Source organism: Arachis stenosperma, chromosome 1, assembly GCF_014773155.1.
Source record: "Arachis stenosperma cultivar V10309 chromosome 1, arast.V10309.gnm1.PFL2, whole genome shotgun sequence".
NCBI lineage: Eukaryota > Viridiplantae > Streptophyta > Magnoliopsida > Fabales > Fabaceae > Arachis > Arachis stenosperma.
This window is the reverse complement of record NC_080377.1, coordinates 307195-379283: the sequence shown is the minus strand read 5'-3', so window position 1 is coordinate 379283 and position 72089 is coordinate 307195. Positions and strand designations below refer to the sequence as shown.

The window sequence follows — 72089 nt, the reverse complement described above, 5'->3', positions numbered from 1 at the left end:
TTATAGGAATCCAATTGAAAAGAAGTATAAAAATTTAATAAAAAATTTAATAAAATTATAAAGACCAACAAAATAATTAAACTTAAATTAAAAAAATAAAAAAATGAAAAAGAGGGTCATAGTAATAAAGTGTGTGATACAGGTATATATTTTTGCTTTACAATACAAATAGTTATTTTAATAATATCACTCTTTTTTTTAAGAATTAAGTACGATTTTGATCCCTAGCGTAGAGGTAGAAAATTTATTTTATTTTTGACATTTTTTTTGCTACAAAATATCCCAAATATTTAATTTAATTTTAAAATCATCTTTCGAATGAAAATATCCCTCCCTTCTTCTTTTCGAAAATCAACTAGAAGCAGAAGAATAGAGGCACAAGCAAACACAGAAACAGAAGCAAGCAGAAGTAGAAAGCAAAAACAGAATAGCAATAATCAAACAACAACAACTAGAAGAAGAATAACAACAATAATAATGGATAATGAAATCAGAGCAACCATAAAAGTAGAACCAGAAACAGAAGCAAAAGCAACCAAAATGGAGGAGGGGCTGAGGCGGCGAATTGCAAATTACGAGGGGAGGAGAGCTGCGGCAGTGACGGCGACGACACGAATTGTGACGAGAACAGCGATGCGATGGTGGCAGGTTACAAATCGCGACGAGGAGGGCACTGTGGTGGTCGGCGGCGCTGCGAATCGTGATAAGAACAGGGGTGTGGCACGAGAATGACTCCGCTCCTCTCTTCTCTTTCTCTCTCTCTGCTCTCTCCTCTCTTGCCGTTAGTGTGAGTGTGTACTATGGACAAAAGGAGCAGTGGCGAGGAAGCAGTGATGGCGGCGGCGGTGGCGGCATGGAGATTCTCCACCTTCCCTTCCCTCTTCCCTCCCTCTTTCCTGGAAATAACACCCCCCTCCTCCAAAGTGCGACCTTTCCTCCCTCTTTTCCTGTTTTCTTTTTTTATTATTTTATATTTTTTAGTTAGGGATAATTTGGTAATAAAAATAAAAAATTTGATAAAAAGAACGATCTTAAAACTAAGTTAAATCTTCGAAATCATTTTTTAGCGAAAAGAGGCTAAGAACAAAATAAATTTTCGACCTTTACGTTATGGACTAAAATCGTACTTAACCCCTTTTTTTTCAATTTATATAACACAAAAAAATTATAAAAAATGATATTATAAAAATTAAAAGTGATATTATCATTTTCTAAAAATACTATTCCCTAGCTATGTTTAATGCTTTTAGTAGAAGTTTAGATTTAAGATGGTAACAAAAAAAATTCATATTTCGCACACATGGGACGGATCTAAGGGAGGATAAGCATAGGTTTCGATCCCCCTTCTCCTTAATTTTTCTGAACAAAAGTTAATAATTTTAAGCGTATAAAGTTATTATTATATGTTATATAATTTTATTTTCTATTTAAAAAATAAAATGAGTAATTGTTTTATATAAATAATTAAACTTTTAAACTCAAAAATTAGTAACAATCCTTAAATTAATAAAAATATTATTCTCAATCACTTTTTGATAAAATACATTTTCAAATTTTTAAATATTTAAACTGCTTTTTTCTTTTTTTAAATATTTTTTTCTTATTTTTTACACCTGTTATCATATAAAAATATTTTAATATTATAATAATATCAACATCTAATTAGGTGTTAAAAAAAATCTTTATTATATATTATAGTACAAACATGAAATTAAATTATTTTAATTTTTTTATTTTTCTCATAATAATAAAATCATAACATATTAAGTAAATTCATTAAAACATTTATATTTATATATTTTATTCATGAATATATTTTAAATACATATAACAAAATTATTAAAATAATTTATTCTTATTATTTTATGCCATTTTTTATCATATAAAGTATAAAAATATAACTTACTATTACAATAATACTCAACAAAATAAATTAATTAAAAAATAGATAATTTTTATATTTTATTGAATCCAAATGAAAAAAATTTATAAGAACTAAGATAACTTTTTATATAATAAACACTTATTGACATTTTTTAATTAAAAAAACTACTAATCATGATTATAAGAATTAAGATAACTTTATTATATAACAAGTATCTATTAATATTTTTTAATTAAAAATATACTAATTATAATTATATATATTACTAAATATATATACAATATTATATTTAATTATACAATATTTTAATTTTAGGCTCATTTTCTAGATCAGTCTCTACACACCTAAATCAAAATGAAGCTATATATATGCATTTTAATTTGAAATGATGATATATACAAGAATCTTTAAACAGATCTCTTTCGTTTCCTTAGGTAAATTCAAGGAAAATATCTTATTCATCACATGCACGAAAACATTCAAGATAAAGATAATCGTAGAGAGACTCTTTGAACACTGTGGATATCGAGTGCCGGAGTTTCAAAGTGAAGAAGATGCAATTAACCGAATGGGAGTTTTGCTGAGGCATATTGGAAAAAGTAGTCCAATGTTGTTGGTCCTTGATGATGTTTGGCCTGGTTCAGAATCCCTTGTTGAGAAATTCAAAATACAAACATCATCAGATTACAAGATTCTTGTTACTTCAAGGGTTGCATATCCTAGATTTGGCACCCCATGTATCGTCTTAGAACCACTCAATCATGAAGATGCATTAACACTCTTCAGTCACTTTGCCCAATTGGAAGATAACTACTACTTAAATTTCCGAAATGAAGAAGATATTCTCCAAAAGGTGAGTATTCTTACTTTGTAAATTTTAATATTTTTGTGACTTTTAAGATTAAAATTTAATTTTGATGCAATGTTATTATAAAACTATTTTAACATTATCTCAACAAAAATAACTATATTTTACATAACCATGAGAATACGTGGTCATAAAAGAATGATATAATTGAACAACTGTATTAACCGTTTTACATTTTTAGTGCATCAAAATTAAACTTTTAAGATTATAGTGCATTCAAATCTAATATATTTTGATATAATATGTGTTTAGATATATTGAGTAATGGTTAAGGTGTTTTATGAATAAAAGTTGGATACCAAATAAAATATTTATTTATTAAATCATTTTTATTAATAGTAATTTATAGTAATTAGTAATTAATTAATGATATTAAAAAATACTATTCATATATTAAAATTAGCTACTAAAATCAGTCACCATATATTTTGTGTACAAATATAGTTGGTAGTTAAATTTATTTTTAATGTATATTTTATATTCTAATATATTCTATTCTGGTGGCTAGATAATTTTAATTTATTCCTAACATAGTTGATAGTAATAGAGGCTTAAATGTGAGTTGTTAATTTTGAGCTTGCTAAAAAAACCATGGTGATTGGCAGATTACTTGCTTCTTAAGGTGCTTGATTCATGTCTTGTTAGTTACTAAGTAAATTTTCTTGCACTAAAAATGCAGGTTGTAAGAGGTTGCAAGGGTTCACCTCTTGCAATTACTGTGATTGGTAGATCAATAAGAAATCAACCTTATGAATTTTGGCTCAAGATGGTAGAGAAATTGTCACAGGGTCGTTTTATATTTGATTCGAGTGAGGAATTACTAAAATGCCTCGAAAATATTTTGGAAATTTTAGAGGATAAGCCTATCATAAAGGAGTGCTTCATGGACCTAGGGCTATTTCCGGAAGATCAAAGAATCCCTGTTACTGTTCTCTTGGATATATGGACTGAGTTGTATGGAATGGATGATGATGGCATAGAGGCAATGACTATTATCAACACATTAAACTCTATGAATTTGGCTAATGTCTTAGTTGCAAGGTACAAATTAAATTCTTCAATCCAGTTTATATAAATTTTATGGCACGCTGAATAGGCTGCATTGCTCCAGAGTGGGAATTTTATATTAGAGAAAAAAAAAAAAAACAAATGACATACAATTTAGTTTTTTTCAAACAAAATACATACATGTAAGACAATAACTAATATGTCAACTTATTATTATTTTTTTAATTCAGAACAACAAATATTTAGTTGGTTTAATTATTCTGTTGGTTTTTATAGTTTTGCGAAATTTCAATTAGGTTTCTATACTTTTTTTTTTCTTTTAATTAGGTCCCTGCACCAATTTTTTTATTAGGTCTCTTTTGGCAGTAATTGGCTTAATTTTATAAGAATCTAACTAAAAAAAATTGGTGCAGAGATTCAAATAAAAGGGAAAAAAAAGTGTAGATGCCCAATTAAAAAAAATTAGTGCAAAGACTTAATTAAAAGAAAAAAAAGTATAGGGACCTAATTAAAAATTTTACAAAACTATAGGGACCAACAAATTAATTAAACCTATTTAGTTAAAAGAATGATGAACTTGTAAATCAAATATCACTGGTGATAAGAGATGAATTTATTATTTTCAGATTGATAATGGTAGACAACTTTTTCTCATATTTGTTTTTGTTAGATAACAGTTTTTTTTTTAAGTTGAGAATGAAACTCGAACTCAAAATCTCTAGTTGAGGGTTGAGAGATTATACCATTTGAATTATAACTAGTTGGCATATATTAGATAACAGTTTGTACTAATATTTTATTTTAATATTATTAAAAAATTAGAATTTAATAAGATTTACAATCTATAATTTGGCTATCACGATATACTTTAGCATTGCTTGTTTTAATCATATAAAGGTTTTTGTGTCTCTAAAATATTTGTTTCTGTTCATTTCTCAACCAGGAAAAATGCTTGCGACGTTGAAAACTATTACTACAACAACCACTTCATCGTGGTGCATGATCTTCTAAGAGAACTTGCAATTTATGAGAACAATCAAGAAGCAACAGAACATAGACACAGAATGAGCATTGGCATGAACGAACAGAATGGCGAATTTGGGCTTGGGGAGAAGCAGCGAGGCATCATTGCTGAAATCTTTTCAAAATGTTTGAGATGGTGTATTAATAAACAGATGCCGCAACAAATCCATGCACGCACTTTGTCAATAACAATTGGTTAGTTATTCTACACCTTTCTTTCAAAACTAATTAAGAAGCATGAATATATAATTAGTGGTGTGAGGTTTGTTTTTATTCTTTTTTATTTTATTTAAAATATCACAACCTTATAGTTATATAAGTATTATAATACTTTCCTAAAAATAATATTTAAAAAAAAAATGTCTATATATGATATTTTTACCAATTATGATTCACCAAGTTAAGTTTGTTTTCAAATTTAATTACTTTTATCTCATGATTTTTTTAATTTTATATATGAATAATGTTAGGTAACTAATTTTTTTCGACCAATATTAATTATTTTATTTATCTTATATTCTAGACCTTAAATGATATATATTTAACCCTAAATTTTAAATACTAAAATTAGTTAATAATAATTAATTAAAAGTTAGTTTCTTATAATTTCTCATAATATGTTCATATTAATACTCATCATCTTAGTATCTGTATTGCACAATGAAGAATACTAACTAATAAAAGATACATATAATATATATAATTTTAGTACCTAAAATATTTAGATTTTGACAAAAAATAATAAAGACAAGATAGTCCTTAAAAGATATATTTTATTCCACAAAATAATCCCAATATTTGATAAATAGTTAATTTGATCAATTAAGGGTCAATTATTTATAAGATTACTAACATACTTATGCATAAATAATTGATGGTTGACTGACTAAATTAATCGTTGACTAAAATGATTGTGTCTTTATGTCTAATAAAATATATTTTGTAAAAATCATTTTGTTGTTAATATGTTTTAGAGTTCATTTTGTAAAAATCTAAATCTTTTGGATGTGTCCATAAAGTAAGAATTTTTTGAATATTTAAAAACACTTAATTCACACATCATGGGTTGCATTTTCAGATGAAACTTGGCCTTCTTATTGGTCCAATATGCAAACGGCTGACGTTGAAGTTCTGATTTTCCATTTTCGAGCTAAGTTCTTCTCTTTTCCAATGTTCATGCAGAAAATGAGTAAACTCAAAGTTCTCATTGTAACAAATTATGGCTTCTATCCCTCTGAGCTCAACAATTTCAAGCTACTTGATTCCTTACCAAACCTGAAAAGAATAAGACTAGAGAGAATTTCTGTTCCTTCCTTCGGCCACTTAAAGAATCTAAGAAAACTATCCCTCTACATGTGTCAAACAACTCATGCTTTCGAATTCGGTAACTTCAAATTTTCAGAAGCATGTCCAAATCTAGTAGAGTTGAACATTGATTACAGCAAAGATATGGTTGAATTGCCTAATGGAATCTGCGAAATTCCGTCGCTGAAGAAGCTCTGCGTCACTAATTGCCACAAGCTCTGTTCATTGCCGAAAGAAATTGGAAATCTGAAGAACTTGGAAATCTTGAGGCTCAATTCTTGCACTGATTTGCAAGGATTACCAGAATCCATTGGAATGCTTTCGAATCTGCGACTTCTGGACATATCAAACTGCATAAGCCTTCCAAATTTACCTGAAGAAATTAGTAATCTGTATGGTCTAAGGAAGCTGTACATGACGAGTTGCGCGAACTGCGAGTTGCCGTCTTTAGTGTCGAATCTTGAGAATTTGAAGGTGACATGTGATGAAGAAACAGCTACTTTATGGGAAGCTTTCATAACAATGATTCCTAATCTAAGGATAGAGGTGCCTCAAGTTGATGTGAACTTAAATTGGCTTCACACAGTTAATTAGCTATTGCTAATGTATAAGAGAAAGGTTTGGCATCATTAATAATGGAATGAAGAAGTTGTTCCAGTTATGAAAAATGAGAGAAGGTTGTTGAAAGTTCTAGAACTTAATTACTGTATTGTAACAGGCATACTATCGAATCTTCATTCCTATCCGTAGGATGTGAAGGAAACCCTTTGAATTTCGTACGGCCTTGCTCTCTGGATTATTGTAACCTGGATTTTATATGGTTTTAATAATAAGGTGCAGATTTTAAACTGTTCGGAAGGGATAATGAAGAGTAAGGTGGGTAAATGGTAAACAAACCATTTAGATAAAAGACACTTAAAACGTTTATTATTAAAAATATTTTTAAATAATTAAAATTTAATATATATAATTTATTAAGTTATATTATTTTTATTAAAATTAAATCAGATAAATTAATTTGATCAAAAAATCAAAAAATTATATTTTAAATTGGTCTAAATTAATATTTTTTATAAAAAATAATTAAAATAATCTTTATATATATATATATATATATTCTAAATTCTAACCCTATAATAACACAAAGAAAAAAAAAGGGTTAAAACTTAAGGTTCTCAATAAATATATATAATAAAAATATTTTAGTTATTTTCTATAATTGTAGTTATTTTTTATAAAAAAAATATTGATTTAAATCGGTTTAAGGTTTGGTTTACCAATTTTTCGACTAAATTAATTTGCTTAATCTAATTTTGACAAAAATAATATAGTTTAATCGATTATATGTATTAAATTTTAATTAAGAAAAAGTATCGGTAAACAATGAAAATACTAAACAATGTGAACAATAGACATATCGGATATTCATTTCACTAAGTGTGCGGATAGTTATTCTAATATTAAGGTTTAGGTGGGTAATTTGAAGGTGTAATATGTTTTGATTTGATTGGTGGTTTCATGTTGTTTATTTTAGTTGACACTATTTAAAGATAAAAATATGGCAATTTAATATTATATTACAATAAATAATCAAATAATATTTTAAATCCTAACATTTATATATTCTTCTATATGAAAGTCAATTTAATTAACTATAAAAAACTGAAAATATTTTTTTGAATAATATTTGCAAAAAGACCAAACTCTTCTTATTCTGCCCAGCACCATGATGCCTCCATCACACCACAACGCGACCACTTCGTTTTCTATATCAATATATCTGAGTTATATTTGCAAATTTGTTCAGTTATTTATTTTTCTCTTTGATAAAATAATTATAGCTGCAGCTGTATGTAAGTGCATTTTAAAAGTATGGTTCACCAGAATAAAATGCCAACTCTCTACATACATTTATATATGACTGGTTATAAAATAATTATAGATTCATATATATTTATCTATTTTTATTATATAAAAATTTAAACCAAATTATTTTATGAGCTTATATTATATAGTTACTTTTTATCAGCTATTTTGAATAGGTGGTAATCACTAAAAAAAATTTTCTTTTCATTAGACTATAAATATGTGACATTATAAATTCTTTTTTTATTCAAAAAAAAATTTCATTAATCAATACTCTTAATTAATTGAATTTACTATGAATCATTAACTATTTTAATTATAAATAATATAATAATAATTTTCCATTATAAATATTCAAATTGCATATTATTAACGTCTACTTAAATATATAATCAACAATACTCTTATTATTATTACAGTATTATATATTTTATCTATCTCATAATCTCTTCCACAAATTGTCAAAAAATTCTTCAACCATTTTTAACTTTAGTACAAGATCGAAATTACAATATAGAGCATCATTTAGCAAATAGACCAATATTTATATTTATTTTATAAATTTATTTGTTTTATACTATTTGTATAAAATAATCTAATGCCATAATACTAAAAAATAGCTAAATAAATTACATATAACGAACTTTGTTATTATATGACTATGCAAAAAAAAAAATTATATATGACGAATTTTGTTTTTATGTGACTGTGCGAAAAAGAAAAATACAATTTACAAATTTAAATATTTACTAAAGCAAATACTTCAATATATAAAATATAGATTGCTAAATCAGTTTTTATTATATTAACATAGAATTTATTACGATATAATTCTTTATTTTAAGAGTTATATAAATTATCTTATAATTAATTATAAAATAAAAATGTATCTATTATTTTAATTATCTAAAAAACTAAAAACACAAAATTTATAATCTTAGTTTCGTCTGCACATTGCTTCGGTCTAAATGTAGTTATTAATTATTTTATTAACTTCCACAGTAGGTCTTAGTTAAACTGTTAATGATTTTGGTTTAAAGAAAAAAAGAAAAAAACAAGAACTGTGATTATTGCACTTTAATTTTCATATGAACTATGCACTATACCCACAGAGTTCATTTTAAGGGATAAAAATATCCTTTTATAATTAATTTTAAAAGACTAAAGTACTTCTACGGTTAATTTTTAAAATAAAGACTAAAATATTTTTTATGATTAATTTGAAAAAAGATTAAAATACTCTTATAAGATTATTTGATTATATCAGAAACCAAACATTTGAATTTAATATTAAAAATACTAAAATTTTCTTTTATTTACTAAAATATTTTGTTAGGATCTATTTTAAAAAGACCAAAAGATCCTAATTAATAAGATTAATTAAGATCGTTAAGGTCGTTTAATTATATTAAAATAATCTTGAATTGATCTTAGAAAGACTAAAATAAAATACCTTTGTAATTAGTTTGAAAATATTAAATGGCCTCTTTAAAATTTAGGTTGTTAATCATATTATAAATTTAAAATATGAATTTGATTTAAAGATACTAAAATACCCTCAAAATGATATTTAAAAAACCAAAATAAAAAGGATATTCATCATAAAAGATTAACTAAAATAACTTTTTGACGAGTTGAAGTTGTTTAATTGTATTAGAAACCAGAAGTATGACTTTGATTTAATAATAGTAAAATACTCATTTAGTTAATTTCAAAAAGTTAAATTTAGGATTTGTTTAAAATTATTTGAACACCCTTCAAATATTGTTTGATTAGTTGTATTAAAAATTTGATTTTGATTTAAAAATAAATAAATATAACTTTTTTCTTAATTTAAAAAGATGAAATATCCTTTAAAGTTATGTTGTTTATTTCGTCCATTCACACAAATATTAGTATAACAAAGTACTTTAATATCATAATTTATTATTGATTTGAAATTTTAAGGTATGTATAAAGTTTAATGTATCTTGTGCAATTTTTTTTCGCAAGTCTTTTTAGGCAAAGCCTTTATTCAAATTGGATATCCATCAATCTAAAAACTTTAGATATTATCATCACTTTTTTAAGTAAAATTCAGATTATACTGTCGTAGTCTAACCTAAAAGGAAAAGTATGAGGAGCCAATGAAATATTTATACAATGTGTACAATTGAGGTTTATGGAGTATTAGAGATATAATTATTAGTGTTACATTTTTCTGTCAGTTAAATCTTTTGGGATGAGTGGTACATGACATGGTATTAAAACGCTAGATCTAAAAGGTCAAGAGTTCGATCCTTGGTGAATTCAAAAATTAAACTAATTTTTCGAGAAGATGTTTATTATCCTTTGTACTCGGATGATTATTTGTACAAATAATCCATTGACTAAAAATCACTATTAAATCAAATTATAATGAAATACTAATGAGTTCTTGAACTCCTAGTATAAGCCAAGTAGATGAAGAATTTATTGTTCAATTTTGCGTCAGAATTTATTCGACGGGATAAATTTCGTCGGTAATAAATTACCGTTGAATTTATGCATCCAATGGTAATTTGTGTCAGATTTAGTAGTGAAATATGAATATCAAAAAAATAAAATCTGTTACAACTTATCGTAAGAAAATTTTCGACAGCAATATTGGCGCCAAAGCATATGACTTTGTGCCACTTTACCAGCAAATAAGTAGATTAATTCGATGTTAAAAATCGATGAAAATATTTTTTCTAGTTTTTTTTGAAAAATGAGTTGGGTTGTTGTCGTTGGTATATTTTGGCAAATAATTCCGGCGACAGATATTTTTTAAATAATTTTTTCCATCTATCTGTAATAATGTATCCCGATAATTAATAATTGAAAAATGTTTTAAATATGATATAAAGTATCATATATACAAATTAAAAATTCTTTTCAAGAGCCATGCTCTATTATTCTAAAAATGATTATGAATTTGTGTTTGGTTGCTGAAAAAGCCATGCTCTATTATTCTAAAAATGATTACTTTTACTTTTTTCATATTTTAAACTATAGACAAAGAAGAATATATACATGGATTATGAGCATTTGTTTTCTGATATTGAGATCTCCTTTTTTGATGTCCAATTTACTTATGGTATATTTTCTGCTCCATCAAACTTTAAAAGCAATCTTGAAAAAAAAAAATTAAAATGGTCATGATTTAAAAGCTAGTTTCATAATGATCTTAGGCATTCGATTTCCTATATTTGAAATCAAGATTAAACATTAACTTAATAAAAGGAGATTTAATCCCACAATCGATGCAACGTGCAAAAAATTATATTTGTGTATCTGATTTCAATTTTTTGTATTATTTTTAGATACATTGGAGTTGAGCAACTTCTAGTGAAGTATAGAAAGCTAAACAAAGATGGATGTTGTTACTGAAAAAACAATGAGTTCAACAGCTAAATATACTATGGAGTTTTTAGTTACTGAAGTAGGTCTCATGTGTTATTATTGTCCTATCTTTCTTTATTTAGTTTTTCATTCAAAACATTGTATCATTGGAATGTGTACTCTCTTGACCTAGGATTCCTCTCTTGAATTAGTGCAGGTAAGAGAGTTTGGTTTTTGCACTCAAACAGGAATAAGATACTTAAAATTTTTCATGCTTTTTTCCTAATTTTTTTCTTTCTTATGCCAAAAAAATAGGTGACTCCCCATTTTATTTAGTTTTTTTCTTCAGTTTTCTAGAATTTTTGTTTGTGCTGCAAAAGTTTACAACTTTTGTGATTGTGATTTAGATTATAAATGTGTAATGATACTAATGAAAGTGAAGATCTTGGCTTGGTTGTGAAAGGACTATGTTACTGGGTTTCACAAGCATAAGATTAAGAGGAGAAAGGTGGCATAGAAACAGTTTTAACGAAAAACATAAAAAGGTCAGACATATATACAATTCCCTTTCCTTTCAATTCTTTATGCTACATTTTAATGCGAATTTGTGCATTTTCTTTAACGTATCGTTGGAGATTGAGGTGACTTTCATTATTTTCCAACTTTTTGTTTTTTTTTTTCAAAATTTGATTTTGCTTAAGTTGAAGCAAATTTTTAATATCGAAATTCTGTGTCTCTGAGAATTTTATTTTATTATTTGGTAAACAAAATCTCGTGAGAATTTACTTTTATTGATTTGGCATGCTATTGTTATTTATTTTATTTTCATTGATGATGCTAAATTAGCTTTATCTTTAAATTATTGATGTCCTACTTTGTCTTGGGTATTTAACGAAATAAATAATTGTGTTGTTGTTCTGCATTTTTTTACCATTTGCTTCGCACTAGAATTCTTAACTCTTAAATGATATATTTTTATGTATTTAATTTTAAAAAGTTTATGCGGTAAAAAGTAGAAAATTCTATAAAAATCAATCCAATGTACTTTCTTTCTGTTGAATTAGTAATAGTAAAAGATTTCATTTTTAATTTGCATTTTCATCTTTTCTTTTTATATCACTTACTTTTTTATTCTTTCATTCGTTATTATTATTAATTTTTTATTTTTAGTTTATTTTTTCGTATGTTAATTGATAAATGAAAAACGTTAAGGTATTGCTGGAGGTTGAGGTGAGTTTCATTATTTTTTACCTTTTTGTTTTTTTTTTTTTAATTTGATTGTGCTTAGATGGGAGAAAATTTTTAATTTAAGAATTCTATGTCTCTCTAAGAGTTTTATTTTATTATTTGATAAACAAAAAATTGTGAAAGTTTGCTGGTATTAATTTTTGGTATGATAATAAACAAATTTGACACTATTAGAAATTCTGACAAGTTAAGTGTCATAGGCGTAAAGGATGATGATTTGTGGCAATGACAGATAGGTATGACTCTTTATTTATATTACTTTATTTTTGTTTTTTCTTTTTATTTTGTGATTTTATGAAAAAATAAAATAGGTAGAAGGATATTATATGTCAACGAAATTTTTAGAATAATTTTAACTGTGGTTAGTTGATTGGCTTTTGAACTGATTATAGCCATCTAGAGAGATGATATAGCTAATTGAAAAGCCAATCATTTATTTTGAGTTTGTTTTAAATAATTAAAAATTTATTGTATTTTAAATTGTGATCAAGTGTATAAAAATAATGAATCATTCACCTGTTTTTTTTTTTGGTGTTTTTTGTTTGTCATGGTGTTTGAGTTGTCTTGTAGATAAAGAATTCTCTTAAAGTAAACAATATTTCTTTTTTATTATATTTTATATAAACTATGTTAAATAATCTTCTTTTTGGATTATGGTTTATATATGTATACGTATCTGTGTGTTTTGAACATAATTTTTGAGATTAGAGATACATCTTAAATTTGTATAAAAATTCGAATAATTAATTTATTATCTTATTTCTTTTTGATTCTGGTCTTTTAGAATTTTATATTTTTTCTATTTAAAGAGCTTAAATGTCTTTTGTTTTTGTTCTCAATTTTAGTATATTATTTTAAGTTTTTTTTATAGTGGTGATTTTTGTTTAAAAATATTTTTATCTTTCGCATAATATTTTAGTTTTATTAAAAATTTAAATATTTATTTTATTTTCATCGATGATGTTAAATTAATTTTTAATCTTTAAATTATTGATATTCTATTTTTTAATATTTAATTAAATAAATATTAAATAAAATATTTTTTTATTTTCTAACATTATCGATATATAAAGAAAATCGTAAAAGGAAAAAGATTAGGCTAATTCTGTGAACCTTCCTAGAAGAGGTGTTGTAACAACCCTAGAAACCAAACAAGCTTTGAATCGAAGAATCAATAATTTTTCTTCGAAATTTATTCTCATTATTTCATCAAGAACCAACTAATACATGTCCACTCATAAATCACACGTAGGTCGCACGAAAATACTATGACGTCGTATTATCTACGTGAATAATACTAAATGTTACGTTGGGTAACCGGAGGTTAATGGCCTGAACTCGTTGGATTGACCCAATCGTACGAGGGAGGAAGCCTTTAAGCGGGTTTGCGCCTTTATAGATTCATTCCGACTTGTGAGTGTGAGAGAATGAGAGGTGGTACCTGCAAAGAACCTAAGTTAGCAAGGGGTGAGCAGGTCTAGAGAGTATTGGGACTTAGAGATAGTAGTGAATCAATAACCACCGTTGGAGTAGTTCCACCTTTCAAGGTGGATAACCGTCCCTTTATCTTAAGGAGGTTACGATATGACTCCTGGAAGTGGGTTGAGAGATTTTAGGGAACCGACTTCTAAAGAGAAGGTCGGTGTTCAGAGGAGCCCAACCTTGTGGTTGGATCTGTAGTTTGAACCTAGACCTTAGCGGTGGATCAGGATATGAACACTAAATATACATCAAGTCAGTCACTAAAATTAAATACTAAAATAAAATATATATTAAAATATAAAATATATATTAAAAATAAATTAAATTATACATTTATTTATAAAAAATATGTAATAATTAATTTTAATATATAAATAATATTTTTATATCTATGTGTGTTTAGATTAGTAATTGTCTAGTTAAAAAGACTCAGTTGACAAACCACGTCTGGTTAATTAGAATATATTTTGATATTTATTTGCTTGTTCTTCGCAATTTAAATGCCAATTTCTTTAGCTTGCTACTCTGATTTCTTATCGTAATATTTTGAATTTATAGCTACAGTTTTTTTTTAAATATAGTTATGATCACAGTTTTTTATTGTGACAAAAAAAATTATGATCACGATTTTTAAAATAGAATAATCATAAAGTACAGTCACAGTTTTTTTTTTAAATGATCTAAAAAAATCTATGATCAGAATTTAAAAAAGTGGTCTAAAAAAATTTATGGGTATAATTTTTAGAAATGACTAAAAAGAATTTATAGTCACGGTTTTACAAAAAAATATGACCTAAAAAAATCTACGATCATAATTTTATAAAAATATTTATGATAACGGTTTTCGAAATGAACTAAAACAGTCTATAATTACAATTTTTTAAAAACTCATTTTATTCCATAAATTAAATTTTATTATTTTAACTTATTAATTACTTAAAGATCATAAATTAATTTTTTTAAATGATAATACAGAAGGAAAAAATAAGTAAGTTTCTTTTGAGTTTTTGAAAAGATATGAGCGACTACTTCTGGAAAACACAGAAATTGTAGAAAAGAGAATATGTAAAGGTTTGTTGCCATTAATGTTCGCAACCAACACTTTTTCTAAATTTATCCTTATAATATTATAAAGAAACAAATATAACATTTTACTTTTAAATAAGTAAATTAAATAATATACTATGAGGCTAGTAATACCAGTGGCTGCTATATAGATGGCTATATGCAATTATGCATAGCTATACTGAATATGGACTTGGGACATTCCACTACGATATTAACAAAATTTTTTACCAGGTGATATTTTGCAGCGGTTAATAACCGTTGTTTTTTCTAAACAGTTTTATTTATGATTTAGTAGCAGATAGAATTGTTATAAAATTATATCGTTGTAAAATATTATTTAACAGCAGTTATATCAACGGTTATTATTAACTGCTGTTAAAAAATTAGCCACACGCTATTTTCTAACGAATTATTAACTGCTATCCGTTCGAAAACGGTTAAAAACTGCTGCTAATCGACTATATAATCGCTGTTATTTGTGGGATGTGATACAGTGATACTCTTCTTATCAATTTAATTAAATTTTTTAAAGAAATAATATCATACATAATATTAAAATTTTATATCAAAAAATTTTAAAATTTGATTTTTAGTAAAACTAAATAAAAAAGGGTATAAGATAATATTATTTTAAAATATAATTATTCATATCATTTTTTATTAATTTAAAATAAAAAAATAATATTATGACCGTTCTAACAGAGGTTTCGGAGAAAGTAGGTTTTTTTAATTTGTACGTTCATATCTGCTTTGTTATTGGGTGCGAAAAGTTTTAATTGGTCTCTAAAGAGTATCCTTTTATCTGTTGTTAATTATTAATCAACACGTGTTAAGAATAACAAACAGCTTTTTTCCTCTTTATTTAAGAAAGAAAAATCCAATTTTAGCTATATGTTAACAACTAGGGAGTCTGAATTGGGTTTTGAACAAATTACTTAGCATAATTTTTTAAGAATATTTTCTTTTATTAGAAAAAGTAATTATAAATTTAGATAGAAAATACAAGAAATATTCTTTTATCAGCCAATCATTTTTTCAATATTATTTATTTCAAAAAAATTAACATAATTCACTTAAAATAAAATGAAAATTTTTGTTTTTCTTAATAAAAATAATTAAAAAAATTGTATACAAATACTTTTATATATACAAATAACAACAAAGCATTATTATCCTCCTCAATGGGTTTGTAAAAATGATCAAATAATACTATGAATCATATCATATATTATGTCTTGGACATATATTTATACATATTTTTATATAGTTATATAAATGTACTCTCTTTTAATGAAAAAAGTAATTTCTTTTTTAGAAAGACCTATTAAAATGTATTTAAAATACTATATAATATTAAGTATATAGTGTATTAATTTTATATTTATTTAATGTGATATTACATTGATTTTATTGTTATGATAATTAGATTGTATTATTAGTATATAAATAAATATTTTTTGTTGTACATTCAAATATAATAACGTTTGAATATTATATTTACTTTTTGAGTTTTTATCATGAAATTTTACAAAAACAATTCAAACGAGCACTAAAAAATGGTTAATCACCAAATCTTTTTCAATTTTTATTTATTCTCTTAATTATTTGAGTTCGTATATACTATATAGTAATATTTTTATTAAAATTACAAGCGGATATATATAAGTAGTCTCATATACCCTTTAGTTTTCTGCTCTAGTATATGTGTAAAGTTAGAGCTGATAAAAATAAGGTAGGATCTTTGACCCTACTTACGAATTCAAAATTTTATTAAAATTTTATTTTGTTATATTTTAAAATTTTAAATTTTATTTTATCTGTAAAAATATTAAATTTTTTTAAAATAAATATAAAATTCAATCATTTCAAATTTTATATATATTAATAACATAAAAAATAATAAATTAATGTTCTAAATTACTGAATTAATTAATTAATATAGTGATTATTTATTTATTGTAAATTATTATATAAGAGAAATTGTGAATTTAATTCTTAATTTTTTTACTATATACCTAAGTTTTATAAAATATATGTTATATTTAAAATACGGATAAAATAAAATAAAGTACACTTTAAACTCGTATTTTACTCTACTCTATTCACAATAGATCAAATAATTTATTATACTCGAACGAATTGGACCGAATTGAATAAAGCTATCCTTGGAAATAACTACCAGGTAAAAAGATAAATGTTTATAGTATACTTAGCAAACACGTACACGTAACGACGGCAATACCAACTGGGGGGACTTTAATTAAATACAATGGGTAAGGTTACTCATAATAGAATATACTTTATAGATTTGAATATGATGAGAAAATGGAAACAAACCTTTTTGATGGAAATAAGATGGAAAATACAGTGTATCTGCAAGAACATTTCAATAATTAAGTCAATTAAAAAAATATATTATTTATATATTAAAATAATTATAAAAATTAATTATTAATATATTTTTGTATAAATATATATAATTTAATTTATTTTAATATATATTTTATATTAATAATTAATTTTAATATATATATAATATAATTAAAAATATATTTAAATGATTACATATATCAGATTATTAATTGTTGAAATTTGAATGAACAATTTGTGGCGGTTCGATACCATTATTACTGTTCGAACTTGTTGCAGAAGTTACGAGCTAATTAAGGAGTTTTAGAGATCTTAGCTAGCTATATTAAAATGAAGAATAGTCACAAAAAAAAATGAAGAATGTTAGAAAGTTAGTAAATTTTATAATTTGTAGTTATTAAATAATTATTATTAATGTTTTTAATAGTATAAAATTATATTTAATAATAAAATATTATTGACCCTTTTTTTAGTTAAATGCTAATTATATTTTAATAAAAGTAATCCTTCTTAAATTTTTTCCATTAAAATTAAGTTAGAATGACAATATACAAAAATATTCTGATTCTTAAATAGTAATATTTTTAAGTAATGATAAAATTTTTTTATTTATTAAGTTTTTTTTCTCTCTTTATTGTTTTTAGTAATTAATTAATTATTAATATTTAAAAAAAGATTAAAATAAATATATTATTAAATTATTAAACTAAAAAAATTAAATTAATAATTAATAATATAATAAAAGATAATAAATTTTAATATTTTTTTAATATTTTTTCTTGTGCACGACGATAGGTGAAAAAAACGAGACTTATATATTTATAATTATTTTTCACGTAAAGAATCATAAAAGGAAAGATTAAAGTTTGTTTGGATGTTATTATTTTATTATTTTTATATGTATAAAATTTGTTTTTGGTAAAATTATTACATAGGAAAGGATATTCTTTTTGAGAAGTTATGATTTCTATAAGTAAAAAAGTATTAAAAATAAAATAAAAATGTTAATATTACTATATGTTCAAATATTTATTTTGTTTGTTTTATAGAAGATAATTTTACATTTAAATGTAAACTAAAGAAATTTTACTTTAATTTAAAAAAAAAAAGATTTTTTATAAAGCTATTTATATGAGTTGTAAAGCGAACGACTTATTTAAACTTATGAATAAATAAATTAGTTATAATCTCCTTTTTGGCCATGAATAAATTTGTTGAAGTTATAGGTTCAATATAACAAATGTGTCATTTAAAGTAAAAACTCAGGTGCAGTTAACTTCACGTGAAGTTAATAGTTGAGAGTTGTTAGATGAAAATTTAGTCAAATTAATTAAATCATTTAATGGCTCTCAATTATCAACTTCACGTAAAGTCAACTGTACATGAGTTTCCACTTTATTTAAAGTTAGGCCACGAATTAGATGGGCAATACCGATCACTTGCGATTGGAGATCATAGCGTTCATTGAAGACGTAATAACCTTCATTGATCTTTGATCAACTTCAAAAGACATGGGTGAGTGAACCTACAACCATGCATGCTATGGAATTCAAAGAAGCCATTTAGACCTAATCCAACTTGGCAGAAGACTAGACTCTGTGTGCATGCTATTTTCCTCCTTATGAGCTGTATGTTGAATTCAACCCTAGACTTAGAATACTACAAGATAGAGGCAGTGGTTAGCGCTATTTTTTTTAAAATATTCTTTTTTCAAATATTCTTACGTCTAAACAGTAATTTATAGGGATGGATTCTTTGTTAACTTACAAGTTTTAGATTTTTTTTTTCAAGTCTTTTAGCTAACATTATTAAAATCTTTTGCATTTTCGATAAATTTTTGTGACGATTTTTTTTTGTCTATAATTAAAAATGGATATAATGAGATTAGTAACAGAAAAATTAGGGTGAGAAGTTTTTTCAAATTTTAGTGACGGACAGGGACGGATATAAAGGGGGGCGAGTGGCGGCCTCGGCCCCCTAACTTTTTTTAATTGTAATAAGTTATTATATATAATTTAATTTTTTTAAAAAAATTATTTAATATTTAGTCTAATATAAATAAAAGTCCAGTCTAATTTAAATATTAATAATTTTTAATATCTAAAAAATAAGTAACAATATTAAAGAAATCTGAAAAATATATTATTACTAATATTTTTTAATTAAATAAAAATTTTCAAATCTCATAAAGTGAATTCTTTTTTTTCTTGTGGCCGTCCTTTTTTATTCATTTGATATTAATTCTCTCTGTTTCAACTGCTAAAATTAAGAAATCTTTTTCAACTATGAATATTGTGAAAAATAACTTAGAAACAAAATAAAAGATGAATTTCTTGTTAATAGTCTTTTAATTATATTGAAAAGAAAATTAATGAAAAATTTGACACAAATTCCATTATCGGTGAATTTTATGATACGAAAAATCGACCACTTCGTTAGTAAAAAGTATACACATATTTTTTTTTACTTTAAAATATATTTTCTGTCGATATATTTTTGTAATACGTCTTATATTATACAATTTTTTACATAATTTTTAATATTATATGCGTTATTGGCCCCCATAATATTATTTCTGGATCCGTCCCTGGTGACGGACAAATTAACAAAAAATTAAAGACGAATTTTATTGAAGTTCCGTCACTAATGAGATGATATTGAACGTTACATTTCTCATGTCATTAGCGATTGATTTTCAAATTTTTGTCTCAATTAATCCTTCATTAATCATGGACAAATTACCAAATTTCCAAGTAATTTAGTCACAATCTTAATAACGATGAAATCCTACACACCACCCTCTTCCCCGAAGTGTTGCTACACCTCTATCCCCAAAGCAAGGCTGCTTTTGCTGCCTTGTCATCAGCAGCGCCATCATTAGTGGCAACGTTTCTATCGTTATTGTCGTGTTCGTAGCGTTGCTCACTTGTGGTTTGGTGTCTCTATGCCTCAGGTTCGCTGTCCCTATGCCTCCGATTCCGGTATATACTCCTAACTCCCCCTCTAGTTCACTGTTCTTGGTTTGCCTCACTTTTGATGAAATGAATACTTTGTGAGTTAAGTGATATGTATTAACAAGTCTAGGTTCATGTATTTTGTGGCTTCACTTTCTATGTTTTCTCCTTAGTTTACCTCTGTTTCATGTTTTTTAGGCTGCGTTTGTTTACAGAGACATTGAGACACAAAATCGTATTTAACAGATAAGACATAGACAGAGACATTATATTTAGAGACACTAAATTAATATATTTTGTGTCTATCTTAACAGGAAAAAAATAGAGATACTAACAAGAGATATAATTTATTTTTTATTTTTCTTTTATTATTCTTGTTAATTTTTTATAATTATATTTTTTATTAAAATTTTTTAAACAAAAAAATGAGAATAAATTAAATTTTTATAATTTATTATATTTTATCATCAAATAGAATACCAGAACATTAAATTTTCTGTCGTTGTCCTTTATGTTTTGTTCTCAATGTCCTATATTATCCTATTTTTAAAAACAAATGCAGCCTTTTAGACATGGCGAATAATCACAATGTCAAATAGTCCAATTTTATAAACATTAAAGACTAATTTAAATAATTATTTTATTTTATTTTGTAATATTATTGACATTTTATATTTATATTGAATTTTTTTGTTTATATATTAATAATTGTTATAAAATTTTATTTATTAATTATTTATACATGTAATTATTTTATTATAATTTACTCTATTATGATCATTATAGCACGTTTAAAAAAAATTCTTGTCTCCAATTGGACTATCTAAAAAATAATTAAAAAATAAATACAGGAAACTAATATTTTAGTTAGTTAAAATAAAAAATTTATAATTTAAAATTTAAAATAAATAAAATAATTTAAAAAAATCAGTGACCGAAAACATTAATGACCTAACATTATTTTTTCTTTTTACATTTTAGGGACAATTCGCCGATATCCATGGACGTCAATATAATTTTTTCAAATTTTACTAATAAATATATGATCGACTGTATAACAACAAAATCTATATATTTATTACTAAGAAATAACAAATTGTCTATAATTTATTTATTTTTTGTTAAATAAAGAGTTAATATTCAATTTGATCTTTGAATTTGTATGCAAATTTTAATGAATAAAGTTTTGCAACTAAACAAAATATTTAACTAAATATAAATTGTAGGAATGAGCACGGATAACGGATACCCACCGTTATTCACGTAACCAGCTTCCTCTCCGTCATCGGCGTCTTCGTTGGCATAGTCTTTCGCGGGACCATCAGCATTGTCGTCCGCAGAACCGTCAATATTGTCTTCTCCGTCGGCATCTCCGTCAGCATCGTCATCCACGGGACCGTCAGCATCGTCGTCCACAGGACCGTCAGCATCGTCTTCTCTGGTAGCAGCAGTGATGCAGCAACCAGCTTCCTCTCTGTCGTAGGCATCTCTGTCCACATCTCTGTCAACGTCTTCCGTCAGTGTATGTCATCCTCTCCAGTAGCCAACTTCATCTTCCGTCAGCGGTTCCCTCTCCAACAGCCAGCTTCCTCCAGCATTGTCTTCTCCGGTCAGGTAAGTCTCTAATTTTGTGCTTATGTTATCTGTTAAAGTGTTAATTATTTTATTTTCTGTTCAATTTTTGTTTATGTTATCTGTTTAAGTGATAATTGTTTTGTTCAATTTTTTTTGTCTGTTTAATTTTTGTTGAAATTATAAATTCTTAATTCTTGTTGATAATTTTTTTCAATTGTTACTGTTTGCGTCTTTGTGATGGTTCTGTAGTTGATGTTTCTGTACTTCTGTTATGTATTTGTTCAATTTTTTTACTTTGTTTATGTTATTTGTTCAATTTTTGTTTATGTTATCTGTTGAAGTGATAATTTTTTTTGTTCAATTTTTTTGGTCTGTTTAATTTTTTGTTGAAATTATAAATTGTTAGTTCTTGTTGATAATTTTTTTCAATTGTCACTGTTATGTGTTCTTGTAATGGTTTTGTAGTTGATGGTTTTGTACTTGTGTATGTATTTCGCAGATTCAAAAATGGGAAAAACTAACTCTGTAAGTGATACTGTTGTTGGAAGCACCTCTTTGCCAAGTGCAGCTACTCCTACTGCATTTAATGTGTTTAGGTTTTGATATATTTGGTGTTTAACATGCTTTGATTATTTTTATTGATTTTACATATTTATTGTACTTATAGAATTTTTATGATAAAAATTTCATTTTTTTATTTATTTTTATAAATTTCTGTTTCATCGGGTACCCAATTATCCGAACCGAACCAATTCATTCTTAATCGGTTTGGTTTGATTCAAGTACATACACAAAAAAGGTAAATACGAGCCAACCCGAACAAATTACAATTCAATTGGTTCCGTTCTAATTTCACCATAAACCCGAACCAATACGACCCGCATTCACCCCTACCAAGTTGTTATAACCATTTTTCACATCACACGCTTTTTTTCCTTCTCCTTCCCCTTCGCATTCCTCCTCCTTGTCAGTGATGCTGCTACTTCTTCTTCTTCTCTTCTTTTTATTCCCTCATCTTGCTTTTTCTTTATCGTTGTCATCACCATCACCACACCACATCACAACCTCTATCTCCTCCTCCTCTTTCTCCTCTTTCTCTTCTTTCTTTTCTCATTTGAATTTCTCTGATCTCCTCCTTTTTCCTCATCCTCCTTCTCTTCTATCATGATTATTATTATCATTGTTATTGTTATTGGTATCATCGTCGTCATCTTCTTATATATATAACAGTTCAAATCCAGAATGCACCAAAATTTTTTAATGATAGCGACACACAAACAAACTCAGTTCAAAATAAGTTAATACTAAAAGTGCACCTTATTTAAATCCAGAATGCATCAAAATTAAATCCAGAATTCACGAAAATTACTTAATGATGACAACACATAAACAAGCTCAATTCAAAACTGTTGGGAATAAGTAGTATGACCACAATCTAATCAATCACGTGTCAAATAATTTGTTATCGTTATTATATTAAAATATTAATATAATAATGTCCTTGATTAAATTTAGAGATTTATCATTGTGATAGTGATCACAATATTGAGAGATAAATCTTTTATAATTTAATCTAAATTGTTCTTGGTCATAGGATTATTAAAAAGGACATTAATAATCCTGAAAGATCAATATATATATGATGGTCTTCATTGGATGAAGATTAACAGATCTCATTTATTAAATTATATATATAGATGGTGCATATAGAGATATGACCATTGAACTGACTCACTCTGAGAATTCCTAATGGTTATAATTACTGCATATTTGTCAATAGGATATTCTCAAGATGAACATGGTAATAGAGTTTCCTTTGACCTGCGACTATCATAGTAATTAACAATGTATTTATTATGCTTTGATTCCGGACACCTAATACCCTAGGGTGCTAGTTGAATGGATATTGGGTATGATTTAAATACTTGTAGAATTAATGATTAGTCAATAAGGAATCCATCAACTCTCGGTAAAGAGTTTGAGCTCTATGATTATAATGACTGAGATGAATAAAACCTTGGCCAAGGAGATTGAATGAATGAAGAAATGAGTTTCTTAAGTCATTCACAGTTCATTATAATAATGGTAACAAGTTAGAGTTTGACAATTAAACCATACTCTAAGGGTTAAACAAGAGCTGGAAAGATGGAAGGAATTATACTTTGTTCTTCTAAGGTTCTTAGTAAAAATATATTACTTCATACTATCGGGTCGTTGAGGAGTGTTGCTAGACGCCAACCTTGATTAGTAAATTTAGTATGACTAATTTACTACCCGCTTAGTATTGAACCTATGGGGTCACACACTAACGAGTGTTCTAACCTTTGCTATAGAATTATTTAATTATTATTTTGATTTGATCAAATAAATAATTATATTAATTCAGATGGAATATTATTATATTTTTTGCTAGCACAAAAAATATAATAATAATATGATAATTGAGAATATTAAATGAGATTTGAGAATAATTAGTTATTCTATTTCTAAATTTGAATTATAAAGTTGGATGAGATCCTAACTGATTCTGTTTCAAATTGAGTTATGATATGATTCATAAATTTGAAAGATTCAAATTAAAATAGTAAGATATGATTTAAAATTGAATTGAGATTCAAATTTAAAATCAACAACAAATCTCATACTATATATAGGTATGCCAAGAGTAGAGGTAAACTTGAGAAAGACAGAGAGAATAACAAGGGTTGTTATTCCTTTACCTCTATGCACATAAATGTATGTGAGACTAATTCTTAGAGAAGAATTTTATGGTGTGCAAAGAGTTGCAAGAGGTTTCTCAATTTAGATCAGATGTCCATTGGTCAAGGGGTTGACAGCAAATGTTGGTCTCGGTGTGGATACGCATAGTGCCTTCGTACCATCGAAGGAGAAAAAGATTTTTACTAGCGTACTCAGGTATTTAAATCTGATCTACTATTATATTATATTATAGGAATAAAGTTTACGCACAAAATAGATCTTTAAGGATTACTTTCTTTTCTTCCGCTGCGTGTTATGAACACATGGTAATCCTTTAGTGGTATCAGAGCTTTGGCTTTTTGTGTTTAAATTTTTATTCCTATTTTCTTAAAGTTTGTGAATTAATAGGATTAATTCAAATTGTTTGTTAAGCATGTGATGTATTTATTTCCATTGAGATGGTTTTCTAATAAATTAATAGTTAATTTATTTTAATTATTTAATTGTGATTAAATGATCATTCTTTTAATATAAAAGTTATATTAATAATAAAATATTTTGTTTAATTTTATTTATTAAATTTTAGTGTGATTTTGATCACAATAAAAGGAATAAAATGCAAAATATCTTTTGTTTGTTTCTTATATAATGTATATATAAAGGTCAAATTTGATTTGATAATTTTTAAGGCTAAACGTTAGTACATGAAAAATCAAATTTTTTATTTGATTGATGTGTTTTGAACACTATAATTTTAGAAATTAGTTTTTTCTAATATTCTTGATTATAAAGAACGGCCTGACAACCAGGAGTTTTATTTTCAAGATAATAATCAGTGTATACACTTGATGTATTAAGGATTAAATTTTATAGTTTTTCCTAGACAACCTGGGAGTATAAAAATTTAATCCAAAAATACTGGTATAAATTCTCTAATAATAGAGATAAGTCCTAAAAGTTAGGATATTGTCAAAAATAAATTTATCTCTTGTTTACAAGGAACGACCTGACAACCAGGAGACTTGTAATCACGGATAGAATTTATTGATGTATATGATGATACATAAGGAGAATTAATTTTATACTTGAACCTAGACAACCTAGGGGTATAAAATATAATTCAGTTAAATAATTGTCTGACAACCAGATAATTATTTGAGATTATAATTGTATAGGATGCAATTTAATCATGTTTATTTGGAATAGGTATGAGTAACAACTTGACAACCAAGGTACTCATTCATGATTCTAAATAATTTTAACAGAAATATAGATTTCTTAATTTACTTTCATATTTTAAATTTTTAAATATGTCTACCTTTGGTGTGGCATACTTGAAAGTAATATAATGTCTAACATCTGAGAATTGTTCTCATATATGAAAGGATTATCATGGAGATGATAATTCTATTGAAATAATATTGTCCAATAAAATTTGTGATAGAATAGTCAGTACTTGTGAAGTATTTGAAATATTGCTTTACTGGGTTGTTTTGACAACCATGAGTTCCAATTTCAAAAGCATATACTTACTATTTATTATTAAACATCTTGAGAAGATGTATGATGCCCAAAGTAAGATAGTATGACTATCAAAGATTTTATTTGAACTAGTGGGAGTATTGGGCAATATATTTTGAATTAAACAACTTTAGAAGTTGAAATGCCATTAGGCAAATGGCTTTTGCGAGAATTGTTCTTGCAAGCATTTTTGGAGATTTATTTTGTTACATACAATTTATAATTGGCCCTAATATAATTAAGGTTTGTGGTCTTTTTTGAAAAATCTAAGATGAGTATTGAGAATGCCAATCAAAATTGCTCTTAAGGGTTGGTTTGACCAATAATAAAGATATTGAGTATTTTTATTATAAGAGCTTAAAGTAAAATCTCTAACATCTAATTGATATTCTATTCAAATAGAGAATGAGATTCTCTCAACGCACAAATAATAGTACTCTATGTACTCCATCATGTTTAAAGAAACATGGAATTTGATTTAGCTGAGGGTCACTGTTTTTTAAATATTTGGACTACGTTTTAGAATGTTGCTAAATTAACAAATTTCTCACTAAATCAATTTTTTTTCCATATCAGATATGGAAAGGGCATAAACTCAAACTCAAGAACATTAGAGTTTGGAGATGTCTTATATGTGTTAGGAGATTGCACAACAATAGACTTGATATTAGGTCCGATAAATGAGATTTATTGGTTACCCTAAATAAATAATGAGATTATTTTTATCACTCTTCTTATGACAAAATGTCTGTGATAGGAGGTTAAACTCTTTTTTAGAAAAGGGATTCCATCTTAAAGAAAGAGTGGGAGTACAATTACTTTTATTAGAATTGTATACCACTCAATAGAGGATATACTTTTTCCTGAAAGTATAAAAGGTTTGATCGTCAAACTAACTTTTCGAAAAAGTAGCCTATTTGTATAATGATACAATTCTATAAAGATAGATCTAATGGTTACTTAGATTTTTTATAATCATGTTCAATAAGGATTGTCCTTAAAATAAAATTATACACTATTGTAGTGGGAGATTTCATGTTTTGAGAAAACGTGATATTTATTATGCACTAGGTGTATTTTACAACAGGTCAAGCAAACATGCTCAAGAGTAAAGGTGTTTAAGGTCAAAAGAGTTTTGATAAACACAAATGTGCATTGAAAAATTATACACATGATTGATTGGTTCTAGTGCAAGTGGGAGATTATTGTGATAATAGTATGCCCAAGATCCAATCTATCATGATTGGCTCTCGTGCAAGTGGGAGATTGTTGGGAATAAGTAGTATGACCACAATCTAATCAATCACGTGTCAAATAATTTGTTATCGTTATTATATTAAAATGTTAATATAATAATGTCCTTGATTAAATTTAGAGATTTATCATTGTGATAGTGATCACAATATTGAGAGATAAATCTTTTATAATTTAATCTAAATTGTTCTTGGTCATAGGATTATTAAAAAGGACATTAATAATCCAGAAAGATCAATATATATATGATGGTCTTCATTGGATGAAGATTAATAGATCTCATTTATTAAATTATATATATAGATGGTGCATATAGAGATATGACCATTGAACTGACTCACTCTGAGAATTCCTAATGGTTATAATTACTGCATATTTGTCAATAGGATATTCTCAAGATGAACATGGTAATAGAGTTTCCTTTGACCTGCGACTATCATAGTAATTAACAATGTATTTATTATACTTTGATTCCGGACACCTAATACCCTAGGGTGCTAGTTGAATGGATATTGGGTATGATTTAAATACTTGTAGAATTAATGATTAGTCAATAAGGAATCCATCAACTCTCGGTAAAGAGTTTGAGCTCTATGATTATAATGACTGAGATGAATAAAACCTTGGCCAAGGAGATTGAATGAATGAAGAAATGAGTTTCTTAAGTCATTCACAGTTCATTATAATAATGGTAACAAGTTAGAGTTTGACAATTAAACCATACTCTAAGGGTTAAATAAGAGCTGGAAAGATGGAAGGAATTATACTTTGTTCTTCTAAGGTTCTTAGTAAAAATATATTACTTCATACTATCGGGTCGTTGAGGAGTGTTGCTAGACGCCAACCTTGATTAGTAAATTTAGTATGACTAATTTACTACCCGCTTAGTATTGAACCTATGGGGTCACACACTAACGAGTGTTCTAACCTTTGCTATAGAATTATTTAATTATTATTTTGATTTGATCAAATAAATAATTATATTAATTCAGATGGACTATTATTATATTTTTTGCTAGCACAAAAAATATAATAATAATATGGTAATTGAGAATATTAAATGAGATTTGAGAATAATTAGTTATTCTATTTCTAAATTTGAATTATAAAGTTGGATGAGATCCTAACTGATTCTGTTTCAAATTGAGTTATGATATGATTCATAAATTTGAAAGATTCAAATTAAAATAGTAAGATATGATTTAAAATTGAATTAAGATTCAAATTTAAAATCAACAACAAATCTCATACTATATATAGGTATGCCAAGAGTAGAGGTAAACTTGAGAAAGACAGAGAAAATAACAAGGGTTGTTATTCCTTTACCTCTATGCACATAAATGTATGTGAGACTAATTCTTAGAGAAGAATTTTATGGTGTGCAAAGAGTTGCAAGAGGTTTCTCAATTTAGATCAGATGTCCATTGGTCAAGGGGTTGACAGCAAATGTTGGTCTCGGTGTGGATACGCATAGTGCCTTCGTACCATCGAAGGAGAAAAAGATTTTTACTAGCGTACTCAGGTATTTAAATCTGATCTACTATTATATTATATTATAGGAATAAAGTTTACGCACAAAATAGATCTTTAAGGATTACTTTCTTTTCTTCCGCTGCGTGTTATGAACACATGGTAATCCTTTAAAAACAACCACAATTTACTTAATGATAACTCAAAACTACTCATCCTCCTTCTTCTTCATTATCATCATCTTTTTTTTTGTTCATCTTTTCCTTCTTATTGTACTTGTTCATGATTTTTTTTATTTTACTCTCTTAACAAGAATAAAAAAAAAATCAAATAACGTAGGTGAAGAAATACATAATAATGCTGCAAAATCAGTAGGAAGAGGAGGAACTTACATTCATTCAACTAAATAAGATTGCAATACAATATAATACATACATATTCATTTAAGTCTAATATAAGAAACAATGCTCCTAAAAGAAGAAATAAGAGTAACAGAAAAAAGAAAAAAGAAAGAAGAATACAAAGAAGAAAAAAAAGTAGCATTAAAAAAGATATTTTTGTATTTTTTAAGCAAAAATTCGGTGTCAAAACTTATAAATTTAATTTACATATTATTGTTAAGCAATTTTAGTATTTTTTGTTCTGATAAATTATGCATAATTCAAAACTTTTCTTCTTCTTTTTTCATATCTTCTACGGTTTCTTCTTCTTTTTAATTTTTTTATTTTTTATAAGTTTTTTTTTGTTTTACCCTCCTAAGACTACTCTTAAGAAGAATAAAACTAAAAAAATAAAAATATAAACAAAGAAGGCAATATCATATGAGAAAGAAAAGGAGAAAAAAAATAAAAACAAAATGTAGCAACAATAGCACCAATAGAAGAAGGAGAAGGAGACATACGAAAAAATACGAAAAAGAAACACGAAGAGGAAGAGCGGCATGATTTTACGCGCACATTGTATCAGTAGATTTTATTGAGTTTGGGCCAACTTGGATAGACTTTGTTGTCAAAAAGACTTTGACGTATAGCAGAACTAAATCTCAATTTAGTCCATAAAGTTTCAATGGTCTTTATTTAGTTTTCAAACTTTGCAAATATGACTCACATTAGTCCGTAGGATAATTTCTAACACACAAACGTTAATGGAATGCTAATATTGACAACCAAATACCACACTGGAACTTGTGAAACGACACTGTTTTAGTTTTGGCGCTCAAATAGCCCCAAAACGATATTAGATCACTTGTTTTAGGAGAAAAAGTTTCAATAAACACCACTTGTAATGCTGTTTTTGAGACACCTAAATATGTATATACACACATAGATAGATATGCAAATATCTGAATGCTGTCCAAATTATATTTTTTATGATTTTTGTGTTTCTGTACCTAAGATGTGTATACGTATTTAAATTAATAAATATTCTATAAATTACATATTTCAGTAAATATTAAAATTATTTAATTTAAATCTAAAAAAGTCGAAATATTATATAGTGTATCATATCATAACCCTTTTTATAAACATCCAATGAAATTACATTATTTTCCCAGGGAAAAAAACGGAGAGAACAACTGCTAGTCTGCTATTGACCCACAGTTTAAAATCCAGCCCACTGCGTATTTTTTAAATAAGTTCAGCGAAATTCCAAAGATACCCATCGTCTTTAAGTTTCGTTCACGCGTAGCGAGTTTTCACTGTATTTATTACGTTTCTAAACGGATATATCGAACGAAAAAAAAAAAACCGTTCTAAACGGAAATTGAGAAAAGAAGGTGAAGGTGCAGTGAACTGAAGCAGAAAGTGCAAAAAAGCCAACTCGGAACGGGAACACGTTCTAGCAGAAGCACTTTATATATTTGGCTAGTTTCCTCCTTCAACTTTCGAATGTTTCAACTTTCAATTGCAGACCCTCATCTTTTCTAATTACCCACATAACCCGCCCCTTATTTCTTGATTATTACCAATAAGTACACCAAAAAAATAAAAATCAAAACCAGAAAAGGAAAACACTGGGCCCGTTACTAATAAAAATGGGAGGAGCCACCGCGCAACAGCAGGAGTTAGAGAGCATAATCGAAGAAGTCAAAACTGCTCAAAGATGCAAACAAACCAGGCGGATCCTAAAGTCAACCCTAAAGGGTTCAAAGCCTCTTGTGTACGAAATCAAGCAATATAACAACGACCTTGATCAACCAAGAGATGAAATTAAAGCTCTGATCAATGAAAATGGTGCAGCTCAAGATTCAGAATCGCCATGCTGCAATTGCTTCTCGTCTTGTTCCCTTTGGTTTGGTAAGTACTTCTTTCATATCCCTTTCTACAGGATAAGATCGGTGCGGAGCGAGAGGAACAGCTATTGTGATGCGAAGGAGATGCTTTCGAATGTTAGGGACGTTCTTGAACTTCTTAGTAGACAGAATATCGAGAAGAGGCTTAGCGGCGGTTCGATTAAGCGTCGTCCTTGTGGTTTTCCTGAGAAACCGGGTTTTACTGTTGGATTGGATGAGCCTTTGAGGAGGCTGAAGGTGGAGGTTCTGATGGAGGGCGTTTCGGTAATTGTATTGACTGGACTTGGTGGTTCTGGAAAGACTACTCTGGCTACAATGCTCTGTTTTGATGAACAAGTCAAAGGTTAGTGCTACAATTAGCACGAAATTATTTTTGCATGCAAAATTTAGTAAAGTGAAAATCTTGGAGCGATTATTGCACAACAAACATTGTATCCATAACTAACATAATAATAAAAAGTAACAATTTTTTTTAAAATAAAAATATTCGAAACTCAATTAAAAAAAACCTCTAAAATTCAAAATCAACAAAATCTATCTTTATTGGCTTCATATTGGACTCGTTTGGCAACCTGCTATAGTATTGATTGAAATTAGCTTGTTATAGTATTAGTTTCCTAAGATTACTCTTAGAAAATAGTGTGTTGGATTACACCTAAACACTGTATATTTCAGCACAAAAACAATGAGCACTTAAGCAAAACTCATCAAAAGCCATAAGTCATTAATAAATTGTGAAGTTTCATCAGAGTGCATGTGAAGTAAATAAGTAGTCATGAAACTCTTAGTTCAGAACAACGAAATTGAACAATAAAATAATCAAATATGATCCATATAAGTTGAGTAAGTGATACAAATTGCAACAAAACGTACTTGTATCATAAGATTCATATGTATTTTAGATACATTACATGATACTTATAGTTTAAATGTTAAATTGTTCCGAATCGTGAGATTTGAATTGTGAATTATAAGATACTAACTATCATGATGTGATACTCATGAATTGGCTAACTGGTCTTTATTTCTTGGAAAATCACCAATGATAGTTTCATTGCTCATTCTATTTTTCATAACATCTTCACAAGCCCTCTGGTTGATATATTCACTAGTTTGTCTCTCATAAATTGTTACTTAACTAACAGAGAGGGATGTGGAAAAATTTAATGCGAATTTGCAAACATATGGTATTCAAGTCTGTGTGGAAGTTTGTCAGTAATTGCTGTCGCTCCAGTTCCTGAATCCTGAAGTGTAGAGCAGCTTGCTGATATTTTTATGCCCCTCCAATATTCATGATTTGAAAAGTCAATACATGGACAAGAGGAATAATTACTGTTATATAGGGATTTCTTATTCTTTGCAACTGCTGCTTTAAGATTAAGGAAGCAATTTCTTTTGTTATCTATAGATGCAGTAAAAAGTCTTTAATCTAAATTATTCTATTGGATATATTCACTTGTTGAAGTGAATGCTGTATATAAATTCTGAAATATACAACACATGAAGTGGTCCGTTTCTCACTGATCTCTTTGGCTTTCCTTAGACAAATTCGATGAAAATATATTGTTTGTCACCTTCTCCAAAAATCCCAAGTTGAAGACCATTGTAGAGAGACTATTTGAACAATGTGGATATCAAGTGCCTGAGTTTAAAAGCGACAATGATGCTGTTAACCAAATGGTAGTTTTATTGAGGCATATTGGGACAAGACCGACGTTGTTGGTCCTCGATGATGTTTGGCCTGGCTCAGAAGCCCTTGTTGAAAAATTTCAAATTCAAATGTCACAGTACAAGATTCTAGTGACTTCAAGGGTTGCATTTCCTAGATTCGCCTCTCACTTTATCCTAAAACCACTTAATCAAGAAGATGCATTGACGCTTTTCCGTCACTATGCTTTATTGGAAAGAAGCTGCTCAGATATACCAAATGAAGATATTGTCCAAAAGGTTGTAAGTGGTTGCAAGGGTTCACCTCTTGCTATTATGGTGATGGCTAGATCCCTCAGTCGTCAACCTTACGGGTTTTGGCTCAAGATAGTAGAGAAATTGTCACAAGGTCATTCTATACTTGATTCTAATGCTGAATTGGTAAACTGTCTACAAAAGATCTTAGAAGTATTGCAGAATAAGCCCTTCATAAAGGAGTGTTTCATGGACTTAGGGTTATTCCCCGAAGATCAAAGAATCCCTGTCACTGCTCTCATTGATATATGGAAAGAATTGTATGGACTGGACGATGATGGCCAAGAAGCAATGACCATCATCAATATATTGGACTCCATGAATTTGGTTAAGCTCTCAGTAGCAAGGTACAAATCTTTTATCTCCCTAGATCCTAATTTTATAACATGAATTAGATTTTATGGAGCAAATAAATTTAGTAGTTTGTGTAGCACATGTGAGAAGCATTTGATTCCTTATATTTTGGAATGGCCATTTTTCATGGAGTAAATTTGAACTTCTCCCTTTATGTAACTCTGCATTTATCCTTATTAATTTAATCCGATTAGAGGAGTTGAAAACATAATTAATCTATTTGGTAGAATGAAAATTTTTAATCTTGTCAGGGATTTTTGTATCTGAATATGCTTTTGCTCATTTGCCAGGAAAAGTGTTTGTGGTGTAGACAATTACTATTACAATAACCACTTCCTCGTCCTACATGATCTTGTAAGAGAACTTGCAATTTATCAAAGCAATCAAGAACCAATTGAACGTAGACAGAGACTGATGATTGATGTGAATGAAAATGCTAGCCAACGGTGGCTCGGTAAGAAGCAGAAAGGCATGATGATGGCCCGCATTTCAAGTTATCTGACACGATGTGTTAAACAAAAGGCAGTACAAGTCACCGTCCGCACATTGTCAATATCAACTGGTTAGTTTGTGCTTACACACACTTAACTCAAAAGAATGCTAATTAATTTGAATTGTAGTGATTTGGTTTTCATCTGTATTCCACATCTGACATGATTCAATTCCATTTGCAGATGAAGCTTACCCTTCTCTCTTGTCCAATGTGAAAACAGATGAAACTGAGGTTTTGATTGTTGATCTCCGAACAAAACAGTACTCGTTCCCAGAATCGATTGAAAAAATGAACAAACTAAAAGTTATCATTGTTACAAATTATGGTTTCCATCCATCAGAACTGAACAATTTTGAGAAACTCAGTTCCTTATCAAACCTGAGAAGAATCAGATTAGAGAGAATTTCTGCTCCTCCGCTTGTCATATTGAAGAATCTAAGAAAAATATCCCTCTACATGTGTAATATGACTCAGGTTTTCCAAAATGGCAACATCCCAATTTCGGAAGCATTTCCAAATCTAGTCGAATTGAGCATTGACTACTGCAAAGATATGGTTAAATTGCCTAATGAGTTGTGTGATATTACCCCACTAAAGAATATCAGCATTACAAATTGTCACAAGTTTAATGCACTTCCCCAAGACATTGGAAAGTTATCAAAGCTGGAACTTCTAAGGCTTAGTTGTTGTACTGATTTGCAAGGGTTACCGAATTCAATTGGAAGGCTGTCGATTCTGCGTCTTCTTGACATCTCAAACTGCATGAACCTTCCAGATTTACCAGAAGACATTGGAAATCTGCGTAGTCTGAGAAACCTTTACATGACAGGTTGTTCAAATTGCGAATTGCCGTTCTCAGTCGCCAATCTTGAGAATTTAAAAGTCATATGTGATGAAGAAACTGCTGCTTCATGGGAAGCTTTCATGCCAATTATTCCGAATCTAAAGGTAGAGGTGCCTCAAGTTGATGTCAACTTAAATTGGCTTCACCCACTTAGCTCCTAATATGTGTTTCTTTAAATATTACTGAGACATTTTGTTCTTGATTGTGCTGAAAGTTTGAAGAAAAATGATCTCCCCCTTATCCAAATATTTTATGCTTGATTATGTTGAAAGTATGGAGAATAATTATTCTCCTTTTATCCACATATTTTATGTGTGATTGTGTTTACAGTTTGAAGAATAGTGATCTAGCTCATATCTAAGATAAAATAAATTGAGAGCAGTATTTACATGATGGTTTCTTGTATTATATGCTTATATAGTAGTATTTTCTGTGTGCTGTGTGTAATTTCGTGGGTGGACTTATTGTACTAGTGTTTACTATGAAATAAAATTTTAGTCTCTTGGTATTTTATTCTCTCGTCCTTCTGATGAAGCATTTTCTTTTGATTCGCTCCTTAACTTTTGTTTTACTCCTATTGTTATTATAAACTTTCTTCGTAACTTAATATTGTTCATTGCAAGAAGCAACACTTCATTTGCATTACAATCTATTCAGGATAAATAACGTACTCATCCAAGGTCCGCAAGAAGGAAGATTCACAAAATCACTGATTTTTTTTCGACTGAATTGTTTTGTTTTTACCAATACAAAACTGTGTTTTTAAACATTGGCGATAATTACGCGTTTAGTAAACAATGTTTGGTAATAATTTTTTTGGTTACATGAGAAGGAAACAAAGAAAACTAACTGAAAACCATGCAGCGTCTCTACCACTAGAAAGAGGTGTAGAACCTATGCACAATTACTCAAGAGGGGGGTGAATTGAGTATAGTAATAACAATGAATCTTTTTAAGTTCGGTTAAAGACAATATACAAAAGTGTTATTGTACTAGTATTTTTCCAAGAGCTTAACTCAATTGCTAAGCATTTATAAGGAGCTTTTACTTTCCAATAGACACCAACTCAAATAAATTGATCAAGTTTTTCACCAATCGGACTTAAGCCACTCCTTAAGTACTTACGAAGCTACTTTTCGATCACAATTTATTTGCTCAAAAGTAAAAGACAATAATATTGAAGAGATGAGTTTGGAGAAATGCAAACGTTATTTAGAGTGGTTCGGCACAATCCTTGTCCTACGTCCACTTTCTTTCTCAATCGCAATTGAGAAGTTCCACTATTGCCAAGCTTCAAGGTGCTCGCGCAAAACCTTTTACAATCCGAGTCCTTAGTTTCTAACACCTCACGGTATATGATCACCACTCGTATACTAACCCACTCCACTTAGAGATACCTTCTCTAAGATTTGCCTTGAGTACTTAGTATACCACTTTGGTATCCTCACCGACTATAGTGTTTATAACTCTTGACTCAACCTTGGAGATCACACTCCAATTTACAAGGTGTACAAGAAAACAATTCTCAAGGAATTGTTGAGATGAAATGGGTACTCTCTAGAAGAGTGTATGATTACAAGTTTAGCACTATTGAACCAATTTATATTGCTCTCTCAAATTGTGTATTATAACACCTTAAAAATGTGTAGAATGAAAGAATATGAACAAGATAGTTTTCCAATGCTCAAAGATTGTGAAATAAGGCTTCAATCCATCCATTTATAGATTCCCCAAACCTTAGAAACGTTAGGGAATTAATGGGATGGAGTCTTTATGTCAAAACTAGCCGTTTTTTATGTTTTTGAATTATTTGCATCGATGCATAACACTTTGCATCGATGCAAATGTGTCTTTGACGCTGAAATTTGAATTTTCAGCTTGGTTGCATCGATGCAAACATCTTTGCATCGATGCAAAAGTCGTTGCATGTTTTGCATCGATGCAAGATGAGTGTGCATCGATGCAAACCTTAAAGAATGGCTTAAAATCACTTTAAAATACTTAGGATTGATCTCAAACTTGTTGGAGTCAATTCCTATGCTTTTGTACCTTTGAAAACAAGTTTTTAAATCATTTGGCTAGCATTGAATTGTAAGATATGCATCAAAACATTTTGTGAGTGTGTGTTGAGAGATTTAGCAATTGGTTCTTAACAAGAAGTTACCTAAGTCCTAAGACACTATACTTGTCTTCAAATGTTGTGGACTTGAGTTTCTTGTTGTTGTTGTGTTGCTTTCAACTCTTCATTCCTCAACGTTGAATGTTGGTTGATCTTTCAACATGCTTGTTCATTCAAGTTGTTTGGTTTGTCTTTCATGTCGTTTGTTGGTTTGTCATTCATCAAAACCTACGAATACAAACTTCGCATACAAGCAACATGTTTTACAATTTTCCCCTTTTTGATAATGACAAACCAATTTTGAGGATATGCATTTATAAATGGTTTTGAAAGCAACAATAATGCACTTTGTTTTATAGAATGCTTTAGAGAAGACTTCACAAAAAAATTTGCAGAAGTTCCCCCTAAATATGTGCATTTGTTCCCTTAAAGAGCGTTTATCAAAGAAAACGATTTAGATATCAAAGTTTTTGCTTAGCGGAAGTCCTTTTTGAAATCATTGTTTCGCAAACTTATTTCTTCTTTTCAAATTCTCAAACTTTTTCTTTTTCAAAAGTTCAAAACTTCAAATATCCTCAAACTTTTCTTCCCCCTTTTGACATTATCAAAAAGAAAGGAGTTTGAAATGTGTTATAGAAGCATGCATAAAACAATGAAATTTTTTTTAAGTTCAATTTCTCTATTAATCTCAAGGATGAGATATTCCCCCTTTCAAGAAGAATTTGATTTCCTCTTTTTATATTTAACAAGCATGCATAATTCCCCCTAAAGAAGTGAAATATATCAAAGCATGCACATTAACTTAAAATAGGGGTACCAAGCCTATTTTGAGTTATTCACCAAATAAGCATACAAGCATTAATCATTAAACAGATATCAAAGTATTTAAACCATAATAGAAATCCTTAGCTTACTAGGAGTTAGTTTAACAATTCATATAATCAAATAAACATAAAGCAATAAAAAGTGAGTAATCTACCTCAAGATTAATTACTCATTCATCAACTCATAAACCTACAAAATAATGGCTAATTGGATATCTCCAATGCTTAAGTTAGTAAGAGATACAAAAATAGCAATATAAATACAATGAATTCAAACAAATCATATTAGATTAGAATCCAAGATACCAAGTTCATTTCGGATGTTAAAAAAACTTTCTTTACATAAAGGTTTAGTGAAGATGTCCGCTAGTTGTTTACTAGTTTCGACAAATTCAATAACCACATCACCCTTTTGAACATGGTCTCTTATGAAGTAATGTCTAATCTCAATATGCTTGGTTCTTGAATGTTGAACCGGATTCTTGGTTAAATTTATTGCACTAGTATTATCACATTTGATAGGAATGTGATCAAGCATGAGTCCATAGTCCATAAGTTGTTGTTTCATCCATAAAATTTGGGCGCAACAACTACCGGCGGCTACATACTCGGCTTCGGCGGTAGACAAGGCTACACTTACTTGTTTCTTACTATGCCATGAAACAAGAGAGTTTCCTAGCAAGTGACAAGTGCCGCTAGTGCTTTTCCTATCCAATTTGCAACCGGCAAAATCGGAATCGGAATAACCAATCAAATCACAAGTGGATCCTTTCGGATACCACAATCCAACATTTAATGTTCCTATGAGATACTTCATAATCCTTTTACCGCACTTAAGTGAGATTCTTTAGGATTAGCTTGGTATCTCGCACACATGCATACACTAAACATGATATCTGGCCTACTTGCCGTTAGATAAAGTAATGATCCTATCATGCCTCTATACTTCTTTACATCTATGCTTTTACCTTGTTCATCTTTGTCAAGGTAGCAAGTAGTGCTCATTGGTGTGTCCATTGCCTTAGCATTGTCCATTCCAAATCTTTTGAGCAATTCCTTGCAATATTTGGTTTGGCTAACGAAAGTTCCTTCTTTTCCTTGTTTGATTTGAAGACCAAGGAAGAAGTTGAGTTCGCCCATCATGGACATTTCAAATTCACTTTGCATGAGGTTTGAGAAAAACTTGCAAAGTGATTCGTTAGTTGAACCAAATATTATGTCATCGACGTAAACTTGTACCAAAGGATATTTTTGTTTTCAATCAAGATAAATAAAGTTGTATCAACCTTCCCTCTTCTAAAACCTTTTCTAATAAAAACTTGCTCAAACGTTCATACCAAGCTCTTGGAGCTTGTTTAAGACCATAAAGAGCTTTCTTGAGTTTAAAAACATGATTAGGATTTTCATAATCCTCAAAACCGGGAGGTTGTTCAACATATACTTCTTCTTTAATGAAACCATTAAGAAAGGCACTCTTAACATCCATTTGATAAAGTTTGAAGTTATAAGAGGATGCAAAAGCAAGTAACATCCTAATTGCTTCTAATCTAGCTACGGGAGCATAAGTTTCGTCATAATCAATGCCTTCCTCTTGATTATAACCTTTAGCTACTAGTCTAGCTTTGTTTCTAACAATTGTACCATTTTCATCAAGTTTATTTCTAAAAACCCATTTTGTTCCTACAATTGTTTGATTACTTGGTTTAGGCACCAATTCCCAAACGTCATTTCGTTTGAATTGGTTAAGCTCCTCTTGCATTGCCATAGCCCAATGTTCATCATCAATTGCGGACTCAATGGTAGATGGTTCAATTTGAGAAACAAAAGCACTATATGCAAACAAATTTCTAAAAGTGGATCGAGTTGTTACCCCTTTCGAAACATCACCAATGACGTTGTCTAGAGGATGATCCTTTGAAGTACGCCAATCCTTTGGAAGTGCATTTATTTGTGCTTGTGATGGTTCAATTTCTTCAACTTGAACACTATCCTTTGTTGAGCTTGTAGAGGCTTCATTTAAACCTTTTTCTTTGTCTTCACCATTCAAATTTAGTGAATCAAAGTTTTCTACATTTTCATCAAAATCTTTTCTAGCACAATAACGGTTAGTTTCATCAAAAGCGACATGAATACTTTCTTCTATAGTCATGATGCGTTTATTATATACTCTAAAAGCTTTGCTAGTTAAAGAATAGCCTAAGAAGATTCTTTCATCAGCCTTAGCATCAAATTTGCCTAAGTTATCTTTTCCATTATTTAGAATAAAGCATTTACAACCAAAGACGTGAAGGTGGGAAATATTTGGCTTTCTTCCTTTGTACAATTCGTACGGTGTTTTCTTAAGAATAGGTCGAATGATAATCCTATTCATAACATAACACGCGGTACTAACCGCATCCGCCCAAAAGTACTTAGGAATATTAGCCTCATTGAGCATAGTTCTCGCCATTTCTTCTAAATGACAATTTTTCCTTTCAACCACACCATTTTGTTGTGGTGTTCTAGGAGAGGAAAAATTATGCTCAATGCCATTTTCTTCACAAAAAGTTTCAAAAAGATTGTTTTCAAATTCTCCACCATGATCACTTCTAATAGATAATATATGCAAATTCTTTTCATTTTGAATAACTTTGGCTAATCTTTTGAATGCTCGAAATGCATCACTCTTGTTTGCTAGGAACAAGGTCCATGTAAATCGAGAGTAATCATCAACAATAACTAAAGCATAGTAATTGCCACCAAAGCTCATAGTCCTAGAAGGACCAAATAAATCCATGTGCAAAAGTTGTAATGGCCTTGTTGTTGAAACAATGTTTTTGGATTTAAAAGAGGCCTTTACTTGTTTTCCCTTTTGACATGCGTCGCAAAGGACGTCTTTTTCAAAACGTAGCTTTGGTAAGCCAATTACTAACTCTTTAGAGACCAACTTGTTAAGATGGTCCATGTTAGCATGAGCTACTCTACGATGCCATAACCAAGTTTCATCATTTTTACTAACAAGGCATTTCACATCATTTGAGGAAACTTCATTTAGATTAATCATGTATACATTGTCAACACGGTGCCCAATTAGCACAATTTCATTAGTGTCTTGCCTTTTTATCAAACAACATTTTGAATCAAAGGTGACTAAGTTTCCTTTGTCACAAAGTTGGCTAACACTAATAAGATTATGTTTGAGACCTTTGACAAGTATAACATTATCTATGGAGGTAGAAGGATTTTTACCAACTTTTCCAACGCCGATTACTTTGCCGGTGTTGTTGTCTCCATAGATCACGTTTCCTCCGTTTGTAGGCTCTATTGCGGTGAACTTTGATTCATCGCCGGTCATGTGTTTGGAGCATCCACTATCAATATACCAATGTGTATCCTTAGCTCCAACACGTACCTTTTCTTCTCTTGCCATTAAGCAAAGATTTGCAACCTCGTCGTCATCGGAGTCGGACTCATCCTCGTTCTCCCATGATATGTATGCTTTCTCCTTCTTTTTAAATTTCTTGTTTTTGTCCTCCTTTTGAAGTTTTGGACAATTGGGTTTGATGTGTCCAACTTCTCCACACTCATAGCATTTTGGTACCTTTGTTTTGCTCTTGAAATTTTTCTTTATTGTAAACTTATTGAATCTTTTTAATAAGAGTGCAAATTCTTCATCTCCTTCTTCTTCATTATCATCACTCTCTTCTTGCAGTGATGTTGTTTTAAGGGCGAGACTTTTCTTCTTGCTTTCTTCACCTTTTTGTCTATTTAGCATAGTCATTTCATAGGTGAGTAGATTACCTCGTAGTTGATCAAATGTAAGTTGATCATAGAGCCTTCCTTCCACAATGGCGTTTACTTTGGAGTTCCATTTTGGTGTAAGGCTTGTAAGCACCTTGGTCACAATTTGTTTGTCATTGTACTTTGTGCCAAGCATGCTTAGATTGTTGAAGATCTTGGAGAGTCTTTCAAGAGTTTCTTCAATGCTTTCTTCGTCTTTCATTTTAAAATTTTCCCATTCATGAACCAACATAAATACCTTTGATTCTTTAACGTGGTCGGTTCCTTCGTAAGTAATTTGGAGTTTATCCCAAATCTCTTTAGCGGTTTCACATGTAGAGATCTTCATATAATCATGCTCGTTAAGTGCACAATGAATGAAGTTGATGGCTTTATCATTCATTGCCACTTTCTTCCAATCATCGTCACTATATTCATCTTCTCCTTTCGGTACTTGCTTTAAGACGGAGGCTTCTCCTTCTTTAGCGCTTGTTGTCTTTGTTGGAATGTGATTTCCATTCTCAATCACTTTCCAAATTCTCACATCTTGAGAACGGATCCAAATTCTCATCTTATTTTTCCAATAAGAGTAATTTGTTCCGCTAAAAAGAGGAGGTCTAGCGGTTGAGTTACCTTCGCTAGTGTTGTTGTTGTTAAAGCCTGTGCTTGCCATGATCTTTTCCCTTAAACGGTTAAGTCTTTCAAAGGGTTAAGCTCTGATGCCACTTGTAGAACCTATGCACAATTACTCAAGAGGGGGGGGGTGAATTGAGTATAGTAATAACAATGAATCTTTTTAAGTTCGGTTAAAGACAATATACAAAAGTGTTATTGTACTAGTATTTTTCCAAGAGCTTAACTCAATTGCTAAGCATTTATAAGGAGCTTTTACTTTCCAATAGACACCAACTCAAATAAATTGATCAAGTTTTTCACCAATCGGACTTAAGCCACTCCTTAAGTACTTACGAAGCTACTTTTCGATCACAATTTATTTGCTCAAAAGTAAAAGACAATAATATTGAAGAGATGAGTTTGGAGAAATGCAAACGCTATTTAGAGTGGTTCGGCACAATCCTTGTCCTACGTCCACTTTCTTTCTTAATCGCAATTGAGAAGTTCCACTATTGCCAAGCTTCAAGGTGCTCGCGCAAAACCTTTTACAATCCGAGTCCTTAGTTTCTAACACCTCACGGTATATGATCACCACTCGTATACTAACCCACTCCACTTAGAGATACCTTCTCTAAGATTTGCCTTGAGTACTTAGTATACCACTTTGGTATCCTCACCGACTATAGTGTTTATAACTCTTGACTCAACCTTGGAGATCACACTCCAATTTACAAGGTGTACAAGAAAACAATTCTCAAGGAATTGTTGAGATGAAATGGGTACTCTCTAGAAGAGTGTATGATTACAAGTTTAGCACTATTGAACCAATTTATATTGCTCTCTCAAATTGTGTATTATAACACCTTAAAAATGTGTAGAATGAAAGAATATGAACAAGATAGTTTTCCAATGCTCAAAGATTGTGAAATAAGGCTTCAATCCATCCATTTATAGATTCCCCAAACCTTAGAAACGTTAGGGAATTAATGGGATGGAGCCTTTATGTCAAAACTAGCCGTTTTTTATGTTTTTGAATTATTTGCATCGATGCATAACACTTTGCATCGATGCAAATGTGTCTTTGACGCTGAAATTTGAATTTTCAGCTTGGTTGCATCGATGCAAACATCTTTGCATCGATGCAAAAAGTCGTTGCATGCTTTGCATCGATGCAAGATGAGTGTGCATCGATGCAAACCTTAAAGAATGGCTTAAAATCACTTTAAAATACTTAGGATTGATCTCAAACTTGTTGGAGTCAATTCCTATGCTTTTGTACCTTTGAAAACAAGTTTTTAAATCATTTGGCTAGCATTGAATTGTAAGATATGCATCAAAACATTTTGTGAGTGTGTGTTGAGAGATTTAGCAATTGGTTCTTAACAAGAAGTTACCTAAGTCCTAAGACACTATACTTGTCTTCAAATGTTGTGGACTTGAGTTTCTTGTTGTTGTTGTGTTGCTTTCAACTCTTCATTCCTCAACGTTGAATGTTGGTTGATCTTTCAACATGCTTGTTCATTCAAGTTGTTTGGTTTGTCTTTCATGTCGTTTGTTGGTTTGTCATTCATCAAAACCTACGAATACAAACTTCGCATACAAGCAACATGTTTTACAAGAGGAAATGCTAAAACTTGAGGAGGTGCATCCCAAATATGCAGCGCAACGTCCGAATGAAGTTTTTCCTTTTTCTCAACAATTTGTACTAGATAATATTCTTTGGTTAAAATAGAGGTGAGTTCTATGATGCCTTTTACTATGGTGTCTAAATTGTTTAACTTTTTTTTAAAGGTAAAAAATAAAATGTTTAAAGCAAAACATAAAATATTTAAAATTTATTAAATATTATCTATTTGTCTTTTTTGGTAAATTAGGCACAATCTTAAAGGTACCATAGTATTCACCTAAAATAGAAAAGCAAAGGCATTGAAGTTTAATAGCTATTAATATAGAATTGGAGAAGAGTAGGGGACTAGTTGCTTGACACGTACAGCAGTATACATTTGACAAGTGGTACATTTTCTCAAGTGACACATGGCACTAAATTACTACAGCCTATTTTGTGAATAAACAATGATGAAGTAGCGTGGCAAAGTATTCTCTCCCAAACTATGTCATATCATTTTTTGATACACCAAAAAGTATTGGGAGGAGAAAGGTTACCTTCCAAAAGTTAGTGGAGTCCTCTCAGTTGATTGTTTAGCTTTCCATACCTGCATAAAGATGTCTGAGATTTATGATATATTAATGGATATTAATTCAAGAAAACTTAGATGGATCTTCGAGGTTTATGTTATTCATTTATAAGAACTCCCAAACAAGTTTAAAGAAAAGGAGATCAATGGCATAAAGATGATTCTGCAAGATATTAAGACAAGTTTGTTGTAGTTATTTTTTTTATTTAGTTTATGGCTATTTTAAATTTAGTTTTCTAACTATGATGTTTTCTCACTGTTTAGGGTGGAAGGATCCAAACTGCAATCCCCAAACATCTGGTCAAGAACTGGAGAGGAAAAATTGTACAGTTCAACATGTACGTCATAAGCAATTTCATTGTGGTGGATAAAATGGACAAAGTCAAAACAACAACTAATAGATGGACTATAAACTTTTCAAATAGGATCAGAGTTGTTCCGGTAGTTCATCCAAGCTATCTACTTGAAGCATTTTATTTTCAGCCTATTTTGGAGTTGCTGGCTGCTGACAAGCTTGATGACTCAATCTTAATAGGTTAGGCTTCAATGACTGAAAAATTCTCAATAAAAAATAGTCAAAAAAGGGGTTCAGTTTGAGGCTTATACTTCTTTTAATTTCTTGATGTGGTGTAGATGTCATAGGTGAAGTGATTGGAAAGGAAGATCCAAGAAAAATGATAACTAACAAAGGAAATGAGACTAAGCGTTTGGCTATTTTAATAGAAGACCTTCAGTAAGATCATAAAAATGTGTACTCAAATATCAGTCTTGCTTAGTTATTATCTCACTACCATACAAACTAATCTTGTTAAGTGTTTTACAGAAACAACAGTATTGAGTGTGTGTTGTTTGGAAAAATGGTAGACTAGATTCTCCTACATTTCGAAGAAGAAAGGATCGAACCACTGATAATAATTGCGCAGTTCTTTAGACCCGGTAAGGTTTTGAAATCTGAGCAGTTACATGTTTCTAACTTGGTCTGATTCGAACCTTTTGAGTATACATGACTCATAATATTTTTACGCTTATTCTACAAAAATATGATTGTAGAGTCACTTTGATGTACCAAGACTATTTATTAATCCTGACCTGAAAGAGGTTAAAGACTTCCGTAATAGGTTGGTGTGACTTTCACCATATATGATTATGCAATTACAAAAATGTTTTGGTAATATTGTCAAACATAAAAATCATGCTAATGTGCAGGCAGCTTTCTGAGAAATCATCTGGCTCGGCTAGAATTAGTCAAATTTTTTCACATGGTTCGAATTCTGGTATCGACGAGTTTAAAAAGGGGTGATATGATGGTTAAAAGAATAGAATAAGCATTGAAATTAACTCAGACAAGTATAATCTATTCAAGAAATAATTTAAACAATTACTAGAATCAGATATTTATGTTTTGGTACAATTGTCTCATAAACACTAACTCAAATCAACTCAACTCATATGATCAAAAAAGACTTATATAGTTGACATATCTAAATCCTATCTAAATTTTTTTTTAACAATGCATTTAATCTTTTCAAGAATTCATTTCATGTTATGTATGCATTAAAAAATCTCCTATCTAACTTGTATTGAATGTTGTGCCGACTATGAAATGCACATTCAAGGTAGCTTAATCTCTAGACGTTTTTACATACACATACAATGATGGTGTCAAAACAGTGGCTATTTTTTCACTTACATCACTGCAATTGCTATTTTTTTTTCTTTTTTTGTGTTTCTCTACAAACAAGAGACAAAGGAAAAATAAAAAAAAGTCTCTATATCAAAGTCTAGAGAACTCCTAATGAGATATCCTAAAGAAACAAAAATGCAAGAATCTAAAAAGAGAATTTTCAAATTTTTTTGTTAAATTTAAAAATAAATAAATAAATAATAATTAAAAATTTTGAAAATTAAAAAAAAGTTAATAAAAGATTTTGAATTTAAAAAATAAAAAAAAAAGTCAAGAGAAAGAAACAAGATAAAATAAGATTTGAAAATTTAAAGAATTTGAAATTCAAGAAAAAAAAGACCAAAGGAACACCAAACTTTTAATATTAAAACAAGATAAATTGTAATAATATTTTGATATTTTATTGATATTAAAATATAATTTTTTTTAATTATTTTTAATATCTTATTTTAATTATATCAAGTATTTAAAATATTTTTTATTTTAATAAATAATAATATATACTATATTTAAATTTATTTTAAGAATATATATTAAGAATAAGACTGAATACACTAACACGTGATGATATTTAAGTGTGTTTAAATGTGTCGTACGAATGTCGATGAGGATCGTGTGTTCGTGCTTCATAACTTACAATAAAATCTTCAGCTTAACTTACCCAATGATGCAATTTTAATATATATCTACTTAAACTAGCTTGAAGCTAATTTGAATAAAAAAAAACATTTTCAATTTCAAATCAAATAAACTTACCAAAAGATGTAACGGTTGCATGCCTACCGTACACTTTTTTTGTGAATGTTCACAAAATTCACAAAATTAGTTTTCTTAAATATAGACTATTTGTATTTTTTATATTAAATTTGGTTAGATACAAACAATGGAATAGTCATATTCCAAAAAGTACACTGAACAGGTGAAAGGCTTTCAAAAAGTTGCGTCTTCTGTGTGTGACTGTCTGCTACTGCGAGAATCCGATTCGACGTTGCTCTTTGGAAGAGAAGCATCAAGCTTCCTTTGTATCCATGATGGCTTCCTCCGACGACGCCGTTTTCACTTCGTCAAAGGACACCGAGAAGTTCCTCTGCAACTTGTTGCTGGATTCCACGCAACCCATCTCTGACCGCTTCAGAGCTCTCTTCTCCCTTCGCAACCTCAAAGGACAAGCCCCTCGCCACGCCCTCATTCTCGGTTTGTGCTTATTTATTTATTTATTTAAGTCATTTCTGTTTTGTTGTGGAATTACAATAATCTGCTTTGTTTTGGTCTTTATTAGAAATACTTGTCGTATTCTAAATTTGGGAAAATTGGTGCCCTAAAAGAAAATGAACCGTATGAACTTCCATGCTGTTTTGAATGTTTTGATTGGAGCTAGTTTTACTTTGCAGCCACGAGAGATTCATCAAATTTGTTGGCACATGAAGCCGCATTTGCGCTGGGCCAAATGCAGGAAACCGAAGCCATTCCTGCTTTGGCAGCAGTTCTAAATGACCTTTCTTTGCATCCAATTGTTCGCCATGAGGTAGTTTCCACGAAGCCCTGCTCTTTGTTCTTGTTCTTGTTTTTGCAAATTGTTCCAGTTTTAAGAGCATTGTGTTTGTTGTCACTGCATAGGCAGCTGAAGCACTTGGTGCTATTGGTTCATATGGTAACATTCCCCTGTTGAAGAGTTGTTTGGATTTAGATCCGGCTCAGGAGGTCCGCGAAACTTGTGAGTTGGCTCTTGAACGTATTCGCCATTTAAAAGATGCTGGAAATAGTGATGATTTGTCTACAAATGATATTTCACCTTTTAAGTCAGTCGATCCAGCTGCACCGGCATGCTCGTGTACCTCGGTACAACAATTGAGGTTTGTCCGGTTCATGCTAATGGATAGAACCTGTGTAACTAAACGTTAGATAGTTGGTTTGCTAACTCTTCTTAATCAAATCAGGGAAATACTTCTGGATGAAGAAAAAGGGATGTATGAGAGATATGCAGCTCTTTTTGCACTTAGAAATGATGGTGGAGAGGAAGCTGTTGCTGCTATTATCGATTCATTGGGTTCAAAAAGCGCTCTTTTACGTCATGAGGTTTGATAAGTACACTTTCTTTTCTTTGTTATTCTTTTTCTGCAAATTTTGGTTTTGTTTGAGTATGCCCAAATATTCTTTTATACTTTGAATGCCTATGCCTATATTTTCGGCAATTTTTAGGTTGCATATGTTCTGGGTCAGTTGCAAGACAAAGCTGCTTCAGCTGCGCTATCCAACATACTTAAAGATGTGAATGAGCACCCAATGGTTAGACATGAAGCTGCTGAAGCTCTTGGGTCAATTGCAGGTATTGAAACCAAATATTATTAAACTAAATGTTGTGGTATCTTTTACGCACTATGGTGATCAATGTGTCAAAGGATTGTGATCTTTGTGATGCCATGTATGTCTGTAGAAGTGCAATAATATCATATACTGTATGAAATTCATATGTTGATATAGAAGCAAGGAGAAAATAGTAGCAGTCCAAGTGAATTTAGATTGCAAATTCTAGTTTTTTAATGCTTCTGTCCATCCATGTTGTGACTAGTGAAAAGTAACCTCGTTCTCATTCAGGTCATAGAATAGATTAAGGAAAAACGTGACTGTTGTATAATGCTTCTTGTACCATTCAACTGGCAATACTTGCTAGTTATAGTCAAAGTGATTTGCAAGTTTTTGAGACATTTATGCAAACTAAAATATCATACAAGTTACTTGTTCGAGTTGGAAAAGATATAGATAATCTCCTTCACCTTGGAGAAGCATCTTACTGTTACTACATGAAATCACTTTGAAATGTAAAGCATTTTCTAGCCAAAAGTCAAAACCTTTATTATCTTCTTGGAATATTGATGGGATATTTTCCTGTTAGCAGTTGATTTTCTAGCCACTAGTCTCTTAATTAAATTCTACAATAAACAGATGAATAGTATATACTTTTTTTCTGACAGTTTTGCTGCTAATTTATGGCTGTTCCCTAGTCTATATTATGTATAAGCTAAGCTCAAGTCTAATTTACGGTCTCTTTGTGAGAAGCTTAGAGTTAAGTTTCAAAGTGGTCCATCAAATTGGCAGCGTGCACTAAAATAGTTCCTAAGATTCTAATTGTATCAATTATGTCCCTCAGATTGGCAAAAGTGCATCATGTTTCCATCAAGTGACTTATCACGCTGTTAGGGACTAAGGTGGCATATTTGCCAATCTCAGATACATAATTGGTGCAATTGAGATCTCAAAGACTATTTTAGTACAAGCAGTCAATTTCAGGACGACTTTGGGCATAACTCGAGAAGCTTAATTTAATCTCATTATCTTTAATAAGATGGTTTTTTTTTTAAGCTAACCCATTGGACATATATTAGTTAGTTTATTGCTAAGCATTTAAATGCCCTCATTTACATTTTATGTTCCTAACAAAGTTCTTTTGCTGAACCCTTTAGATGACCAAAGTGTAGCCCTTCTTGAGGAGTTTGCAGCGGATCCGGAGCCTCTTGTCTCTGAAAGCTGTCAAGTTGCACTAAGCATGCTAGAATATGAACGATCAGGGAAATCATTCGAGGTATTCACGAAAGTAGTTGCCATAGTATTTGCTATTTTGTTTTAATATTTGTTAACATGGCTTTATTTTTTCCCATTATGGCAGTTTCTCTTTATTCGCACTCCAACTGTGCATTGAATGACAGAAGAATGAAAGATGTATGAGATTGAAGAGATACACACAGAAGAGGCATAAAAACACAATCAGATTTTTATTCATAGAAACCCAGTTAATTATTACCCTTGCTTGCGGGGGTATGAACTATTAAATGAATGCATTTAACTAACTCTGATAGGGTGGTTGAGCAGAGTAGGCTCATCGTCTTTTAACTAAGAAGCGAGAGTTTGATCCTTGTTTCAGATTTGGAAAAAAAGAAATTCTAAAACTCCAAGTTAGGTGCACTACACACAGGTAGGGAATAATTCATATACTGGGTTGTTCATGAGTGTGTTTTATATATTAAGATATATACCCGTAGCATATCAATTATGATTCTAATTACGAAACTAACATTTAGCTGATAATAATTAGCTAATTTTTGAAATTTTGTTTTCATTTCCAAGTTCACACACTTTGATTTCACTTATCTCTTCTCTTCCTTTTCTACTAGCAGTCTAGAACCATAGCACCACATCCTTATTACCGGAACCGCTGCGTCACCCTTTGATAGCAGTCCCTCGTCAGCCACTGCAGTCTGCAGAGATGATAACGCTACCAAAACCAAAATTACCAAAACGATAAAAGACAAAAAAAAAAAGAGAATAGATTTGTGACAGAGTAGGGGAGGTGAGATTTAAATTTTGTACTTCAAACATCTTAAACTATGTTTGGAACATTTTAAAAAATCTTTATATTCAAAATCAAATGTTCGAAATTATAAATCCAAATTCACAAATAAAAGGGGAAGAGATTGAACAACTAAAAGTCTAAAACCCTCGGTTTTGGAACATTTAAATTACAAATTTTGAGAACCTACACAATTAGAAAAAAGAAAAATAAGCACCTGGGCAAGTTCTGTTTAGAAAGTTATTATATTTAATATTAAATTGTTTAGTGTTTGTAAAACTAAAATGATATTAGATAGACATAGAGCCCGTTTGGGAAGTAGTAGAAGCTACTTTTTTTTACTTTTGGATTATAAAAAGTCACAATTTATGTGTTTGGTACTATTTTAAAAAAAGTTTTTAACTTCTCGAAAAGTTAATTTGCAACTTTTTGAAGAAGTAGAAATATATGACTTCTTGCTTTTTGAGAAGTCATTCTACCACTTACTTAAAAAAAATTAATTTTAAAACAAAAAAAATTTACTTTCCTTCTTGACTCTGAAAAATACTGACTCTTCATCACCATTTTGACACAAGGTCTGCTAGAAGCACTGGCCTTCCACCATCATTCTCACGCAATGTTCTAAGTTTCACCATTTTTACGTAATGAAACATCTGATGGAAGTATTGATCCTCCACCATATTTTCAGACAATATTACATATGAACAACTTACTGTATATATTCTTTCTAAGTATTTTTTTATCATTTTATCACTATTTTTTATTATTAAATTTGTATTCAAGTGTGGTATGAAATTTCAGTTTTAATTTTATTTTTTTCATATGTAATTTTATAGCTTATTATTATTTTCATAGTTAATTATAACAAGTTCTTGACCTCAATAAAGGAGAAGAGAGTTCTAATAAGAGTAAAAATAAAAAATAAAAAACAGCAATAAAATATACATTGACACACATTTTATATTTATTTTTTATTTTTACTTACCATATCATGCACAATATTAGTGATTAGGTTATGTAAAATCAACATTCAACATTGGAAAATATTTGTTATCATGGTTATTTTAATATTCATTCTCTTTTATAAAAAAATTTATCTTTTGGGTTATTTATCCAAACGCTACAACTTTAAAATAAGTACTTTTATAACTAAAAAACCAAACACAAAATAATTTATTTATAAGCTACTTTTAATAAAAATCCTTATGTTTTAAACTCCTTTTCCAAAAGAACTTATTTAAGTTATTTACTCAAACTGGCCATAATATTATTAGTTTATTATCATTTTTTGAGTATTATTAGTAATTTTTAATATCTAGTGCACATAGTGAAAGTAACACGTATATAAAAGGTTAATTCAAAAAATTTTGATATTATATGTTTATTAGTCTATTAAATAGATAATCGTAAAATGTTGGATATATTTATTGAACATTATTAGAATTTTTTAGTGTTTTATCTATTTTTTAAATGCTACATGTTTTTAGACAGGAAAAACAAAAAAAATTTCCAAAAAAATTTGAAACCCGAGTAAACTTTTTATTAGGGACATCGAAGACAAGAAAGTAGAGACTTTATACTTCATATCTGCCCAGAGATGCTTTCGTCAAAATAGGAAAAAAATGAATTGTAATTTGGAAAACTATATGTTATTTTTTAAAAACTGATGTTAGAAATACTATTTAATTCATATATAATAAGTATTTGTAAACATTTCAACAGTTTCTTTGAAGAAAAATGAAAGTTCATGTTGTTATTACATATAATTTATTCCATAGAACTTATTATAAATTGTGTTTAATGATAAGTTCACATATGTCTTGGTTATATTTTATTATTGTTTTCTTGTGATTTTTTGTCAAAAGAAAAATATTTTTTAAAATATTTTTTACTAATTGATGTTACCAAAAAAGGTTGTGTGTTCCTCTTAAAATGTTTGTATTTCATTTCTAAATTTCTCCCAACATGTTTGTATGTAGGGCTGGCAATACATATCATACCTGTGGATATCTAATTTGGACCAATTTGTTCGGATAGGGTAGGTTATCTGATTCGCTGCGGATAGGATAGAGATCGGTCCGGATATGTCTACGGATAAGATTAGAGTACGGATTTAAGGTGTATCCTACCTTATCCTACCATAGTAAAGGAGGTGAAAATTGAACTCAGAATCTTTCTCATGTAATAACTTGCAATAAGTAACCAACTACTAAACTAATTAATAAATTTAGTAATTTAGAGCATTTGTATATTTATAATAATATGTATGTTTGTAATTTTATGTTAGATTTTTTTAAGATTTTATTATTTTTAATTTTAATTTGAATTTATTTTTTATTTTTTATTTTATTAATATGTATGAAATTTGAAATGATTGAATTTTATATTTGTTTTGAAAAATTTTAATATTTTTTTAGGTAAGGTAGGGTTTAAAACTTTAGGATACGGACAAAATTAGAGTTAAAAGATTCTCAATTCACGGTAGGATAAGGTAGAGTTTGAATAAAATTTTCAACTCGTAGATAGGATTAGAGTAAGGTCCAAACCCTATCCTATCCTACCTATTGCCAACCCTATCTGAATGTTTATCTTTAAAACTTTTTCTATGTTTATCGTATTTTTTTTAAATTTTTCTTTAAAAATTTGTACTTTTACGGTTTTACCTTTAAAGTTTAAACACATAAATTTTTTTAATATTGACTAGCAAACTGAAATAATTAAGGCCCAAACACGAAAATAACTAACGATAAATAGATAATAAATTTTGTGCATACAACAACTTATTGGCTAGCGACAGACCCTTAAATGGAGCTCAGATCCGCAACGAATTAGTGCTTAACTTATCGAGTTGGGAGATACCGTTTGGGTAAAAAAAATAGATAATAAATAACTTCTAGCAAACACAAAAATAACAAACACTGAACCAGGAATTTATAGAACTCAAAACAGAAATTTCTAACAAAAATAAATTGTTAAACTCATAAGAAACAAATTGCGATAACACAAATTAGAGATCAAAACTAACTAATAAGCTAAACTAACACACTAATAAATCAGAATTAACTAATTAGACAAAGATCAAAGCTCTCGCATCTGAGTTGTTTGACAGAACAGAACCAATTCGCTTTGATTTATATCACTTCAGCTAGACAGCTACAATCAACCATTGTTATATAGTGAAATTGAAGATTGATTACCATGAAGAGAAATATAAAATCCATATGCATTTATCTTTATATAAAATTAATAATAAAAAAATCTTAATTAAAAATTTGGTCAAGTTTATCAAATTATATATGAACACTGCCTTAAGCGTTGACCCCTAAATAATAATACATGTTTCTTTCCTAATGTAAAAAAAAAAAATCCAGTCCCACACGGTGTAAGAAATTACTCCGGTACTTCTCCGTCATGACACTGCGAAATTGAGACCTCATTCGATAGCTTTTACGTTTTTATGGGACGCGTCATTTGCTTCGTCCGTACAATTGTTAATATCAGCGGAAACTTCTTTGGCAATGCACTTCCCGTTTCTCACAAATTCCTCTCTAAATATTTTTCAATTTTAAATTATCTGTGGGACCTTAGGCCTACCTTTTACAGAGCTATATATGGTTTCTCTTGTTTCTCTAACCGCTTCATAAAATTTCCTAAATAGTTCTAGTCGAGTTCCACCAAAAAAATCTCTTAACCTAATGCAGTAATTCCAAAATATAGTAGAAGAATAGAAATTTTTGCATCAATTAGCTATGGTGGATGGAAGTCTGTTTAGTGGTGGCGCGGTTGGTGCTGGAATGCAGGAAGTGCTAAGACTGGCCATAGAAATGGTGGAGAAAGGTAAGAATTTCAAATCGGTGTTGAAGACGAAGAAGGAGACCTTAGATGCGTTGACTCCTCTGGTAGAAGAAATGAAACAATACGCGAGAGAGTTGGATCGCGGTACTGATACAGTAGCAAGTTTGGAGAAGGAGATAAACAAAGGGAAAGAGATAGTGGAGAAGTGCTCCAAGTTTCGTTGGTGGCGGTTTCCCTCTTTCCCTCTGTACCATGACAGGATTGAAGAAAGAAATAAGAAGCTCGGGAGGATTCTGTCTGTGAACGTGCAAACGCAGATCGGGAGGGATGTGATGGAGGTGCTGTATAACGTGAGGAATATTCTTGATATTATTCGTGATGATTATGGAGGGCGGTTAGGAGAAGAGAAAGTTTTGCGTGGTGTGAGTGGAGTTCCTGAGAAGCCTGAGTTCACAGTGGGGTTGGAAGAGCCTTTGAAGAAGTTGAAGGTTGAGGTGCTGAAGAAGGATGGTGACCGTGTTCTTTTGGTTACCGGCTTGGGAGGATCTGGAAAGAGCACGCTGGCTAAGAAGCTCTGTTGGGATGAACAAGTCAAAGGTATGTATAATGAATATTCTCTTCCATATGCATTCTATATTCCTCGTTGGTTCAGAATTAGGGATCATCCATGTGCTTCACTTGCTTCTTAATTTCTTATGAATCTTTTTTTGGGTTTTCATAATTTCTTTTTTCACTTGAAAAACAGTGGGAGTCTTTTCTTTTACAATTTTTAGAATAATAATAATAATAATAATTTATGAGAGATAATAAAAACAGTGTGTATGCGCGCAAGTATATTTGCACCAATTAATAGTCATTAGATCCAAATTAAATTAAAGGATGATATGCCTAAATCATTATAATTTTTTTTCCTAATCAGAATCTTGTTATGATGCATAGAGGTGGAATCGGAACATAATATGACATGGAACATGCAGATACATTATTTTAAAATTTCACAGGATACGGAGACATATATATATAATATATAATATAAAATATTTTTAAGATAAATTGTACTTATATTTTAATATTTTATCGATATTAAAATATAAATTAATTTTAAATATTTTAATAAATAATAATATATATTATTTTTAAACTCATTTAAAAATATATGTTAAGAATAAAACTGAATATGACACGTTATGAAAAAAAATATATAAATGTATCCAAGTGTATTTGAAAAAAAAATTACTTTTTATTAAGATATAATTAAAAATATGAAGTATATATATTGGATAAATATCAATAAATGTCATATATGAAATATATCAGACTCAACACTGTTCTTCAACGAAGTGTCTATATTTTATAGAACATTAGAAATCTTGTCATTTTTTGGAATGGGAACTTGTGTTTTTATCCTTCCATAGAACCAAAGCAACCAAAGCAACCAACATCTTACCATTTATTCATTAGGTTGCTTTTTGATAGTTGTAACACATTTTTATTTTAATATAAATTTTATATTTATAATTGATAATTAATTTAGTGACTGATTTTTAATATATAAGTATAATTGATATAAAATACATAATAAAAATGAATTATGTATTTATACACAGATGTATTAGAGCTTATCTTTTAGTGCGCAGATAATATTTTTCTGTGAAGTTTTCAGAAGAAATCGTGCATTGCCTAATGTGAAGCCTGAATAACGAAATTGTCTAGAATCTGATCCATATTACTCTCATGTGTTTGGTTTTGGCTAGGCATGTTTGCAGACAATATCTTCTTCCAGACAGTGTCGAAATCACCCAACTTGAAGAACATTGTACAGACACTATTTGAACACTGTGGACTCCGGGCACCCGAGTTTCAAACCGATGAAGAGGCAATTAACCGGCTGGGGAACTTGCTGAGGCATGTTGGGGATAAAGGTAGACCAATATTATTGGTCCTGGATGATGTATGGTCTGGCACAGATTCAATTGTTGAAAAGTTCAAATTCTCCACCATTCCAGATTACAAGATTGTAGTTACTTCAAGATTTGCATTTCGCAGATTCCATACTCAGTTCCACTTGAAACCACTTGGTGATGATGATGCCGTATCCCTCTTCCATCACTTTACACAAGCCAAAGACACTAACTCTTATAAGCCTGATGAAAATCTTGTCCATGAGGTGCACTTTCTTACCTTGAGTCTTGAGATAATAGAAAGCTGTAGTTACACATTGATAATAATAATAATAGAAACTGTAGTGATCACTGGATTGTGCTCAACCCAATAATAAATTGGCATTTTAGATAAAAATTGTAGTAAAATAATGCTCAATTTGGTCAATGAAATTTTTAGAATTTATGGAAACAGTTTTTGACTTTTAAACAGTTAAATTAATTCCTGAATTTATAAATGGTGAATCTCCTTCGTCCTTAATTCAATTGTCATTAACACGGCGTTTATATAAAATGTTGCGTTGGCGTGACATTCCCAATAGTGGTAACATAAAACTTCAACATGATCAAATACATGTATCAAATTAGTTAATTGGATTTATTTTAGTTTCTCCACAATATAAAAAAATTAATCAAAATAAGTCCAATTAACCAACTTTGGTACCAATTTGATCATACTGAAGTCGTAACCATGTCACTTACTATTAGTATTAGGAATGCCATGCTGACACTTTAACGCTCCATGTCAGCATCGTGTTAACAACAATTAAATTTAGGACAAAAGAGATTCACAATTTGTAAATTTAGGATCAACTTAGTCATTTCCAAAAGTCAGGGACTATTTTGATAAGCGCTAAAAATTTTAGGGATCAATCTAAGCATTACCTCTAATAAAAAGTCATATCGTAAAATATAATTTTATTATATTCTTTGATCTTATAATATTTTTTGTGTAAGCATACAATGTGTTACCGGAACATTGTAACCAAGAATTGTTGATTTGTTTCATGCTGTGCATTGGCAGATTTACAATTTATTTATTGGCTCTTCTTTGGTTTCATGAAACACAGATAGTGAGAGGTTGTAATGGTTCACCTCTGGCTCTAAAAGTTATTGGTGGATCCCTGTGTCATCATCCTTATGAGTTCTGGCAAACAATGAAGGAACGGCTTAAATCCAACAAAGACTTGGATTCTCACCTTCAGAATTGTCTAGACATAGTGGAAGATGACAAGGAGAAGGAGTGTTTCATGGACCTAGGTCTGTTCCCTGAAGATCAAAGGATCCGCGTTCCTTTGCTGAATGACATGTGGACAGAACTGCATGAACTTGATGAGGATGGAGTAAAAGCAATGAATATTATACATAGTTTAAACTCCAAGAATTTGGCTAATGTCATTGTTACAAGGTACACAGGATCTTTTATGTTATCTTGGTTGATATTTAGTGCTTTATAAAGGTTACAGACAGCCAAAACATTTTAGTTCTTATGCTAAAAATGACTTTTAGTAAATGTTGTTAAGATGGTCCTTGCATATTAGGAGTAACTTACAGGAAAGATGTGATCAAAAACACCTTCATTGAATTCAATTAAAGTTAAATCTATGAAATAATGCTACCGCATTGCATAATTTGTATAAACTTTTTCGGTCAACAACTTTATCCAAAATCAAACATGCATGCTTCAATAATATTAATGTTGTCAAATAGACTATTGTCATTGAACTTTTGGAAGATTTTGATTCTATGGATAACTTGTTATTATCTTTGTTGAACAGGAAAGTTGCAACGGACGTGGAAATGTACTACAATAACCACTTCCTTATGCAGCATGATCTCCTTAGAGAGCTAGCAAACCATCAAAGCAACCAAGAATCGATCGAGCGAAGGAAAAGGCTGGCGATCGACTTGACTCAGAATGGGAAAAATTGTCCCAACTGGTTGGTAGGCCAGAATCAGCCGGGTATCGTTTCTCACATGCTGTCATTCTTATCTGTAAGGGGAACACAACAACAACAGAAGCAGGAACAAGTCACTGCTCGCATAATGTTTGTTTCAACTGGTATGTTTCGCCCTCTCTATCCCAGTCATGATAAGAATGATTTTGTCTTGTGTCACATCCATGGTCTTCTGTTATTGATGCTATATATATTGTTCGCTTCTCTGCAGATGAAACATTCACTCCTGACTGGTACAACATGAACCCTGATGAAACTGAAGTTCTGATTTTAAATATCCATTCAAACAAGTATACATTTCCGGATTTCATTCAGAAAATGAGAAAACTCAAAGTTCTCATAGTCACACATCAGGGTTTCCATCCTTGTGAATTGAACAACTTTGAGGTACTTGGTTCATTACCATGCTTGAAAAGGATTAGCCTGGAAAAGGTTTCGGTTCCTAGCCTCTGCAAATTGAGGAAGCTGCGAAATCTGTCGCTTTATATGTGTACTACAAAGCAGGCTTTTGGAAGTAGTGGCATCAAAATTTCAGATGCACTGCCAAATTTAGTGGAGTTGAACATTGACTATTGCATGGATATGGTGGAATTGCCTTCTGATTTCTGTAACATTATGACCATGAAGAAGCTTAGTATCACTAACTGTCATAAGCTTTCTAAACTACCACCAGAAATCGTTATGCTGAAGAATCTGGAAGTTTTGAGACTTAGTTCCTGCTCTGATTTGAAAGAGATGCCAGAATCTGTTGGAAGGCTTCAACAGATTTGGTGTCTCGACATATCAGAGTGTATAAGCCTAACCCAGTTACCAGCAGACATCGGCGAGTTGCATAGTCTACGGAAGCTCTATATGTGGGGTTGCTCAGGATTGAACGAATTGCCGCACTCGGTCACATCCTTCGAAAATTTGAAGCATGTGATTCATGTGATCTGCGACGATGAGGTGGCTGCTTTATGGGAACATTTCAAAGAGTTCACCAGCCTTCCCAATCTGATGATAGTGAAGGTTAGAGCAGATATCAACCTACGTTGGCTTCCTGGGTTTCATTGACGAGTCCAATTTCCTGAAGTCCATTTAAAGAATTTGAAACTCCATTGTAAGTATCACCATTTAAATTGAATTCACTCAACTTCTGTATGTTGTTGTCATTGTAAAAAGCCATTGTGAAAATATGTATTAGGCAGACGCAGGGTACTGCTATCAGGAAAATGCAATGTATAAAGTTCGAAAGAATGTATATATATGTTTTTTGATACAGAGATGAACTAAGAAAGCAGAAAAGACAAAAAAGCGGTAAAACTAATGAAATAAATGGCGCTGCATTTGGTGCAGAAGGTGCTCATTTGAAATGAGCTAATCCTCAAATATATTCTGCAACCAAGTTTGCTGCTGTCTAAATAAGTGATAGTTGCTTGTGTAACAAATTCCGACGGGGCTATGCTTTATTCACAAGTTTCAAGGTTTTTCATTCACTTCATCGTCCCCTTCAACAACAGTATTACTTCCCATTTTAGTGATAAAACATGGAACAACTAGGCGGCCACATGCAGACTAGAAGTAATGGTGATTTTTTTTTTTCCTTCAAAAAGAATTAAAACAAACCCATGTTCTAAGGAAGAAATACTTAGATACCAAACGTCACAAATAGGTCCACTAAATTTGACTGTTTATACGGTGCATCTATGTATATAACAAGCAGGGGCACCGACCAAAAAAAAAAAAAAAAAAAAAACAAGCAGGGGCATGCAAACCATTCTCCTAATGAGCCTAACTTAAATTTCAATATAAATATACTTCCCCTCAGCAACTGATTGTGGATATTGCCTACTTCAAGAAGCATGCACTAGTATGCAAGTCAACATAAAGTTCTCTCTATTTATCCACACAAAAATTGTGTGTATATATTATGTACGAGACAGTGTCAACTCACATCATCAACCGATGGATCCGGATCCAATGGTGAGATGAAAGTTAGAACAATGTCCCCGTACATAATAGGTACAACACAACAAAACTCTATCCACCCTAATCTACAAGGAATGCAGACACCACATGTTTATCTTTCCATGAATCCATGATGCTGGAAAGTCTATTAAAGCCCAGCAACATTAAGATGCTGTCCTTCAAGGCAAACTATGATAATTAACTTATATGGCATACACTATCTCCCCACTGCTATCTATATCAAGCTCGGATTCGGATTCTAATTCATCTATGTCGTCATCCATGTCAATGTTATCTGCCATAAACTGGTCTAATGAATAGGCCCCGGCTGCTGGTATGGTGGCTTCTGAGATTATCTGCATGATCGTATCAATGCTCTGCATCGGTTGGTCTGGCTCTTCAAATTGGTTGCCCATTATCTTCTCATCCATCAGATCTGCCGGGAGATTCTTCAAAAACCATTCATGGTTCCAGATCTCAGACATCGTGATTCTCTGTCACATTCATGTCAGAAGGCATTAAGATTCAAACAAATATAATAACAGAATGCTGCTATGCCCACAAGGCTACAAAATAAGTATCAATTTTTTTAAATTTGATTTGATCCCACGCATGTGCTTATTTGAAAAGCTAGATAACATTTAATTAGATTTCTCAACTTGTAACCTTATCAAATGAAATGGAGAGAAGTTAAACGATAGAGTAACTATATGAAAACATTCAGGTAATGTAGGCAATTTAGTACATTCAATTTAATTATCTAAAAAAACCAAGATGTTTCAAACCAATTCCTTAATTCCTGTGCATAATTAATTTTTTGGACACTTACTTTGGCCTTATAGGTATACCACCATACAGCACTCATGAAAAAAAGTATAAAATCCATATCAAGTGATGCAAAAAGTTTTGCTTCATCTCCCATATGGGTAAGGTAACTTTTAACAAGACATTCAAGTGGAAATATACCCCAAATATATATAATAAATAAAAAAATTCAGGGATAGTGGCTTATATGCAGTAGTTGCTCAATTATTTGAAATAGAAATTACCTCTGCAGGGTCAAAAACAAAGATCCTTGAGATAAGGTGGCGACATTCAGGAGATATCTGAACAAAGTCTGGAATGGAATACTGGACACTGAGAATTCTCTGCAAGAAAGCAACCACACAAAGTTTGTTAAAGCAATCAGAATTCAAAAAATAATCTGAAGAAAATGAGCAAACAACTTGAGAACTGATCTACCTGAATTGTCTTCCTGAAATCCTTTGGTTCACTAGGATCTTCAAAAGGATATGCTCCCACTAGCATCACATATAAAGTTACTCCACATGACCAGACATCTGCAATCTGGTATTAAATGCATAGAAACACAGAAACAGAAACCCATTAGCGATGTGGAGCATTTTTTACAATATTCAATCCAATTTTCGCACCTGGGCTTATCTACCGGTATTGAAAATTGCATTAAAGACAAACTCAGCAGAGCAGATGCAACAAATTTATAACCAATTGTGAAGGAAAGGGTAATTAACTAATTATCAATAACAGTTGTCTGCAAGTGCTGAACTAGAGCAATTGTTAAGTTTCAGATATTGAATTGAATATTAAATATATGTCAAACCAACCCGAAAACTAGGTGCAGACCTATTTTTATAAATAAATAATTTAAAAACAATTGAGAACATCATATATTTATTTATCTGCCATCATGATGATGATGATGACCATCATCATCATCACCATCATCATCATTATAAATGAATGATCTATTAAGTTATAAGGAAAATGATGCATCATGTAAATTAATCCACTTAATTAATTAGTCACCACTATTGGGGGTGGATACCCTGGTTTCTACCCAACACAAGAAAGAAATCTAAGATAAAGATGTAAGAGCTATAGAATAGTAACTAATATTTTTCAAATATTGCTGCAACCTGAATTGGTCCACATCAAAATAACATTGCTTTTTAGATCCTTATAGCATGATAGCATCCCTCTTAATTATGACAAGTTTACAAAACAAAAAGTTCATTCCAAAACAAATGTGAGAGTAAACATTTATACAGAAAAGGAACAAAACTGTGAAACTAAATACTACCTTGCCATCGTACTCTTGCTTCAGCAATACTTCTGGAGCTATATAAGCTGGAGTACCAACTGTTGACTTTGGTTGTGAATGAAGCACCGAAGACTGCAAAGAACAAGATAAATCAAATCTGTAAGATATAGAAAAGCTCTAAAACCCTCTATTAGATTAAGGGACTAATGATAGCATTCTTGCACGCCAGAAGGGAACTAAGAACAAAGTCAATTAACCCACAGGATTACAACAAACTTGAAGCACCTCAAGGTGAAAACACAGCTACAAGTATAATTGACTTAACAACATAAGAAAGGGGTAGGTGGGGTTGACTACATGGATCAAACCATGTTATTTTGCCTTGCCATAAATATATATTAAGCCCATTTATGCTTAGATCTCTCTTTACTACCTTATCCAAAGTCTTCTTAGGTATCCCTTTACCCTTAACCACTTGTCTATCTTCCATTTGCTACCCTCCTGATCAGATGCTCCGCTGGTCTTCTCCCCATACAATACATTCAAACCACGTAGAACAAGATTCCATCGTCATTTTAACAATAGGTAACACTCCAACCTTCTCTTTTGTCCCTGTTCCTTATTTCGTCCATTCACGTATAACCACTCATTTGTCTAAATATCCTCATTTCGACCACACTAAGCTTATGTTCATGTTACCCTTTACCGCCTAACACTATTTCATACAACATAGTTGGTCTAGTGGCAATATGATAAAACTTACTCTAAAGTGTTAAGGTATTTTTATGTCACATATGAAGCCCTCCTCCCCTTTGACCAACTAGCTTGAATCCTGCGGTTTACATCATTCTCTATTTCCCCATTGTCTTGAATAATACAATCAAGATGGTATAATGGCTTTCCCATTTTCACTTCTATGTAAGAGTTCCCCATTACCATGTTGTACTTACACTCCATATAATTCTATCTTAATGCGAGTTATGTCTAAGCCATGTACCTCCAAAGATTGTCTTTATTAGAAATTTTCTTGATGCACCTATATGCGAAACAGAGATAACTACAGAAGCAAATTCACACACCAGAACAGATTCAGGGACCAATTTTTCCAGTTTTCACCTGAAATTCAAATTTGACCCCCTCTAATTCCCAAGCAGATTATCACCACTTCCACTGTTAGATAGTTGATGAAGTATCCTTTTGACCTTTTCTAATCAAAGTTGTAGATATAGCCTTACATTAGACAAGTCAACTATAGTACATGTGAATGCATGATGAAAAAATAGTTCATCAAAGAATTCAGACTACCAAAATTCACTTAGAAATTTCATGCAGTATTACTTCATCCCAATATCCCAAATTACTTAAATTACATTAGATAGCTAACAAGCTATCCAATTCCATATGGTGATCTAAATATGAAAAGCAAAGTAACTATAATTTTCCTTTTAAAAGAGAAGAAAACATAAGTCAGAAGCATACTAGTTCAGGACTGTATACAAAATGGTAGCAGAAATATGCATTAAAATTTGTGACACAGAATCATTTAAAGGTAAACAAAAGATTGCCTAACCAATTACACCAGGAAAACATAGAAACCCTGACCTTGGAGTAGCCAAAATCGCATATCTTCAAACGTGGTGCTGGGCTTCCATCCAGCAAAGTGTTCTCCAACTTCAGGTCCCGGTGACAAACTTGCTTCAAGAATAAATAAGTTAACAAGAGACTAATAGATCAGATTTGATGTTGAGAAGACTAATACTTAACCTAAAGTCCTAAACTACAGTCCAGAACTGGTGTAGATAGAATACATTTTAAATCAGCCAGTGGAAAAAGAGGAACATTTAGTTACCATTGCATGGCAGTAGCTGACCCCAGATATGAGTTGTTGAAAGAAGAAACGAGCCTGCAGCATATGAAAATGGGTTGGCAAGTTAGATATGGAACAAATATGATTGAAAAACTGGCCAGTGTAGAAACAGTATATAAATAGTGTAAGAACCTCATCCTCAGAGAAGCGCCCAGCATTGCAGATTCGCTCAAACAGTTCTCCTCCAGATGCATATTCCATTACAATGGCCAGATGCGTAGGTGTTAGAATAACCTGAGTGAAATTACATATAAGGACACATATCGTTCACCCACTTCAATACAGATACAATGTCAATGTGTAAAGTACACCAACCTCCTTAAACCTAACAATGTTAGGGTGTCTCAAAGACCTGTGATTAATGATTTCTCTCTTGACATTTTCATCAATCTGCGCCACACAATAAAAAAAAAAAGGGGAGATGAGTCCAGCACTAAGTAATAGATCCCAAAGAAAATGGTGATTAAAAAAATCTGGCAACTATTGAATCACAATGGTTCGTCTCAAAGTTCATGAATAATCGCGAAAGTGACAATATGTAAACTCATAAATGAAGTGAACCATAAATCATCTAAACCAGTCCCTGTTACTCAGTTCAAGGTTTGAAGTTTGGCGTTTGACGCAAAATAAACCAATCCAACATGGACCAACTTCCACCTGACCCTACCCTAAAACCCCTTCCATATCAGAGTAGCCAAATATAACTGGTAAACGCAGAAAAATCGATCAGTGCTGCTGCTTATTAACTCAAATAAACTGAGTGACACCATTTTCTATCATCAAAATAACAAGCCACAAATTTTTAATCTTAGCTTATTGCGCACATCCACACCTACCGATCAGACATGTCCACAATTGAGCATCATCTCATACAAGGATTGAGATCTTTTAAACCGCGTTGTGCACTATAAAATTAAATATATAGATAAATCCATAAAATCCGAAAGCCGTGAATAACAAGACATGGATTAGTTAGACCACCCACTATTTTTTCTCCCATTTCCTTGGTCACCTTGCAAAATCTATGAATAATTTAATAAGCTCGTTAAAATTGAAAACGAGAAAATAAAGAAAAACCGGAGGATAAACCAAAAACAGAAAATAAAATCACACACCAACTAGCCAAAGCACTTAAACAAAAATAGAAACCATAAACACAGCATAAATAGTATATATACAAATATACATATTCATATACATCATACGTCAGCAACTAAAAGACAAACTCATCCGGCACCGAAAAAATCATGTGATAAAGTCTTCCTTTTTCTTCCCCCTTTCATTACCGAAAACGTTGAAAAAGAAAAGAAAATTTCCAAAATAAGTATAAATAAAAGTGAAAAAAGCAAAAAGATGATAATAAAGAGGTTAATTAAAAACAATAACGAACCTTGTCGCCGCGTTCGATGTACTTAACAGCAACGAGCTCCTTGGTCTGCTTATCCTGCATCAATCTTGCGATGCCGAAGTTTCCGGACCCGATGTTACGGACCAGATCGTAACGGTCGCTGTCGTGCATGATCGGCATGTCCATGCCAGGTCCGACGGTAACCGCCGCCCGATCCATCGTCGTTTAGATCAAAACGACGCAACAGAACCTTATTTTCCTCTTGCTATATTTTTCTTGAAGGGGCAAAACGGTGTTACATTAGAGAGAGAAAGGGAGGGGGGCTCAATAATCAATACGGCGTCGTTTTGGAGTTGAAGGTGGAAGGATGGTTAGTGCCTTAGTGGTTTTGGGATGCGGGAAATGGGATGCTGATTATTGGGAAAAAGGGGGGAAGGGAATAGATAAGTGTGGATTGGGTTGGAAAGGAAGCAAAGTGCAGATGGGGTTGGAGAGTAGAATGAGACTGCAAAACGACGTCGTTTTTGCTCAGTGCACTCTCCTTTTGTTAGGAGTAGTGTGTGTATCCGAAAGATGATGACGCAGGTTGTGCTCTGTTGCCTCGTAAGCAATGTTGTCGGTTTTTGCTCTCACCTTGCTCCCCGCAGTTTATTCAGTTAGGCGAAAGAACAAAGAGATAACCTTTAGAAAGGATTTTTTATTTTAAATTGTTTATTTTAGTAATTATTATAATTTATTTATTTATTAAAATAAAAAAACCCCTTTAGAAAAGATAAAACAAATGAATAAACATCCGAATTCATTCTAAAAAAATTTGGATTTAAAGTTTTGTTTTTAGTAAAGTTTTATTCTTTATGAATTCTTAAAAATTAATTCTATCGATAAGATTGATCTCTTTGTTATTTTCAAATGGAATAATTTGTTTGTAATATTTTTTAATTAACTAACATTTTTATCCATAAAAATTAGAAATACGGACGCATTTATTTATTTAAGAAAAATTATCATTTATACACATAAAATGTGAATTTTGTACAACAAAATTATCCAAATACTAGAAATCATCATATTACTCTCTCTCTCTCTCTCTCTGAAACATGCCTGTTGTTACAAAGACACCAACAACAATAGCATAACACATCAAATGAAAAAGAACTAGAAACCAATTGAGCTGGCGCAATTACATCATCGCAGAAGAAATAGATCCAAGGACATAAATTCAATCCGTAAGTCCACCATCTTTTTTTATGTTTATAATCAGACTTTGTTTCTGTGAGTGCATGTTTGTGTGTATTGAATTTTAAAAGCATACACTGACTGTTAACAATGAAAAAACCATGAGATTTGTGTACATGCTGTAATTTAAAGAGTTAAGAACAGTATGATATTTTGGGGTGTATGATTGAAGATGAAACTTTTAATGTAGTAACAACAGCAGCAGCGCATTAATCTACCAAAGTTAGTGGAATTTTGGCATCCACATCTTCTTTGATGACATGGAGTTTATGATACTCTTCTTTCCAGGGATCAAACAATCTTATTGCAAGCTTGCCAGAAGATTTAGCAAATTGTTCCAAATTGTCCAAGCTAGATATGGAGGTAGGCACTAGTATAAAAAATTTGGTGTATTAAATGACAACAAAAATTTTGAAAGGTTAAGGTTTTATTAACCAGTGCCTTCATTATAACCTCTTTTTTGTCTCCAGGGAAACAAGTTAACAGAGATATCTAAAAATCTCTTTTCATCATGGACCATGCTTACTAAATTCAATGCATGTAGGGATTTTCTCCTCTAAATACATTAATAAACACATATGCTGCTTTGCTATCAATTTATTATTTCTATTCCTACATGTCAACTCACCAATTTTTTCCATTCTTATCACTACTGCAGCAAAAAACTTGTTGAATGGCATACCAGACAGCATTGGAGGCCTTTCATGTCTAATTCGTCTTGATCTCCACCAGAACAATGAGCTCTTTGAACAAGGGGTCAATGGTTTTCTGTTTCTCCTTTCTTCATCTTGTCTAAAATCTAGCATGTCTGTGTTGTGCAGGAATCTCATCAATTCCTTCATCAATCATGGGTTGTCATTCACTTGCCGAGATTTATTTGGGGTCAAAATTCTAACCTATTAATATGCAATTCTTCATATTATTAAAAGCATGCTGAGAACTTGGTTTTCTTCTGCTCAAAACTTCTGCATGTCTGATACATATTGTGCTTTCCTTTTCCAGACCTTAGTTAGGAATAACAACCTTTCTACAGTACCTATGGAGATTGGGGCACTTTCTCATCTAGGAACTTTAGATCTTCACTCTAACCAAGTAGCTAGGATTGAAAGGGTAATTTGTAGTTACATTATAACTTATTATGTTAGATGACTCCTAGGTTCATATATGTTAGAGAATCATTAGAATCAATTTAGATCAATTAGAATCAATTTAGATCAATTAGCATCGTCTATATTTATATAGCATATCTGTACATTAATTGTAGGATTCTATGTCTTTATTACTTTGATTCGTTTAGCACCTATAAATACCCCTTGTATATTGTACCTGACACACAACTCAATAATACACTTTTCACATCATTTTCTCAGTCTCTTGTTTCTATCATGGTATCAAGAGCTTAGTTTTTTTTTTTTTTCAATGAATATTAGTTCATAAGCCCCTTTGTTTTTTTCCTTGTCGGCAGTGTTCTTTGGCCTCCTATTTCGTTCTCTTTTTGACGCTTTGGTTCGTCACCCCCATAACCCTCTTGTTCGTCTTGTCGCCGTGATTCCAACGCAACCATAACCGTTGCCATCCGCCGCCGGACGCGCCGCCACGCGCCGCCGAAAGACGCTGCCACGACCAGCTTGATCTTCCTTCCAGATTCCACCCGTGCCTCTTTGCTCGAAATTTTCAAGCTGTTTCCGACGCTTTGGTTCGTCACCTCCGGTATCATCGTGTTCTTCTCTCCGTCAGCTTTCCAACGCCGCCAAGATCGCCGCCAACGACCACCGCACGCGCCTCCACGCGCCGTCAGAACATTGCTGTCCACCACTATTCTTTCTCATCCAGAGGCTTCAGCAGCCGTTGGATCTTCGTGCAGATCGGACGTCCCTGGAGCGTCCACGTGTCACAAGGTAAGCTGGTTGGCAACCCTGACCCGCGACGACCCGACCCGACCCGCCCTTGACCCGCGTGCCACCTGTGCGCTAACGTGCCTCCTTCCGCCTATCCGGTGCTGCCACGTGTCGTCACTCGCTGACGTGGCGCTGACGCATCGCTGACGTGGCGCTGACGTGGCTGCCAAGTGGACCCTCCCTAAGGTTTTTTGGTGAGCTCTTTCCGATTCCGCGCTCTGTTTTCTCGTTTTCTGCCCCGAATTTGCAGTTTTCTTCTTCCTTTGCTATTTCTTCTATTACTATGGAAAAACCGGATGTCTTTCAGCCTATCCCTGTTATTCTTAATGGCTCCAACTATGCACATTGGGTTGAAGCCATGCGAGGATTTCTTAAAGGGAGAAAATTATGGCGATATGTAACTGGTGATATTGCTTGTCCTATTAAGTCAACTGTATCCAAAGATGGTGCCTCCAAATCCAAGGAGGATGCTGAGAAGGAAAAGGACTATGCAGAGAAATTGGAAGATTGGGATAGTAAAAATCATCAGATTATCACTTGGTTCCGCAACACTTCTACTCCGGGCATTCACTTACAGTTTGGGCGTTTTGAAACTGCTAAAGAGGTATGGGATCATTTGGCGAAACGTTACACTATCTCTGATCTCTCTCATCAGTACCAACTGCTTAAGGAACTTCATAGCCTTAAGCAAGAACGTGGCCAAGCAGTTTTTGATTTTCTTGCTCAGATGGAGATTATTTGGGATCAGTTGACCTCCTGTGAGCCTATTCTTAAAGATCCCGCTGATGCTAAGGCATATGAGGATTATCGGAACCGGACACGTCTCATCCAATTTCTAATGGCACTTACTAATGACTATGAGCCGGTCAGGGCTTCTCTTCTTCATCAGAATCCCTTGCCTAGTCTTGAAGATGCTCTTCCTCGTCTTAAGTCTGAAGAAACGCGCTTGGGATTGCTTCGTTCTAAAAGTGAAACTGTCTTTGCTGCCACCGACAGAAAGGGAAAAATCTGTCGCAATTGAAATCGGCCTGGGCATTCCTTCTCCGACTGTCCTTCTATTGAATGTCGTAAGTGCAAACAAAAAGGCCACATTGGCTCCAATTGCCCGAAACTGTTCTGCCATTATTGTAAGCTCTCGGGTCACTTGATTGCTACCTGTCCTACTCGACCACCTCGCTCAGATCAGAACAAGTATCAACCTCGTCCCAACAACTCTTCGCATGTGCCTGTCTCTTCTGCTGCTGCTGCTACTGAGTCCACCTCTTCCACATCTCTCAACACACCTTCTGTCTCTCCATTAGATATTGAAACCCTTCTTCGGCAACTTCTCTCTTTTTCTGGTAATACCCCCGCTACTCTTTCCACCCCTCCAGGTAATTCTAAATGGTATTTTGATTCTGGTTGTTTCAATCATATGTCTCCTTTGCGTCATCTTTTTTCGTCGTTGTCTCCCACTACAAATGCACCTTCTGTTAACACTGCTAATGGTTCCCTCTTGCATGCAACACATCATGGGGTTATTTCACAGTCCAATATTCATCTTTCTGATGCTTATTTTATTCCAAAATTAAATTTTAATCTTATCTCTGTCGGTCAGCTTGTTGAACTTGGTTTTGATGTCATTTTTTCAAATTCTGGATGTCGTGTGCAGGATCGTCAGACGGGAAAGATCATCGGGACTGGATGTAAGGTTGGACGCTTATTTGAGCTCGAGAACCTTCATGTTCCCTCTACCAATCTCTGTGCTGCTTCCTCTCCATCTACTCTTCACTTGTGGCACCGACGTCTTGCCCATAGCTCCTTAGGCAAATTACGTCCTCTTATATCTACGGGTGTTTTAGGTCAAGTTCAAAATGAGTCTTTAGATTGCATTTCTTGTCGCACTGCAAAACAACCTGCCTTATCCTTTAATAATAATTCCTCTATTGCATGCCCTCCTTTTGATCTTATTCATTCTGATGTTTGGGGACCCGATCCCATCGCTTCTATGGGAGGGGCTCGATATTTTGTCCTCTTTATTGATGATTATTCCCGTTTTACTTGGGTCTATTTGATGACTAATCGTTGTGAGTTGCCTCAGATTTATATTAACTTTGCCACTATGGTTCGAACTCAGTTTTCAAAGGTCATTAAAATTTTCAGACGTGATAATGCTATGGAATATCGTGACTCCAAACTTTTAAACTTTCTCGCTGAACAGGGTACTTTGTCCGAATTTTCTTGTCCTGGTACCTCTCAACAAAATGGCAGAGCTGAGCGTAAACACCGTCATATTCTTGACTCTGTCCGTGCGATGCTTATTTCCTCTTCCTGTCCTGAGCGTGCTTGGGGTGAAGCTGTCCTCACTGCTGTTCATGCTATCAATAGACTCCCTTCTTCTGTTCTTGGTAACACTACTCCCTTTGAGCGTCTTTATCGTACTTCTCCTGATTACAGTTCTCTCCGTGTTTTTGGTTGTGTCTGTTTTGTCCTTCTTCAGCCTCATGAACATAATAAGCTTGAACCTCGGGCTCGCATGTGTTGTTTTCTTGGGTATGCTTCTGAACATAAGGGTTATCGTTGTTGGGATCCTATCTCTCGCCGTATTCGTATATCTCGTCATGTTGTCTTCTGGGAACATCACATGTTCTCTAGTTTTTCCTCCTTTGAGTCCATTCCTTCTACTCCATCACCGTTTTTTACTAACCCAAATGTTGATCTCTTTCCTAGTGATGATACTACAGGGTCTACCCCAAGTCCACCACTTGAGGCTCCTGATCCTTCACCTTTTCCATCTCCCGATGATTCCAGTCCGGACGGCGATCCCACTCCTAGCGTCATGCCTCCTCCTCCCACTCGTTCTTCTAGGGTAAGGAATCCCCCTCCTCATCTTCTTGATTATCATTGCTTTTCTACTATTCTTCATCAACATGAACCTAAGTCATTCAGAGAAGCCTCCACAAATCCAAATTGGCAACAAGCAATGCAGGAAGAAATACAGGCACTTGAAAAAGCACACACTTGGGATTTGGTTGATCCTCCTTCTGATCAGGAAGTTGTGGGCAGTAGATGGGTATACAAGATCAAGACTCTTTCTAATGGCTCTATTGACCGTTATAAGGCACGATTGGTTGCTCAAGGTTGTACGCAAGAGTATGGTATTGATTATGAAGAGACTTTTGCTCCTGTTGCTCGCCTTACGTCTGTTAGAGCTCTCCTTGCCATTGCTGCGGTTAAAAGATGGTCTCTCAGTCAGATGGATGTGAAGAATGCATTTCTTAATGGGGATTTGAAACAGAGAGTCTATATGAAACCACCTCCAGGATATCCTTGTCCTTCCAGTAAGGTTTGTCTCCTTCGCAAGGCACTTTATGGACTTAAGCAAGCTCCTCGTGAATGGTTTGACAAGTTCAGCACTACCATATGCAGTCTTGGCTTTATTTCTAGTCCTCATGAGAATGCGCTTTTCATTCGTAAAAGCGACCGTGGAGTTGTTCTTCTACTTTTGTATGTTGATGACATGATCATTACTGGAGATGATGTTGATGGTATCTCTGATCTCAAGACCTCACTTCAGCGTACCTTTGAAATAAAGGATCTTGGTTCTCTCAGCTATTTTCTTGGTCTCGAGGT

General features: G+C 31.3%; 5 protein-coding genes across 6 annotated transcripts in view; 4 read left to right on the top strand and 1 right to left on the bottom strand.

The window, feature by feature from the left end:
* Positions 1-6942, top strand: part of LOC130941450 (probable disease resistance protein At5g66900) — a 10371-nt gene extending 3429 nt beyond the window's left edge. The window contains exons 2-5 of one of the 2 annotated variants that reach the window (XM_057869955.1): positions 2320-2738; positions 3433-3794; positions 4705-4979; positions 5863-6942. In XM_057869955.1, coding sequence (XP_057725938.1) covers positions 2320-2738; positions 3433-3794; positions 4705-4979; positions 5863-6683 — 1877 coding nt within the window. In that variant the 3' untranslated portion in view covers positions 6684-6942. The remainder of the gene's footprint in view (positions 1-2319; positions 2739-3432; positions 3795-4704; positions 4980-5862) is intronic. The other variant, XM_057869963.1, reaches the window with a different exon arrangement.
* A 23743-nt stretch (positions 6943-30685) lies between these two features.
* On the top strand, positions 30686-35398 carry LOC130938800 (probable disease resistance protein At5g66900). The gene is made up of 4 exons (XM_057867182.1): positions 30686-31575; positions 32776-33541; positions 33839-34110; positions 34223-35398. The coding sequence occupies exons 1-4, from the start codon at positions 30975-30977 to the stop codon at positions 35044-35046; spliced, it is 2463 nt and encodes an 820-aa protein (XP_057723165.1). The 5' UTR covers positions 30686-30974; the 3' UTR covers positions 35047-35398.
* An 11564-nt stretch (positions 35399-46962) lies between these two features.
* On the top strand, positions 46963-49999 carry LOC130938832 (deoxyhypusine hydroxylase-like). The gene is made up of 7 exons (XM_057867185.1): positions 46963-47275; positions 47473-47606; positions 47699-47934; positions 48019-48157; positions 48281-48407; positions 49543-49661; positions 49746-49999. The coding sequence occupies exons 1-7, from the start codon at positions 47110-47112 to the stop codon at positions 49776-49778; spliced, it is 954 nt and encodes a 317-aa protein (XP_057723168.1). The 5' UTR covers positions 46963-47109; the 3' UTR covers positions 49779-49999.
* Positions 50000-53842: 3843 nt separating this feature from the next.
* On the top strand, positions 53843-59594 carry LOC130938784 (probable disease resistance protein At5g66900). The gene is made up of 5 exons (XM_057867181.1): positions 53843-54818; positions 55976-56388; positions 57232-57569; positions 57940-58223; positions 58331-59594. Exons 1-5 carry the CDS (start codon positions 54176-54178, stop codon positions 59170-59172), a joined length of 2520 nt encoding a protein of 839 aa, XP_057723164.1. The 5' UTR covers positions 53843-54175; the 3' UTR covers positions 59173-59594.
* A 328-nt stretch (positions 59595-59922) lies between these two features.
* LOC130938816 (serine/threonine-protein kinase SRK2I) lies at positions 59923-65846 on the bottom strand. Its single transcript, XM_057867184.1, has 9 exons — positions 65386-65846; positions 64311-64385; positions 64128-64229; positions 63978-64031; positions 63731-63823; positions 62168-62260; positions 61309-61413; positions 61116-61214; positions 59923-60560 (listed from the first exon to the last, which is right to left on the bottom strand). The coding sequence occupies exons 1-9, from the start codon at positions 65560-65562 to the stop codon at positions 60270-60272; spliced, it is 1089 nt and encodes a 362-aa protein (XP_057723167.1). The 5' UTR covers positions 65563-65846; the 3' UTR covers positions 59923-60269.
* Positions 65847-72089: the final 6243 nt, after the last annotated feature.

Coding starts and splice junctions, on each gene's coding strand:
- LOC130938800 (XM_057867182.1), top strand. CDS start 30,975: ATGGGAGGAGCCACCGCGCAACAGCAGGAGTTAGAGAGCATAATCGAA. Junction 33,542..33,838: donor GTTAAGCTCTCAGTAGCAAG/GTACAAATCTTT, acceptor CTCATTTGCCAG/GAAAAGTGTTTGTGGTGTAG. Junction 34,111..34,222: donor CACATTGTCAATATCAACTG/GTTAGTTTGTGC, acceptor TTCCATTTGCAG/ATGAAGCTTACCCTTCTCTC.
- LOC130938832 (XM_057867185.1), top strand. CDS start 47,110: ATGATGGCTTCCTCCGACGACGCCGTTTTCACTTCGTCAAAGGACACC. Junction 48,158..48,280: donor GCGCTCTTTTACGTCATGAG/GTTTGATAAGTA, acceptor GGCAATTTTTAG/GTTGCATATGTTCTGGGTCA. Junction 48,408..49,542: donor AGCTCTTGGGTCAATTGCAG/GTATTGAAACCA, acceptor TGAACCCTTTAG/ATGACCAAAGTGTAGCCCTT.
- LOC130938784 (XM_057867181.1), top strand. CDS start 54,176: ATGGTGGATGGAAGTCTGTTTAGTGGTGGCGCGGTTGGTGCTGGAATG. Junction 57,570..57,939: donor GCTAATGTCATTGTTACAAG/GTACACAGGATC, acceptor TTTGTTGAACAG/GAAAGTTGCAACGGACGTGG. Junction 58,224..58,330: donor CATAATGTTTGTTTCAACTG/GTATGTTTCGCC, acceptor GCTTCTCTGCAG/ATGAAACATTCACTCCTGAC.
- LOC130938816 (XM_057867184.1), bottom strand. CDS start 65,562: ATGGATCGGGCGGCGGTTACCGTCGGACCTGGCATGGACATGCCGATC. Junction 64,386..65,385: donor ACATCGAACGCGGCGACAAG/GTTCGTTATTGT, acceptor TGTGTGGCGCAG/ATTGATGAAAATGTCAAGAG. Junction 61,414..62,167: donor AGCAAGAGTACGATGGCAAG/GTAGTATTTAGT, acceptor ATTTAATACCAG/ATTGCAGATGTCTGGTCATG.